At 45.0% G+C, this 65,093-nt stretch overlaps 2 protein-coding genes and 1 pseudogene across 2 annotated transcripts in view; 2 read left to right on the top strand and 1 right to left on the bottom strand.

Annotated features, from left to right (window-relative positions):
- The window catches only part of LOC115115373 (raftlin-like), a 75,010-nt gene extending 72,815 nt beyond the window's left edge, over positions 1–2,195 (top strand). Inside the window, exon 10 of the mRNA XM_065020281.1 lies at positions 1–2,195. This exon is cut by the window's left edge and continues 1,506 nt beyond it. The gene's annotated coding sequence lies outside the window, so the exon portion shown is untranslated.
- Positions 2,196–11,891: 9,696 nt separating this feature from the next.
- LOC115115372 (oxidoreductase NAD-binding domain-containing protein 1-like) lies at positions 11,892–39,490 on the bottom strand (annotated as a pseudogene).
- Positions 39,491–40,343: 853 nt separating this feature from the next.
- LOC115115371 (gastrula zinc finger protein XlCGF57.1-like) lies at positions 40,344–49,993 on the top strand. The gene is made up of 3 exons (XM_029643863.2): positions 40,344–40,851; positions 42,644–42,731; positions 44,837–49,993. The coding sequence occupies exons 1-3, from the start codon at positions 40,591–40,593 to the stop codon at positions 46,264–46,266; spliced, it is 1,779 nt and encodes a 592-aa protein (XP_029499723.1). The 5' UTR covers positions 40,344–40,590; the 3' UTR covers positions 46,267–49,993.
- Positions 49,994–65,093: the final 15,100 nt, after the last annotated feature.

Genomic DNA, 65,093 nt, shown 5'->3' with positions numbered 1-65,093 from the left:
CAAAATTAGGGGGAAAAATCCAGAAAATCACATTGTAGGATTTTTAATGAATTTATTTGCAAATTATGGTGGAAAATAAGTATTTGGTCACCTACAAACAAGCAAGATTTCTGGCTCTCTGTAACTTCTTATTTAAGAGGTTCCTCTGTCCTCCACTCGTTACCTGTATTAATGGCACCTGTTTGAACTTGTCATCAGTATAAAAGACACCTGTCCACAACCTCAAACAGTCACACTCCAAACTCCACTATGGCCAAGACCAAAGAGATGTCAAAGGACACCAGAAACAAAATTGTAGACCTGCACCAGGCTGGGAAGACTGAATCTGCAATAGATAATCTCCCTCAATCTGGGGCTCCATGCAAGATCTCACCCTGTGGGGTCAAAATGATCACAAGAACGGTGAGTAAAAATCCCAGAACCACACTGTAATATTTGTGTTGTGGAGAAATGACCAGGCAGGAGACGGGAGTACAGTTAGTTGTCGTTTAGTCAAAAACCCCTTGTGCTCTACAGTTCGCGGCATTCCAGTGCGCATGTGCATTTCCTATTAGGTGTAGTAACGTAACACTGCCGTAATGCATTACTGCTTAGTAACAGCACAGTAACTAATATAAACAGATGTAGATCCCAGATACTACACACACGGGGGGACCTAGTGAATGACCTGCAGAGAGCTGGGACCAAAGTAACAAAGCCTACCATCAGTAACACACTACGCCGCCAGGGACTCAAATCCTGCAGTGCCAGACGTGTCCCCCTGCTTAAGCCAGTACATGTCCAAGCCCGTCTGAAGTTTGCTAGAGAGCATTTGGATGATCCAGAAGAAGATTGGGAGAATGTCATATGGTCAGATGAAACCAAAATATAACATTTTGGTAAAAACTCAACTCGTCGTGTTTGGAGAACAACGAATGCTGAGTTGCATCCAAAGAACACCATACCTACTGTGAAGCATGGGGGTGGAAATATCATGCTTTGGGGCTGTTTTTCTGCAAAGGGACCAGGACGACTGATCCGTGGAAAGGAAAGAATGAATGGGGCCATGTATCATGAGATTTTGAGTGAAAACCTCCTTCCATCAGCAAGGGCATTGAAGATGAAATGTGGCTGGGTCTTTCAGCATGACAATGATCCTAAACACACCGCCCGGGCAACGAAGGAGTGGCTTCGTAAGAAGCATTTCAAGGTCCTGGAGTGGCCTAGTCAGTCTTCAGATCTCAACCCCATAGAAAATCTTTGGAGGGAGCTGAAAGTCTGTGTTGCCCAGCAACAGCCCCAAAACATCACTGCTCTAGAGGAGATCTGCATGGAGGAATGGGCCAAAATACCAACAACAGTGTGTGAAAACCTTGTGAAGACTTACAGAAAACGTTTGACCTCTGTCATTGCCAACAAAGGCTATATAACAAAGTAAACTTTTGTTATTGACCAAATACTTATTTTCCACCATAATTTGCAAATAAATTCATTAAAAATCCTACAATGTGATTTTCTGGATTTTCTTTTCTCATTTTGTCTGTCATAGTTGAAGTGTACCTATGATGAAAATTACAGGCCTCTCTCATCTTTTTAAGTGGCACAATTGGTGGCTGACTAAATACTTTTTTGCCCCACTGTATGGACGTGCATTTGTACAGTTCTTATGCATCTGCTTTTGTCCAGTGTCATTGGTTCATGTAATGGCCAATGAGAATGTGCACATAATGTAGGTCAGGATTTTGAGGTAAGAGCCTTAATTGCCATGGTAACATCAATGTTTTTCTCCTAACTATGGATCGCTGTTTATAGATCTATATGTATCAAAGAATACTGTACATTTGAGTAGATACTCTACTTCTCTATTTAACCCATTATAGCCAAGGTCTATGGCCCTGAGTGAATACTTAATCTGCATATCATGATTGGATAGGTGTCATGGTTCCACTGCATAGCGTTCACCTATCATGTTGTGTCAGGTCAGTGATTATACTTTACGGAGTACGTTTTAGGAATATTTGTACGCCGTAGTCCCCTTCCTGCTCTGTAAGTGTGTTGTGTGAGTGGTGTGGTAAGCAAGTCTTTGGTAGTTTCCCAATTGGAAACATATTCCCATAGGGCTGGTCAAAAGCAGTACACTATGTAGGGAATAGGGTGCTATTTGGGATTTAACCTCCTGACAGACAAACAGGAGGAATAAACAGTTCTCAAAACAATATGTGGACTCCATTTTCTTTTATTTCACCCTGCATTCCAATGATACTGCTGTCTGTGTAATCCCCTCAGTCTCCCCACCTCTGAGGAGCAAAAACTCAGAAAAATGTGTTAATCATCACGGCAAAATGAGAATCTCACAACAATCTCAGAGGGAGACGTCATGCTATGGACCAATCAGGCACCACCTAGAGGTTCCATTACAGTGCACCATGGGAGATCCCCTCTGCCCCTGTACGCAAACTCATTTGTGCATGTGAGACGTGTGTGATTTCAGGCCTGTATGAGTGTGTGATTGAAGTCGTGATGTGTGTGCAAGTAAACGGAAGAGAGAAGGGATAAGGGGACATTTGCCAGGATGTGTGGGAGATATGTTTTAAGGTCTACAGTTTTCCCTTTCTATAAATACTATATTGCTGGTGTGATGATCTCTCTAGCCCCTTTATACCTGGCGCTAACAATGTGTCCTGGTCTTGTCCACATTCTGACTGTCCCTGATAGTGATTGGATTCTTGATTTGCTCCCGAGTGGCGCAGCGGTCTAAGGCACTGCATCTCAGTGCAAGAGGTGTCACTGCAGTCCCTGGTTCGAATCCAGGCTATATCACATCCGGCCGTAATTGGGGTCCCATAGGGTGGCGCACAATTGGCCCGGCGTCGTCCGGGTTTGGCCGGAGAAGGCAGTCATTGTAAATCAGAATTTGTTCTTAACTGACTTGCCTAGTTAAATTAAATAAACAAAATCGGATCATTACAAAAAACATGTTAATGCAAGGTGTAACCAGTGCTATGAATAACTTTGAGAGAGGGCATCTGCAAGATTAAAACCTGGGACCTTCTGGTTTCTTTTATTTGACTCTCACCTGTAATCTCCACCCACGGAGCTTTCATTCAACCAATCAAATTGTCCCTGACTACCTGATCACAATCAGATCTGCTTCAGCCGACATCCGCTTAGCGGTTGTTTTGACATGTTAGAGCTGTCAAATCCACAAGTGGCTCTTGGCATGTCTAAAGCAGACATTGCCATTGACTGCACTGTAGTCACATTAAGAGAAATCCCATGCAGCCTTTCAAACACTGGAATGTGAGGTGTAATCTACACCTCGATTAGGCTGGTAAAAATCATCACTATTTTGTTTAAGTGCCATTATTTCTATAAAGCCTACATTTGCTCATTCTTAATTTTTAACGAGTGTGTGATGTGGCTTCATGACAATGATCAAGAGCTGTTGCTCACCGATTTTGACAGCTCCAACACTTGAGCTGACAATGTAAGCCTTGTCTTAAAATGTGGGCAGAATCAGAATGTGGACAATATCAGGATGCATTTTAGCACCAGGTATAAACAGGGCTTCTGGTGGGTGGGTTGTCAAACTCTTTCCTTTATAAATGACCTCTGCAGCAAGAAATAAGACTCAGTTATCAAATACTTATCCTGTACCGAATTGTACATACATTCTTTACTCAACTAAAATACCCCTGAATTAAGAGTATTTAAATTATTTTGATATAGAAAAAGTAAGTTAGAATTATAGGTGTATAAGAAGGCAGGATCAGGGGTGCAAACTGGTGAGGTCCAAAAAGGTGACACTTTTTGTTGCATTGAAACATGCAAAAAAATCCCTGCTATGGGGAAATGCAGGTTTTAACAACAAAGAATATTATCTACATGATCAATCTCTGTGTGTAAAATAAAAGTTAAATAAAAAATAATTACAATTTCGCAAATAAACACTTGAGTGAGATGTGCAGAAGATGAATGTGCAAGTAGAGATACTGTGGTGCAAAGGAGCAAAATATTAATAATATATAAATAAAATAAATAATGTGGGGATGAGGTAGTTGGATGGGCTATTTACAGATGGGCTATGTACAGGTGCAATTGGCTTTGGTGGTGACCAGTGAAATATACCTGCTGGAGCACATGCTACGGGTGGGTGCTGCTATGGTGATCAGTGAGCTGAGATAAGGCGGGGCTTTACCTAGCAAGGACTTATAGATGACCTGGAGCCAGTGGGTTTGGCGACGAATATGAAGCGAGGGCCAGCCAACGAGAGCATACAGGTCGCAGTGGTGGGTAGTATATGGGGCTTTGGTGACGAAACGGATCGCACTGTGATAGACTGCATCCAATTTGCTGAGTAGAGTATTGGAGGCTATTTTGTAAATGACATCGCCGAAGTCAAGGATCGGTAGAATAGTCAGTTTTATGAGGGTATGTTTGGCAGCAAGAGTGAAGGATGCTTTGTTGCGAAATAGGAAGCCTATTCTAGATTTAATTTCGGATTGGAGATGCTTAATATGAGTCTGGAAGGAGAGTTTACAGTCTAACCAGACACCTAGGTATTTGTAGTTGTCCACATATTCTAAGTCAGAAACATCCAGAGTAGTGATGCTAGGCAGGTCGGCAGATGCGGGCAGCGATCGGTTGAAGAGCCTGCATTTAGTTTTACTTGCATTTAAGAGCAGTTGGAGGCCACGGAAGGAGAGTTGTATGGCATTGAAGCTCGTTTGGAGGTTAGTTAACACAGTGTCTAAAGAAGGGCCAGAAGTATACAGAATGGTGTCGTCTGCGTAGAGGTGGATCAGAGAATCACCAGCCGCAAGAGCGACATCATTGATGTACACAGAGAAAAGAGTCGGCCCGAGATATGAACCCTGTGGCACCCCCATAGAGACTGGCAGAGGTCTGGACAACAGGCCCTCCCATTTGACACATTGAACCCTGAGAAGTAGTTGGTGAACCAGGCGAGGCAGTAATTTGAGAAACCAAGGCTGTTGAGTCTGCCGATAATAATGTGGTGATTGACAGAGTCGAAAGCCTTGGCCAGGTCGATGGATATAGCTGCACAGTATTGTCTTTTGTCGATGGCGATTATGATATCGTTTAGGACCTTGAGCGTGGCTGAGGTGCACCCATGACCAGCTCGGAAACCAGATTGCATAGCGAAGAAGGTACGGCGGGATTCGAAATGGTCAGTGATCTGTTTGTTAACTTGGCTTTCGAAGACCTTAGAAAGGCAGGGTAGGATAGATATAGGTCTGTAACAGTTTTGGGTCTAGAGTGTCTCCCCCTCCGAAGAGGGGGATGGCTGCGGCAGCTTTCAAATCTTAGGGGATCTCAGACGATACGAAAGAGGTTGAACATGCTAGTAATAGGGGTTGCAACAATTGCGGCGGATAATTTTAGAAAGAGAGGGTCCAGATTGTCTAGCCCAGCTGATTTGTAGGGATCCAGATTTTGCAGCTCTTTCAGAACATCAACTATCTGGATTTGGGTGAAGGAGAAATGGGGGAGGCTTGGGCAAGTTGCTGTGGGTGGTGCAGAGCTGTTGACCGGGGTAGGGGTAGCCAGGTGGAAAGCAAGGTCAGCCGTAGAAAAATGCTTATTGAAATTCTCGATAATCGTAGATTGATCGGTGGAGACCGTGTTCCCGAAACTCAGTGCAGTGGGCAGCTGGGAGGAGGTGCTCTTATTCTCCATGGACTTTACAGTGTCCCCGAACTTTTTGGAGTTGCAAATTTCTGTTTTAAAAAGCTAGCCTTTGCTTTCCTAACTGCCTGTGTATATTGGTTCCTAACTTCCCTGAAAAGTTGCATATCGCGGGGGCTATTCGATGCTAATGCAGTACACCGCAGGATGTTTTTGTGCTGGACAAGGGCAATCAGGTCTAGAGTGAACCAAGGGCTATATCTGTTCCTGGTTCTACATTTTTTGAATGGGGCATGCTTATTTAAGATTATTTAAGATGGTGAGGAAAGCACTTTTAAAGAATAACCAGGCATCCTCTACTGACGGAATGAGGTCAATATATTTCCAGGATACCTGGGCCAGATCGATTAGAATGGCCTGCTCACTGGAGTGTTTTAGGGAGCATTTGACAGTGATGAGGGGTGGTCGTTTGACTGCGGACCCATTATGGACGCAGGCAATGAGGCAGTGTTTGCTGAGATCCTGGTTGAAGACAGCAGAGGTGTATTTAGAGGACAGGTTGGTCAGGATGCTATCTATGAGGGTGCCCGAGTTCATGGATTTGGGGTTGTACCTGGTAGGTTCCATGATAATTTGGGTGAGATTGAGGGCATCTAGCTTAGTTTGTAGGGCGGCCGGGATGTTAAGCATATCCTAGTTTAGGTCACCTAACAGTACAAACTGGAGATAAATGGGGGGCAATTAATTCACATATGTTGTCCAGGGCGCAGCTGGGGGCTGAGGGGGTCTGTAACAAGCGGCAACAGTGAGAGACTTATTTCTGGAAAGGTGGACTTTTAAAAGTAGAAGCTTGAACTGTTTGGGCACAGACCTGGATAGCTTGACAGAACTCTGAAGTAGATTGCAACTCCACCCCCTTTGGCAGTTCTGTCTTGACGGAAAATGTATACACATACATAGAGGCATTTTTCAGCTATGATTTTACCACTCAGAATCCAGAATGGATATGACAATGGGGCCAGCACAGGATGTAATACACCTTTACAACAATCTACGTTTTGATCTTCTTGACTGCTTATCTGGTAAACTGCTACTATGTGTCAAGAAAATAGCCCCAATTAGGGGTTAGTGTACTCCAGTAGAAAAGGGCTGGTTTAGATGAAAAACTATTGCCCTGTGTCCCCGTTCATAGGGTCATGAGACTAATCAGTGGTAGAATTGAGTTGGCACTTTATTGGCACAAACACCCATAGACCCACAAGGTTGAGGTTCCTCATGGACAGTAATTGGTAATACACTGCTCAATAAAATAAAGGGAACACTTAAACAACACAATGTAACTCCAAGTCAATCACACTTCTATGAAATCAAACTGTCCACTTAGGAAGCAACACTGATTGACAATAAATGGCACATGCTGTTGTGCAAATGGAATAGACAACAGGTGGAAAATATAGGCAATTAGCAAGACACCCCCAATAAAGGAGTGGTTCTGCAGGTGGGGACCACAGACCACTTCTCAGTTCCTATGCTTCCTGGCTGATGTTTTGGTCAGTTTTGAATGCTGGCGGTGCTTTCACTCTAGTGGTAGCATGAGACGGAGTCTACAACCCACACAAGTGGCTCAGGTAGTGCAGCTCATCCAGGATGGAACATCAATGCGAGCTGTGGCAAGAAGGTTCGCTGTGTCTGTCAGCGTAGTGTCCAGAGCATGGAGGCGCTACCAGGAGACAGGCCAGTACATCAGGAGACGTGGAGGAGGCCGTAGGAGGGCAACAACCCAGCAGCAGGACCGCTACCTCCACCTTTGTGCAAGGAGGAGCACTGCCAGACCCCTGCAAAATGACCTCCAGCAGGCCACAAATGTGCATGTGTCTGCTCAAACGGTCAGAAACAGATTCCATGAGGGTGGTATGAGGGCCCGATGTCCACAGGTGGGGGTTGTGCTTACAGCCCTGGCAAATGTTTGGCATTTGCCAGAGAACACCAAGATCGGCAAATCCGCCACTGGCGCCCTGTGCTCTTCACAGATGAAAGCAGGTTCACACTGAGCATGTGACAGACGTGACAGAGTCTGGAGACGCCGTGGAGAACGTTCTGCTGCCTGCAACATCCTCCAGCATGACCGGTTTGGCGGTGGGTCAGTCATGGTGTGGGGTGGCATTTATTTGGGGGGGGCGCACAGCCCTCCATGTGCTCGCCAGAGGTAGCCTGGCTGCCATTAGGTACCGAGATGAGATCCTCAGACCCCCTGTGAGACCATATGCTGGTGCGGTTGGCCCTGGGTTCCTCCTAATGCCAGACAATGCTAGACCTCATGTGGCTGGAGTGTGTCAGCAGTTCCTGCAAGAGGAAGGCATTGATGCTATGGACTGGCCCACCCGTTCCCCAGACCTGAATCCAATTGAGCACATCTGGGACATCATGTCTCGCTCCACAGACTGTCCAGGAGTTGGCGGATGCTTTAGTCCAGGTCTGGGAGGAGATCCCTCATGAGACCATCCGCCACCTCATCAGGAGCATGCCCAGGCGTTGTAGGGAGGTCATACAGGCATGTGGAGGCCACACACACTACCTGAGCCTCATTTTGACTTGTTTTAAGGACATTACATCAAAGTTGGATCAGCCTGTAGTGTGGTTTTCCACTTTAATTTTGAGTGTGACTCCAAATCCAGACCTCCATGGGTTGATAAATTTGATTTCCATTGATAATTTGTGTGATTTTGTTGTCAGCACATTCAACTATGTAAAGAATAAAGTATTTAATAAGAATATTTCATTCATTCAGATCTAGGATGTGTTATTTTAGTGTTCCCTTTATTTTTTGAGTAGAGTATGTATATATTTAAATACAAAGGATGATGTCTCTCTTCATACCTCTGGCACTTTAGTCAGACTGCCACAGAGCCAATCAGGAGAGAATACATACAGGTCAACGGTGCCAATTGAAAGTCAAGGGGTGTGTCTGTGCCTTTTGGATTACTCTCTTTACAGAGAACCCCTGTGGTTCAAGTCTGCTCTGAGCATGTCTGAAAGTGACAGCCAGCAGCCAAGAGAGTTTTTCACAGTATGTCATAAAAAAGTATTATACTTATGAATGTATGTAAAATGCTAATATGTATTAGATCCAGTACAATGGAATAACTAAGACCTGAATTTGAATGCAGTGTTCCGATTCCTCCTTCTCTTTCTGTCCAACAGGGTCAACCAAAAACACTTGACCTGATGGTTCATGCAGATACTGGGGAAGCAATATAGAAATGTATTGATCCCTTAAATTATTTTACTATTAAATGACCCATTTCACAACCCTCATACCTCTTCACAAAAATGTACCTAAGTCAATTTTGGAAAAAGGATTTTACCCACAAAAGATGTAGGAATTTATTTTCCCGGTTAGAAATAGTAGACCATGCATCATAACTATTTTCATCTGAAAAACAAACCCTCAAATGCAATATTGCATTTTGTAAGTTGTCTGCAGGTGGCTTGTTGTGAATGCACTCAAATATCAAGTCATTATCAGGTTACGTAAACTGCGTTCTAATACTCAACATAGAAGGATTTGTATTAATGTACAGTATATGAAAGTGATGCTATGAAAAGGATTCCTTCACGTTAATCAAGCTCACTGTGACTTACAAATCACTGCCTATTACTGTGATTAAAAAGAGCATATGAAACATTGTTTTTCATGAGGCCTACCTGTGCGCCTTCCTTTAGGCACCTCTGTTCGAACACCTCTCCTGTCCTTGATCCATACCACATACAGCCATTTGCGGATCCTTTCAGTGTCCATGTGAAAGATAGTTATTGCGAGGATGGAACATTTGTTGACTTAACAACAAAATGTAACACCCATGTAAAATGAAGGCCTCCAAAGCTTACAGATTTAAGTCTAATAGCATGAGTTGAAAGTAAACAAACAGAGTGTGCAATATGAAAGTATAGTCAGTGGACATTCTGAACCTTGTTTGAAGTCACATGACCAAGGAGCTATATAAATTCTAAATGTTTTAAATAAATGTAAAACCATGTGAGATAAAAATGGACAAACTAAAGGGTGTGCAATGTGTGTCTATGCCATCGGGTTGAAAGTGTTAGGAGTAATGGTTAAAGTAGGGTGACCAGACATCCCCATTTTTGGTGGCCTGTCCCCAGAAATGTCCCTGTTTTTAACTGTGTGTTAACTTCTTCGATATAGGGGGCACTCTTTTAATTTATGAATAAAAAAACGTTCCCGTTTTAAACAAGATATTTTGTCACGAAAAGATGCTCGACTATGCATATAATTGACAGCTTTGGAAAGAAAACACTCTGACGTTTCCAAACCTGCAAAGATATTATCTGTGAGTGCCACAGAACTGATGCTACAGGCGAAACCAAGATGAAATTTCAAACAGGAAATGCCCCAGATTTTGAAGGCGCGGTGTTCCAATGTCTCCTTATATGGCTGTGAATGCGCAAGGAATGAGCCTACACTTTCTGTCGTTTCCCCAAGGTGTCTGCAGCATTGTGACGTATTTGTAGGCATATCATTGGAAGATTGACCATAAGAGACTACATTTACCAGGTGCTCGCTTGGTGTCCTCCGTTGCAATTATTGCGTAATGTCCAGCTGCGTGCATTTTTCCATTTGCTTCAGAGGAGAAAACCAACTGCCACGAATGACTTGTCATCGAATAGATATGTGAAAAACACCTTGAGGATTGATTCTAGTACAATGTTTCTGTCGATATTATGGAGTTAATTTGGAAAAAAGTTCGGTGTTGTAATGACTGAATTTTTGGTTGTTTTTCTTAGCCAAACGTGATGAACAAAATGGAGCAATTTCTCCTACACAAATAATATTTTTGGAAAAACTGAACATTTGCTATCTAACTGAGAGTCTCCTCATTGAAAACATCCGAAGTTCTTCAAAGGTAAATTATTTTATTTGAATGCTTTTCTTGTTTTTGTGGAAATGTTGCCTGCTGAATGCTAGGCTTAATGCTATGCTAGCTATCAATACTCTTACACAAATGCTTGTGTAGCTATGGTTGAAAAGCATATTTAGAAAATCTGAGATGACAGTGTTGTTAACAAAAGGCTAAGCTTGTGAGCCAATATATTTATTTCATTTCATTTGCGATTTTTATGAATAGTTAACGTTGCGTTATGCTAATGAGCTTGAGGCTATGATTACGCAAGCAAGAAGTTAAAAACAGACCGCAAAGTGAAATATTTTACTTGGCAAGAAAGACCAGGTAGCAGAGCCTACCGGTTGAAGTCTCAATCGCGTTGTGCTTGTTTTGGCCAACAGAGGGGGCTGCTCGCTATAGCAGCTTCATTCACTTGTCTTCTTCTTCTACTAACTACTTGCTCGCGATAGTTTTAGAAAAAACTGCAGTGGAAAACTCGGACAGAAGCTAGCAAGTGTCAGGTGAATCCACAACATCACCACAAACGTCCTTTCAAGCCAGGTAAGTTACAATCGTTTGAGATACTAGCTAGTGATGTTATGTCACAATTTATTATATAGATAGATAATCTGCTCTATAAGGTTTTAAATAGGTTATGCTAGCTAACGTTAGCTAGCTACTGTTATAGTTAGGTTAAAAAACGTTCACATGTAAACATGCAGTGGACGGGCTATTTTGAAAATATGATTGTATTAAATGAATGCACAATTAATTCAGAGAATATTTTTGTAGATTACAATTGCAATGGTTTGGCATTATAAGTAGTCTGAAAATATAGTTAAATGTTCATGGATAACATTAGCAGTGGAGCGGAAGGTGAGGAGGAAGACTGGATAGGAAGAAGAGGAAGAAGACTGGATAGGAAGGAGAGGAGGAAGACTGGATAGGAAGGAGAGGAGGAAGTCTGGATAGGAAGAAGAGTGAAGGAGACAGAGGAGGAAGACTGGATAGGAAGAAGAGTGAAGGAGACAGAGGAGGAAAGGTAAAGATATGATTACAGGGCCTGCCAATTTATTATTCCAAACAATGTTTTTGAGATAAAATACAGAAATGAGGCAAGCAATGGTAATCTGTTAACCAAATTATTTTATCTAATAGTATGCTATTTATTAATACAGATTGGAGAGGAAGGAGAAGGAAACATTAAGGGAGTAAAAAGAGTGAGGTGGAAAGGTGAAGAGAAGGAAAGGAAGATGAGTGAAGAAAAGAGGAGAAAGATTGGAGGAGAAGAAAAAGTTGAGAGTAAGAAGAGTGACAAGGAGAGTGAAGAACAGACAGAGGAGATACAATGACTCTTCCCAAGAAACAGAAATGCACTTTATGAAAAACATGAGAATTTCCATTTATACGCTCAGGTCAAGACGATAGAATGGTTCACTGCACCCTTTGTAATTTCTCCCTTTCAATTGGCAGCCGGAGAAGAACGGCAGTGGTAGAACATCAGCAGACGAAAAAGCATAAAGCCTCTCTGATTGGCCGTGTTGGTATGCCCTCTGTCACCACATTCTTCAAGAAGGTAGAGCCTTCCCAAGAAGAATATGGTTTAGCTGTGCAGGAGGGTGTCTTTGCATAGCACACTATGCGACACAATCATAGTTACAGATCTATGGACTGCACAGCACAACTGACACGGAAGCTTTATGAGCCTAAGTTTACATGTGCTAGGACAAAATGTGACGCCATAGTGAGTAACGTGTTAGCAGCATGGGCAACTACTTTGGTAACACAGGACCTAGACCAGGTTGAATTTCTGTCCCTGTTCATTGATGTGTCCATTCATGGACATGTAAAGCTGCTGCCAATAGTAGTCATATGTAAGATATATGATGGCAGCACATCTGTGGAAACAAAACTGCTTGATTTTGTTGAATTGGAGAAACAGCAGAGAAAATTGCAGCTGAGGTCCTGGTGGTCATCAAAAAATGTAACCTGGAAAATATCCTCTGCTGACAACAAATACCAACTTTGGGGGACTGAATAGGCTGGGGAGGGTCAATGTCCATACTAAAGTTAAAAATGCTCTGCAGTGGGAGGTGATTGGCTTAGGTTGTCCTGCCCACATTATTCATAACACGGCCAGAACAGCTTTGGATATGATGTTGAGTACCTGCTCACAAACATATTTGGAATATGTTCATATTTTCACCGTCGGAGTAGAAAGACTAAAGGGCTTTTGTGAGTTTGTTGGCCAGGAGTACCATAACATTTTAGGAAACAGCCATGTTCGCTGGATGTCCATGCTCCCTGCTCTAGAAAGAGTGCTGAAAACGGATGTGCCATTGAAATCCTTTATTTCTGAAGACAAATGCCCTGTGAACAATGTTCGAAGATCCACTGACTGAACTTTGGCTGGCCTTTGGCCATGGAAACTTGGCCGTATTCAGTGACACGATCAAGATGCTTGGAGGCCAGGACTGCTGTGCTGTGGAGTCCGCTGCAATTCTGAGAAATGTTGAGGCAAAATTGACTCATGTGACAACTTCATTCCAGTTTTGGTCAGAGGACTTCTGAGAGAGCTGGAGCCATGTCTAAAGAGAGCTTTCTCAAAACATCCCAATCATTCTTCACTATGGCTGTGAACTACTTGCAAGCATGGGGAAAGCACACAGATAATCTAAAAGATTTACATGGTCTCCTTTTAAAAAGGCAACCTCTGCGTGAAGGCAGCAGGCACACTGCAGGAAAAATGCCCCAATGTGACCATCAATGAGGATACATTGTGTGACAAGGTTACTGGCCTGCAAGAGTTCCTAAAGGGGGGATCGCTTGAAGAATGGAAAACATCTGAGACACAGCTCAGTCAGAGATGGAGCTCGGTGGTTAACGACTTCAAAGTGAATGACATCCCACACACTAACCGGGCTAGATTAGCATCTGTTGTCATGTGCTTACCTGGAAGTAATGCACCAGTCGAGAGTGTTCTCCCAAATTAATGCTCTATGGACAGCAGCAAGAAATAGATTCACTGTCCCTACCATCAAGGCCATGCTTATTGTGAAGACAAACTTCAACCTCCCTTGCCAGGAGTTCATGGAGAAGCTGGCCAAAGACAGAGCAATCCTGAAGAAAATACATTCTTCTGAGAAATATACAGATTAGGTCCCTATAAGTACAGTGGGGAGAATAAGTATTTGATACACTGCCGTTTTTGCAGGTTTTCCTACTTACAAAGCATGTAGAGGTCTGTAATTTTTATCATAGGTACACTTCAACTGTGAGAGATGGAATCTAAAACAAAAATCTGTTCTTATTCTACACAGACTACCAGGACCACTGAATGGCTGTTCAGATCGGACAGTTCTGTCTTGTCTGTAGTGTTTCTGTAACAGTTGTTTTCTCTGTCTATCAGTCTGCCTGTTAGACTCAATACATGAAACCGGAATTGTCCCCCTTTTTTATTTCATAGATAATAACATTGGATATTTTAATTATATATTGACCGCAGAACTGGAAATGTCCCCGGTTTTCATTTCAGAAATCTGGTCACCTTAGGTTAAAGAGCTATTGAATTTTGAAAAATGTGATTTGTCATTATGTTGACGGTCCCTAACTGCTGTTGGTGGACGTAAGGAAAACTACATGCGAATATCCAACCTGAAACTGTCTTTACCTCGGTGCGAATTGGTTAGGTTACTAATGTTTACTCATCTGATGTTGTAGCTGTCTGACTTTATTAGCAAAGCTCATTTTCACACCATAAACTCATTTATTTTACCAGATAAATTGGCTAATGTTGCTCAACATTTCTCTGCCGAGTCCATCACTATTTCTCCCTCACCTCAAACTTTCCAAATGCCAGTAGGTTTCGGTTACAGCTCATGAAGTACGCTTCGTCACCTTCTCACCCTGGTCAGGCTTATCACCTAACGTTATCGTTCAGGGGGCGCGCTGCTGTAAATGACAAGCTGCCTTTCCAGTGCGCGCGCTGGTGCTGTAACTAGTGATTGGCTGTCTCTTCTTTCTTCCATTCTGTTATGTAAACGATTGGCGGAGCCTTGCATAGTCAACATTGCTACAAACGCGGTTTACTCGTTCGCTTACAGACAGCTGTGATCCAACCCACCCCCCCAAACTTTTTTCATCGGATCTACACGAATCACGTAGGTCACCTATTTTGGATTCAAAACGGCGAATTACGCTAAAAGGTGACTAGTTTGCATCCCTGCAGGATTCAGTTTAATTACAGTCAATGAGTTGAGGACAGTTTGAGTGTTTCTCCATCCTTGTAGTGGATCACCAGGAAAGCTATATATACACTCATTATACTGCACTTCACACAGGTCAGAGATCACCATCAGCCAGGCTCAGATCAATGGCCCCATACACACTCAGGTTGTACAACTGATGTTCATTGCATTTGGTGAACACCAGAGTCAGGTGATAGTTGAGTTGAATATTCCGATAAAGAGAGATTCGTTAATTTGTTCAAATTGTAGCCGAGTCAAGCAAGTTGGTACCTGGTAGAAATACACATTTAGGTGAGGTAAAATAAATCAAATGATGCAGCCAGGTCACACCTGCGGAAAAATATGGTCCAAAGGCCCCAAACATGTTGCCATGGTAACGTGGGCAGGTGCGTGGTCTTGGTGGTGTGTGCTGGGTTGGTCTTAGAATTCATAGGGACTGGGGGGGAGAGCAGGGTGGGTCCTCCCACCATTGATATACAATATCAAGTGACGCAGCAGTGGATAGTTGAAGAGGTCTGTCTCCAGTACGCACTACCACTACTTCTCAAACAGTATCCTGTCCTGGGATAGGCCTAAACTGAGCAAGGTCTGGACCAGGGCCACACAGGTAACACAGCATAGTGTTAGGGTCGACGTGGCGACGCAACTCCCCCTCTGATAGCCTCCCACCTGTGGAAGATCAAATCAACAAAAGACATGGAAAATGTACTTTCATGTAGTGCTGTCATTTTATGGGCTAGCATCCATTTAAATGAATTGGGAATGTATTTTTTAACAGCCAAACGAAATAAACTATCTTTAGTTTCATTTCCAACCCATTGCAGATGGTCTCAGTAAACATTTGTGGTTGTGTTAAGGTCATTCTGTAGTACTTACGGTACATGGACGGTTGGAGTTCCTGGTCGATGTCTGCCGTCTGTGCAGTGATGTGGAAGTCACAGGAGAATTTCTCTGGGAATTCTTTACACACATCTATGATGGTTTTCTGAGAGCAGAGAAGAAGAGCAGGGACAAGGAGGAACAATTATTGGTCTCATTCCCACACACAAACCCTGATATAATACAACTAGATATATACAAACACTGAACTAGAATATAAACGCAACATGTAAAGTGTTGGTCCCATGAGCTGAAATAAAAGATCCCAGAAATGTTCCATACGCACAAAAAAAGCTTATTTCTCTCAAATGTTGTGAACAAATTTGTCAGTGAGCATTTCTGCTTTGCCAAGATAATCTGGATGGATTATGACACCTGACAGGTGTGGCATATCAAGAAGCTGATTAACCAGAATGATTATTACACAGGTTCACCTTGTGCTGGGGACAATAAAAGGCCTCTCTAAAATGTGCAGTTTTGTCACAAGGCTACTGGTGTCTCAAGATGAAGGAACGTGCTATTGGTATGCTGACTGCAGAAATGTCCACCACAGCTGTTCCAAGGACATTTTATTTAAATGTCTCTACCATAAGCTGTCTCAAGTCATTTTAGAGAATTAGGCAGTTTGTCTAACCGGTCTCACAACCACAGACCACGTGTAACCACACCAGCCCAGGACCTCCACATCCGGCTTCTTCACCACAGACCACGTGTAACCACGCTAGCCCAGCACCGCCACATCCAGATTCTTCACCACAGACCACGTGTAACCACGCCAGCCCAGCACCGCCACATCCAGATTCTTCACCACAGACCACGTGTAACCACACCAGCCCAGGACCTCCACATCCGGCTTCTTCACCTGCTGGATCATCTGACCCCAGCCACCCAGACAGCTGATGAAACTGTTGGTTTGTACAACCAAAGAATTTCTGCACAAACTGTCAGAAACAGTCTCAGAGAAGCTCATCTGCGTGCTCATCGTCCTCACCAGGGTCTTGGCCTGACTGCAGTTCGGTGTCGTAAACAACTTCAGTGGACAAATGCTCACCTTCAAATGGCCACTGGCTCGCTGGAGAAGTGTGCTCTTCAATAATGAATCCAGGTTTCAATTGTACCATGGTGGCGGTGGGGTTGTGGTATGGGCAGGCATAAGCTACGGATAACGAACACAATTGAATTTTATTGAAGGAAATTTGAATGCACAGAGATATCATGAGGCCCATTGTTGTGCCATTCATCCGCCGTCATCACCTCATGTTTCAGCATGATAATCCACGGCCCCATGTCACAAAGATCTGTACACAATTCCTGGAAGCTGAAAATGTCCTAGTTTTCTATGGCCTACATATTCACCTGATATGTCACCCATTGAGCAAATTTGGGACTTGCAACTTCGCACAGCCATTGAAGAGGAGTGGGACAACATTCCACAGGTCACAATCAACAGCCTGATCAACTCTATGTGAAGGAGATGTGTTGCACTGCATGAGACAAATGGTGGTCACACCAGATACTGACTGGTTTTCTGATCCACACCCATACTTTTTTTAAAGGTATCTGTGACCAACAGATGCATATCTGTATTCCCATTCATGTGAAATCCATAGATTAGGGCCTAATGAATTTATTTAAATTGACTGATTTCCTTATATGAACTGTAGCTCAGTAACACTAACACACACACTAGTGATGCGCGGGTCAACTGTTTTTTCACCCGCCCACAATTGCTAATACCCATCTGCAACCACCCGAATATATATGTGATAAAGTGGAATTCTGAGGCCCACACCCAACACTAACCAGCTAATATAGAAAATGCACTGTTGTCTACAGTCAGACAGCAGAACGATTTTTTGAGAGGCTGTTTGTTAGTCAACTTGTCTATAATTAGATACATGCAGCTTCTCTTCTGTCATTACTTGTTGCCCCAGAATACTAAATACAGTTGTTTAAGTCAGAAGTTTACATACACTTAGGTTGGAGTCATTAAAACTTGTTTTTCAACCACTCCACAAATTTCTTGTTAACAAACTATAGTTTTGGCAAGTCGACTAGGACATCTACTTTGTGATTATTTCACTGTATCACAATTCCAGTGGGTCAGAAGTTTGCATACACTAAGTTGACTGTGCCTTTAAACACCTTGGAAAAATTTCAGGAAATTATGTCATGGCTTTAGAAGCTTCTGATAGGCTAATTGACATAATTTGAGTCAATTGGAGGTGTACCTGTGGATGTATTTCAAGGCTACCTTCAAACTTCATGCCTCTTTGCTTGACATCATGGGAAAATCAAAAGAAACCAGCCAAGACCTCAGAAAAATAATTGTAGACCTCCACAAGTCTGGTTCATCCTTGGGAGAAATTTCCAAAATGCCTGAAGGTACCACACGTTCATCTGTACAAACAATAGTACGCAAGTATAAACACAATGGGACCACGCAGCCGTCATACCAATCAGGAAGGAGACGTGTTCTGTCTCCTAGAGATGAACGTACTTTGGTGCGAAAAGAGCAAATCAATCCCAGAACAACAGTAAAGGACCTTGTGAAGGCGCTGGAGGAAAGAGGTACAAAAGTATCTATATCCACAGTAAAATAAGTCCTATATTGACATAACCGGAAAGGCTGCTCAGCAAGGAAGAAGCCACTGCTCCAAATTCGCCATAAAAAAGCCAGACTACGGTTTGCAACTGCACATGGCGACAAAGATTGTACATTTGAGAAATGTCCTCTGGTCTGATGAAACAAAAATAGAACTGTTTGACCATAATCACCATCGTTATGTTTGGAGGAAAAAGGGGGAGGCTTGCAAGCCGAAGAACACCATCCCAACAGTGAAGAACGGGGGTGGCAGCATCATGTTGTGGGGGTGCTTTGCTGCAGAAGGGACTGATGCACTTCACAAATTAATAAAACATTTGCATATATTGAAACAACATCTCAAGACATGTCAGGAAGTTAAAGCTTGGTCGAAAATGGCAATGACCCCAAGCATACTTCCAAAGTTGTGGCAAAATGGCTTAAGGACAACAAAGTCAAGGTATTGGAGTGGCTATCACAAAGCCCTGACCTCAAGCCTATAGAACATTTGTGGGCAGAACTGAAAAAGCGTGTGCGAGCAAGGAAGCCTACAAACCTGACTCAGTTACACCAGCTCTGTCAGGAGGAATGGGCCAAAATTCGCCCAACTTATTGTGGGAAGCTTGTGGAAGGCTACCTGAAACGTTTGACCCAAGTTAAACAATTTAAAGGCAACGCTACCAAATACTAATTGAGTGTATGTAAACTTCTGACCCACTGGGAATGTAATGGAAGAAATAAAAGCTGAAATAAATCACTATTATTGACATTTCACATTCTTAAAATAATAACTGACCTAAGACAGGGACTTTTTACTAGGATTAAATGTCAGGAATTGTGAAAAACTGAGTTTAAATGTATTTGGCTACGTTGTATGTAAACTTCCAACTTCAACTGTAAACCCTTGCTCACCAGAATGTCATAAATCGATAGAATGAATGCATCAAGGGTGGTCATCTTGATTATAGTCAAGTTCTGCAAAGATGGACCTAGTTAAGCTGCAGCTAACCCAGAACAGAGCAAGACATTTTACTCTTCATTGTAATCAGTGGGGTGATATCAATACTATGCATGGCAGACTCTCTTGGCTAAGAGTTGAGGAAAGACTGACTGCATCACTTCAAGTTATAAGAAATTCCAAATAGTTTGCACAGTCAACTTACATACACCACTGAGAAACATGAAACAACAGGTCTTTTCACAGTCCTCAAGTCCAGAACAAATTCAAGGAAACATACAGTATTATACAGAGCCATGACTGCATGGAACTCCCTTCCATAGTGAAGAGCAAACCTGGTTTCAAAAAACAAATAAAGCAACACCTCACGGCACAACGCCGCTCCCCTATGTGACCTACTTGCGGTGTGTGTGTAACTGATACACACACTACATGTTCATGTTTTTGAATGCATGTAAAGTCTTGTCTGTAGACTTTTTTGTTTTGTGTCAGACACAAGTAAGACCAAATGTCGCCATAATGGGGATCCTAATAAAATCAAATCAAAATTCTCTCTGCTTCTCTCACACAGCAAAGATGTTTAGGGACTGGGGAGAAAATGCAATAACGCAAAGAAAGCAACATTTTCAAACTGACATCAGTTTGACCGGTTTTAAGGAAATTAAAAGCTGTTAAAACGAGCCAAAAAATGTTTTGTTTGGCTTAGATGCATATTTTATGTGGTTGAATGACTAAAATCAGCTTTTATGGTGCTTATAAAGATAGGGCCCGTCTGTAAATGTGGCAGTGCTAACCGTGTATTCATTCTCTATGATGAAATAAATCAATCATATTTCTCCACTCTGTTCCTGAGTCAAAATTTACATTTGGCGTGTAATTTTACTGCAACAAATGCTTCATTCTGCAGGCATTAATGTTATATTAGGCAATGTGAGAGGTTATAGACCTACAGTCCAGATTTCAGTTAGGTTACTATTCCATTTAACCCATCTGAACAGCACAGTTCCCTTGACGTGCCATTTTGACAGACACTACTGCACTGTTGGAGCTAGGAACACGTTTCTCTACACCCGCAATAACATCTGCTAAATATGTGTATGTGACCAATAAAAATGGATTTGAAGTCCCTTAGGCTACACACTAACAGCAGATAATAAAAGAAACCTCAATGTAGACCCACCTACTCCCCCCCCAAACCCACCCGCCCTGCGGATATAACCACAGGGATTGCGAGTTATGAGTCAACCCACGTACCCCCCTCACTTTGAAGAGCAGCTCTTGTGCGTTCTTGGCGCTGTAGCAGAGGTGGGTGGAGCCAATGTTGTAGCCCCTCCCTACTTTTGCGGGGTTCTGTCGTAGCAGGTCAGCGGCGTGAAGCAGGATGGAGTATAAAGGGTTAATGCCCACGCCCCCAACAACAGGTCAACACAGGGGTCAGAGGGCAGGGGGTCAAAGAAGAAGTTACCGCCCACACGCATCGCTACATGGGAGTCCATGGTGCACTAAGGAGAGAGAGAGAGAAGGAATAAATAGTGTTTATTTTGTAATGATAAATAACTCAGGTATGAGATGTGTCCACATTCTAGAAGTCTGCTTTCTGTTCCCTATTGTGGAGAAAGTCTGTTTTAGAGATTAAAAAAACAACATCCAGTGCAGCATCGGAGTCTCAGGAGACACAGACGCTGTTACACACACTGCTGTTACACACACACACACACACACACAGCTGTTACACACACAGCTGTCACACACAGCTGTTACACACACACAGCTGTTACACACACACACACAGCTGTTACACACACACACACAGCTGTTACACACACACACACACACACACAACTGTTACACACACACACACACAGCTGTTACACACACACACACACACACACACTGTTACACACACACACAGCTGTTACACACACACAGCTGTTACACACACACAGCTGTTACACACACACACAGCTGTTACACACACACACACAGCTGTTACACACACACACAGCTGTTACACACACACACACAGCTGTTACACACAGCTGTTACACACACAGCTGTTACACACACACAGCTGTTACACACACACAGCTGTTACAGACACACAGCTGTTACACACACACACACAGCTGTTACACACACACACACAGCTGTTACACACACACACACAGCTGTTACACACACACACAGCTGTTACACACACACACACAGCTGTTACACACACACACAGCTGTTACACACACACACACAGCTGTTACACACACACAGCTGTTACACACACACACACAAAGCTGTTACACACACACACACACACACACACAGCTGTTACACACACACACACACACACAGCTGTTACACACACACACAGCTGTTACACACACACACACAGCTGTTACACACACACAGCTGTTACACACACACACAGCTGTTACACACACACACAGCTGTTACACACACACAGCTGTTACACACACACACACACACACAGCTGTTACACACACACACACACAACAGCTGTTACACACACACACACACACAGCTGTTACACACACACACACAGCTGTTACACACACACACAGCTGTTACACACACACACAGCTGTTACACACACACACAGCTGTTACACACACACAGCTGTTACACGCACACAGCTGTTACACACAGCTGTTACACACACAGATCTGTTACACACACACACAGCTGTTACACACAGCTGTTACACACACACACAGCTGTTACACACACACACACACACAGCTGTTACACACACACAGCTGTTACACACACACACAGCTGTTACACACACACAGCTGTTACACACACACAGCTGTTACACACACACACACAGCTGTTACACACACACACAGCTGTTACACACACAGCTGTTACACACACACAGCTGTTACACACACACACACAGCTGTTACACACACACAGCTGTTACACACACACACACACACAGCTGTTACACACACACACACAGCTGTTACACACACACACAGCTGTTACACACACAGCTGTTACACACACACACAGCTGTTACACACACACACACACAGCTGTTACACACACACACAGCTGTTACACACACACACACACACACACAGCTGTTACACACACACAGCTGTTACACACAGCTGTTACACACACACACAGCTGTTACACACAGCTGTTACACACACACACAGCTGTTACACACAGACTGTTACACACACACACAGCTGTTACACACAGCTGTTACACACACACACAGCTGTTACACACAGCTGTTACACACACACAGCTGTTACACACACACACAGCTGTTACACACACACACAGCTGTTACACACACACACACACAGCTGTTACACACACACAGCTGTTACACACACACACACACAGCTGTTACACACACACAGCTGTTACACACACACACACACAGCTGTTACACACACACACACACACAGCTGTTACACACACACACAGCTGTTACACACACACAGCTGTTACACACAGCTGTTACACACACACACACAGCTGTTACACACACACACACAGCTGTTACACACACACACACAGCTGTTACACACACACAGCTGTTACACACACACACAGCTGTTACACACACACACAGCTGTTACACACACACACAGCTGTTACACACACACAGCTGTTACACACACACACAGCTGTTACACACACACACAGCTGTTACACACACACACACAGCTGTTACACACACACACAGCTGTTACACACACACACACAGCTGTTACACACACACACACAGCTGTTACACACACACACACAAAGCTGTTACACACACACACACAAAGCTGTTACACACACAAAGCTGTTACACACACACACACAGCTGTTACACACACAGCTGTTACACACACACAGCTGTTACACACACACACAGCTGTTACACACACACACAGCTGTTACACACACACGTTACACACACACACAGCTGTTACACACACACACAGCTGTTACACACACACACAGCTGTTACACACACACACAGAGCTGTTACACACACAGACACACACACACAGCTGTTACACACACACACAGCTGTTACACACACACACACACACACACACAGAGCTGTTACACACACAGACACACACACACAGCTGTTACACACACACACACACAGCTGTTACACACACACGCACAGCTGTTACACACAGCTGTTACACACACACACAGCTGTTACACACACACAGCTGTTACACACACACAGCTGTTACACACACACAGCTGTTACACACACACGTTACACACACCCAGCTGTTACACATACACACACCCAGCTGTTACACACACACACACACAGCTGTTACACACACACACAGCTGTTACACACACACCAGCTGTTACACATACACACACAGCTGTTACACACACACACAGCTGTTACACACACACACACACTGTTACACACTGTTACACACACAGCTGTTACACACACACACACAGCTGTTACACACACACAGCTGTTACACACACACACACACACACAGCTGTTACACACACACAGCTGTTACACACACACACAGCTGTTACACACACACACAGCTGTTACACACACACACACAGCTGTTACACACACACACAGCTGTTACACACACACACAGCTGTTACACACACACACACACACACACACACAAAGCTGTTACACACACACAAAGCTGTTACACACACACAGCTGTTACACACACACACACACACAGAGCTGTTACACACACACACACACACACAGCTGTTACACACACACACAGCTGTTACACACACACACACAGCTGTTACACACACACAGCTGTTACACACACAGCTGTTACACACACACACACACACAGCTGTTACACACACACACAGCTGTTACACACACACAGCTGTTACACACACACACAGCTGTTACACACACACACAGCTTACACACACACACACAGCTGTTACACACACACACAGCTGTTACACACACAGCTGTTACACACACACACACAGCTGTTACACACACACACAGCTGTTACACACACACACACACAGCTGTTACACACACACACACACAGCTGTTACACACACACACAGCTGTTACACACACACACACAGCTGTTACACACACACACAGCTGTTACACACACACACACAGCTGTTACACACACACACACACACAGCTGTTACACACACACACACTGTTACACACACACACACACAGCTGTTACACACACACAGCTGTTACACACACACACAGCTGTTACACACACACAGCTGTTACACACACACACACAGCTGTTACACACACACACACACAGCTGTTACACACACACACACACACACAGCTGTTACACACACACACAGCTGTTACACACACACACACAGCTGTTACACACACACACACAGCTGTTACACACACACACACACACAGCTGTTACACACACACACACAGCTGTTACACACACACACACACACACACAGCTGTTACACACAGCTGTTACACACACACACAGCTGTTACACACACACACAGCTGTTACACACACACACAGCTGTTACACACACACACACACACAGCTGTTACACACACACACACAGCTGTTACACACACACACAGCTGTTACACACACACACAGCTGTTACACACACACACACAGCTGTTACACACACACAGCTGTTACACACAGCTGTTACACACACACACACAGCTGTTACACACAGCTGTTACACACACACACACAGCTGTTACACACACACACACAGCTGTTACACACACACACAGCTGTTACACACACACACACAGCTGTTACACACACACAGCTGTTAGACACACACACACAGCTGTTACACACACACAGCTGTTACACACACACAGCTGTTACACACACACAGCTGTTACACACACACAGCTGTTACACACACACAGCTGTTACACACACAGCTGTTACACACACACACAGCTGTTACACACACAGCTGTTACACACAGCTGTTACACACACAGCTGTTACACAGCTGTTACACACACACACAGCTGTTACACACACACACACAGCTGTTACACACAGCTGTTACACAACAGCTGTTACACACACAGCTGTTACACACACAGCTGTTACACACAGCTGTTACACACACACAGCTGTTACACACAGCTGTTACACACACACACACACACAGCTGTTACACACACACACAGCTGTTACACACACACACAGCTGTTACACACACAGCTGTTACACACACACACACAGCTGTTACACACACAGCTGTTACACACACACACAGCTGTTACACACACACAGCTGTTACACACAGCTGTTACACACACAGCTGTTACACACACACACAGCTGTTACACACACACACACACACACACAGCTGTTACACACACACTGTTACACACACAGCTGTTACACACACACACAGCTGTTACACACACACACAGCTGTTACACACACACACACAGCTGTTACACACACACAGCTGTTACACACACACACTGTTACACACACTGTTACACACACACAGCTGTTACACACACTGTTACACACACACACACAGCTGTTACACACACACACACACACAGCTGTTACACACACACACAGCTGTTACACACACACACAGCTGTTACACACACACACACAGCTGTTACACACACACACAGCTGTTACACACACACACAGCTGTTACACACACACACACACACAGCTGTTACACACACACACACAGCTGTTACACACACACAGCTGTTACACACACACAGCTGTTACACACACACACAGCTGTTACACACACAGCTGTTACACAGCTGTTACACACACACAGCTGTTACACACACACACTGTTACACAGCTGTTACACACACACACACACACAGCTGTTACACACAGCACACACAGCTGTTACACACACACAGCTGTTACACACACACACAGCTGTTACACACACACACACACAGCTGTTACACACACAGCTGTTAGCTGTTACACACACACAGCTGTTACACACACACACAGCTGTTACACACACACAGCTGTTACACACACACACAGCTGTTACACACACACACACAGCTGTTAAACACACACACAGCTGTTACACACACACACGTTACACACACACACGTTACACACACACAGCTGTTACACACACACACACAGCTGTTACACACACACACAGCTGTTACACACACACACAGCTGTTACACACACACACAGCTGTTACACACACACACACAGCTGTTACACACACACACACACACACAGCTGTTACACACACACACACACTGTTACACACACACACAGCTGTTACACACACACACACACAGCTGTTACACACACACACAGCTGTTACACACACACACAGCTGTTACACACACACACACACAGCTGTTACACACACACACACAGCTGTTACACACAGCTGTTACACACACAGCTGTTACACACACACAGCTGTTACACACACACACACACACACAGCTGTTACACACACACACACACAGCTGTTACACACACACACACAGCTGTTACACACACACACACACAGCTGTTACACACACACACAGCACACACACACAGCTGTTACACACACACACAGCTGTTACACACACACACAGCTGTTACACACACACACACACAGCTGTTACACACACACACACAGCTGTTACACACACACAGCTGTTACACACACAGCTGTTACACACACACACACACAGCTGTTACACACACACACACACACACAGCTGTTACACACACACACACAGCTGTTACACACACACACAGCTGTTACACACACACACACAGCTGTTACACACACACACACACACACAGCTGTTACACACACACACACACAGCTGTTACACACACACACACAGCTGTTACACACACACACACAGCTGTTACACACACACACACAGCTGTTACACACACACACAGCTGTTACACACACACACAGCTGTTACACACACACACAGCTGTTACACACACACACACACACACTGTTACACACACACACAGCTGTTACACACACACAGCTGTTACACACACACACAGCTGTTACACACACACACACACAGCTGTTACACACACACACACACACAGCTGTTACACACACAGCTGTTACACACACACACACAGCTGTTACACACACACACACACACACACACACAGCTGTTACACACACACACACAGCTGTTACACACACACACACAGCTGTTACACACACACACACACACAGCTGTTACACACACAGCTGTTACACACACACAGCTGTTACACACACACACACAGCTGTTACACACACACAGCTGTTACACACACACACACACAGCTGTTACACACACACACAGCTGTTACACACACACACACAGCTGTTACACACACACACACACACAGCTGTTACACACACACACACACAGCTGTTACACACACTGCTTACACACACACAGCTGTTACACACACACACACACAGCTGTTACACACACAGCTGTTACACACACACACAGCTGTTACACACACACACAGCTGTTACACACACACAGCTGTTACACACACACACAGCTGTTACACACACACAGCTGTTACACACACACACACAGCTGTTACACACACACACACACAGCTGTTACACACACACACAGCTGTTACACACACAGCTGTTACACACACAGCTGTTACACACACACACAGCTGTTACACACACACACACACAGCTGTTACACACAACAGCTGTTACACACACACACACAGCTGTTACACACACACACACAGCTGTTACACACACACACACAGCTGTTACACACACAGCTGTTACACACACACACACAGCTGTTACACACACACAGCTGTTACACACACACACACAGCTGTTACACACACACACAGCTGTTACACACACACACACACAGCTGTTACACACACACACACACACAGCTGTTACACACACACACAGCTGTTACACACACACACACAGCTGTTACACACACACACACACACACACAGCTGTTACACACACACACACACAGCTGTTACACACACACACACAGCTGTTACACACAGCTGTTACACACACACAGCTGTTACACACACACAGCTGTTACACACACACACAGCTGTTACACACACACACACACAGCTGTTACACACACACACACAGCTGTTACACACACACACAGCTGTTACACACACACACACAGCTGTTACACACACACACACACACAGCTGTTACACACACACACAGCTGTTACACACACACACACACACACACAGCTGTTACACACACACACAGCTGTTACACACACACACACAGCTGTTACACACACACACAGCTGTTACACACAGCTGTTACACACACACACACAGCTGTTACACACACACACAGCTGTTACACACACACAGCTGTTACACACACACACACAGCTGTTACACACACAGCTGTTACACACACACACACAGCTGTTACACACACACACACACACAGCTGTTACACACACACACACAGCTGTTACACACACACAGCTGTTACACACACACACACAGCTGTTACACACACACAGCTGTTACACACACACACACAGCTGTTACACACACACACACACACAGCTGTTACACACACACACACACACACACACAGCTGTTACACACACACACACACACAGCTGTTACACACACACACACACACAGCTGTTACACACACACACACACACACACAGCTGTTACACACACACAGCTGTTACACACACACACACACACACACAGCTGTTACACACACAGCTGTTACACAGCTGTTACACACACACAGCTGTTACACACACACAGCTGTTACACACACACACACACAGCTGTTACACACACACACAGCTGTTACACACACACAGCTGTTACACACACACAGCTGTTACACACACACACACAGCTGTTACACACACACAGCTGTTACACACACACACACAGCTGTTACACACACACACAGCTGTTACACACACAGCTGTTACACACACACAGCTGTTACACACACACAGCTGTTACACACAGCTGTTACACACACACATCTGTTACACACACACACACAGCTGTTACACACACACACAGCTGTTACACACACACACACACAGCACACACACAGCTGTTACACACACACACACAGCTGTTACACACACACACACAGCTGTTACACACACACACAGCTGTTACACACACACACAGCTGTTACACACACACACACAGCTGTTACACACACACAGCTGTTACACACACACACACAGCTGTTACACACACACACACTGTTACACACACACAGCTGTTACACACACAGCTGTTACACACACACAGCTGTTACACACACACACACAGCTGTTACACACACACAGCTGTTACACACACACAGCTGTTACACACACACACACACAGCTGTTACACACACACACACACACAGCTGTTACACACACACACACAGCTGTTACACACACACACACAGCTGTTACACACACACACACAGCTGTTACACACACACACAGCTGTTACACACACACTGTTACTGTTACACACACACACACAGCTGTTACACACACACAGCTGTTACACACACACACACACACAGCTGTTACACACACACACACAGCTGTTACACACACACACACACAGCTGTTACACACACACACACAGCTGTTACACACACACAGCTGTTACACACACACACACAGCTGTTACACACACACACACACAGCTGTTACACACACACACACAGCTGTTACACACAGCTGTTACACACACACACAGCTGTTACACACACACACACACACTGTTACACACACACACACACAGCTGTTACACACACACACAGCTGTTACACACACACACAGCTGTTACACACACACACAGCTGTTACACACACACACAGCTGTTACACACACACAGCTGTTACACACACACACAGCTGTTACACACACACACACACAGCTGTTACACACACACACACAGCTGTTACACACACACACACAGCTGTTACACACACACACAGCTGTTACACACACACACAGCTGTTACACACACACACACACACACAGCTGTTACACACACACACAGCTGTTACACTGTTACACACACACACAGCTGTTACACACACACAGCTGTTACACACACACAGCTGTTACACACACACACACACACAGCTGTTACACACACAGACACACACACCCACACAGCTGTTACACACACACACACACACACACAGCTGTTACACACACACACACACACAGCTGTTACACACACACACACAGCTGTTACACACACAGCTGTTACACACACACACACACACACAGCTGTTACACACACACACAGCTGTTACACACACACACAGCTGTTACACACACACACACAGCTGTTACACACACACACAGCTGTTACACACACACACAGCTGTTACACACACACACACACAGCTGTTACACACACACAGCTGTTACACACACACACAGCTGTTACACACACACACAGCTGTTACACACACACACACAGCTGTTACACACACACACACACAGCTGTTACACACACAGCTGTTACACACACACAGCTGTTACACACACACACAGCTGTTACACACACACACAGCTGTTACACACACACAGCTGTTACACACACACACAGCTGTTACACACACACAGCTGTTACACACACACAGCTGTTACACACACACACAGCTGTTACACACACACACAGCTGTTACACACACAGCTGTTACACACACACACAGCTGTTACACACACACACACACACAGCTGTTACACACACACACACACACACACAGCTGTTACACACACACACAGCTGTTACACACAGCTGTTACACACACACACACAGCTGTTACACACACACACAGCTGTTACACACAGCTGTTACACACACACACAGCTGTTACACACACACAGCTGTTACACACACACAGCTGTTACACACACACGTTACACACACACAGCTGTTACACACACACACACACACAGCTGTTACACACACACACACAGCTGTTACACACACACACAGCTGTTACACACACACACAGCTGTTACACACACACAGCTGTTACACACACACACACACAGCTGTTACACACACACACACAGCTGTTACACACACACACACAGCTGTTACACACACAGCTGTACACACACACACACAGCTGTTACACACACACACAGCTGTTACACACTGTTACACACACACAGCTGTTACACACACACAGCTGTTACACACACACACACACAGCTGTTACACACACACACAGCTGTTACACACACACACACTGTTACACACACTGTTACACACACACAGCTGTTACACACACACACAGCTGTTACACACACACACAGCTGTTACACACACACAGCTGTTACACACACACACACACAGCTGTTACACACACACACAGCTGTTACACACACACACAGCTGTTACACACACACACACACAGCTGTTACACACACACAGCTGTTACACACACACACACAGCTGTTACACACACACAGCTGTTACACACACACACACACACACACAGCTGTTACACACACACACAGCTGTTACACACACACACACACAGCTGTTACACACACACACAGCTGTTACACACACACACACAGCTGTTACACACACACACAGCTGTTACACACACACACACAGCTGTTACACACACACACACACACACACAGCTGTTACACACACTGTTACACACACACAGCTGTTACACACACACACACACACACACACACACACAGCTGTTACACACACACAGCTGTTACACACACACAGCTGTTACACACACACACACACACTGTTAGCTGTTACACACACACACACACACACAGCTGTTACACACACACACACAGCTGTTACACACACACACAGCTGTTACACACAGCTGTTACACACACACAGCTGTTACACACACACACACACACAGCTGTTACACACACACACACAGCTGTTACACACACACACACACACAGCTGTTACACACACACACACACAGCTGTTACACACACACACACACAGCTGTTACACACACACACACACAGCTGTTACACACACACACACACAGCTGTTACACACACACACACACAGCTGTTACACACACACACACACACAGCTTACACACACACACACACACACAGCTGTTACACACACACACACAGCTGTTACACACACACACAGCTGTTACACACACACACACAGCTGTTACACACACACACAGCTGTTACACACACACACACACACAGCTGTTACACACACACACACAGCTGTTGTTACACACACACACACACAGCTGTTACACACACACACACAGCTGTTACACACACACACACACACAGCTGTTACACACACACACACACTGTTACACACACACACACAGCTGTTACACACACACACTTACACACATACACACACACACACACAGCTGTTACACACAGACACACACACACACAGCTGTTACACACATAGACACACACAGCTGTTACACACAGACACACACACACACAGCTGTTACACACACACACAGCTGTTACACACACACACACAGCTGTTACACACACACACACACAGCTTACACACACACAGCAGTTACACACACACACACAGCTGTTACACACACACACACACACAGCTGTTACACACACACACACAGCTGTTACACACACACACACACACAGCTGTTACACACACACAGCTGTTACACACACACACAGCTGTTACACACACACACAGCTGTTACACACACACACAGCTGTTACACACACAGCTGTTACACAGCTGTTACACACACACTGTTACACACACACACACTGTTACACACACACACACAGCTGTTACACACACAGCTGTTACACACACACACACACACACACAGCTGTTACACACACACACACAGCTGTTACACACACACACACAGCTGTTACACACACACACAGCTGTTACACACACACACACAGCTGTTACACACACACACACAGCTGTTACACACACACACACACACAGCTGTTACACACACACACACACACACACACTGTTACACACACACACACACACACACACACAGCTGTTACACACACACACACAGCTGTTACACACACACACACACTGTTACACACACACACAGCTGTTACACACACACAGCTGTTACACACACACAGCTGTTACACACACACACACACACACACACAGCTGTTACACACACACACACAGCTGTTACACACACACACAGCACACACAGCTGTTACACACACACACAGCTGTTACACACACACACTGTTACACACACACAGCTGTTACACACACACACACAGCTGTTACACACACACACACAGCTGTTACACACACACACACAGCTGTTACACACACACACAGCTGTTACACACACACACACACAGCTGTTACACACACACACAGCTGTTACACACACACACACACACAGCTGTTACACACACACACACAGCTGTTACACACACACACACACAGCTGTTACACACACACACACAGCTGTTACACACACACACACAGCTGTTACACACACACACACAGCTGTTACACACACACACAGCTGTTACACACACACAGCTGTTACACACACACACACAGCTGTTACACACACACACACAGCTGTTACACACACACACACAGCTGTTACACACACACACACAGCTGTTACACACACACACACACAGCTGTTACACACACACACAAGCTGTTACACACACACAGCTGTTACACACACACACACACACAGCTGTTACACACACACACACAGCTGTTACACACACACACACACAGCTGTTACACACACACACACAGCTGTTACACACACACACAGCTGTTACACACACACAGCTGTTACACACACACACACAGCTGTTACACACACACAGCTGTTACACACACACACACAGCTGTTACACACACACACACACAGCTGTTACACACACACACACACACAGCTGTTACACACACACACAGCTGTTACACACACACACACAGCTGTTACACACACACACACAGCTGTTACACACACACACACACACACACAGCTGTTACACACACACACACACAGCTGTTACACACACACACACACAGCTGTTACACACACACACACACAGCTGTTACACACACACACACAGCTGTTACACACACACACAGCTGTTACACACACACACACAGCTGTTACACACACACACACAGTTACACACACACACACACACAGCTGTTACACACACACAGCTGTTACACACACACACAGCTGTTACACACACACAGCTGTTACACACACACACAGCTGTTACACACACACACACACACACACAGCTGTTACACACACACAGCTGTTACACACACACACAGCTGTTACACACACACACACAGCTGTTACACACACACACACACACACACACACAGCTGTTACACACACACACAGCTGCTGTTACACACACACAGCTGTTACACACACACACACACACAGCTGTTACACACACACACACACAGCTGTTGTTACACACACACACACACACACACACAGCTGCTGTTACACACACACACACAGCTGTTACACACACACACACAGCTGTTACACACACACACACACAGCTGTTACACACACACACACACACAGCTGTTACACACACACACAGCTGTTACACACACACACACACAGCTGTTACACACACACAGCTGTTACACACACACAGCTGTTACACACACACACACAGCTGTTACACACACACACAGCTGTTACACACACACACACACACACACACAGCTGTTACACACACACACACAGCTGTTACACACACACACAGCTGTTACACACACACACACAGCTGTTACACACACACACAGCTGTTACACACACACACAGCTGTTACACACACACACAGCTGTTACACACACACACACAGCTGTTACACACACACAGCTGTTACACACACACACAGCTGTTACACACACACACACACACAGCTGTTACACACACACACAGCTGTTACACACACACAGCTGTTACACACACACACACACAGCTGTTACACACACACACACACACTGTTACACACACACACAGCTGTTACACACACACACAGCTGTTACACACACACAGCTGTTACACACACACAGCTGTTACACACACACACAGCTGTTACACACACACAGCTGTTACACACACACAGCTGTTACACACACACACACACACACACAGCTGTTACACACACACACACAGCTGTTACACACACACACACAGCTGTTACACACACACACACAGCTGTTACACACACACACAGCTGTTACACACACACACACACACAGCTGTTACACACACACACACAGCTGTTACACACACACACACAGCTGTTACACACACACACACAGCTGTTACACACACACACACACAGCTGTTACACACACACACACAGCTGTTTCACACACACACACACACACAGCTGTTACACACACACACAGCTGGCTGTTACACACACACACACAGCTTACACACACACAGCTGTTACACACACACACACAGCTGTTACACACACACACACACAGCTGTTACACACACACCTTTCACACACACACGTTACACACACACAGCTGTTACACACACACACACAGCTGTTACACACACACACACACACAGCTGTTACACACACACACACAGCTGTTACACACACACAGCTGTTACACACACACACACACAGCTGTTACACACACACACACAGCTGTTACACACACACACACACACAGCTGTTACACACACACACACAGCTGTTACACACACACACACAGCTGTTACACACACACACAGCTGTTACACACCCACAGCTGTTATGCCCACACACACAGCTGTTACACACACACACACACACACCTGTTACACACACACACACAGCTGTTACACACACACACACACGATGGGAGAGAGATCTTATAGCTGGTGGGGGGGGGGGGTATTTTGAAGACAACAGCAGCAAATTCTCTCTCCTTTTCCCATTATACACACACACACACGTATACACACACTCCTCTGCTTTATCTGTTGTCACAGTCCCCACACTCTAACCCAGTACATACGGAAGAGTTAACAACAGGCGCATTAAACAATCCCAGGGCTGAGTACAGTCTCCAACCACTTTACTGTGGAATATCAGACAGCTTTATGTGGCGACAACCACAGTCACATACAGCTTACTGCTCAGAGAAGACACAGCTACTAGATGAGATTAGACTTACAATTACAACCTAGAAAAACACACACACACACACACACACCAGAGACAGGCAGAAAGACTGACAGACACTGCTATTGATTTTGAGGCAGAAACAAACTACATGTGAAAATGTTCATTTCAATGTACACACACACTCACCTTGGTGTGTATCCAATGTGCGGGGGGATGTTCTGTGTATTTGACAGCCAGCTCGATAACGCCCTCTCTCTGCAGCAGAGCTGGACTGGAACACACAGAGAATCCTCCTACCTTCTCCATACCAGGGATAAAGAAGTCCACCCTGGACACACAGAGAGACAGACCGAGAGACAAAAAGAGAATCCTTATTTTTAAATAATGCAAAACATGTCCAACTGAGAACGTAATCTAACGGATTCAAAAGCAACCTCAAAATGTACAGAATGTGTCCATGTCCCTCACATATCTTTACATAACATACCACAGGAAGTGGTAACTTTCCACAAGTTTGGAGAAAAAGAAGAAAAAAAGTAGGCAATAACAACTAGCAAGCATCTCTCCCTCTCTAACACGTGTGTGTCTCTGTTTACATGTTTCTCCCACTCCTCCTACCCATCTGTCATATGGACTGGAGGAGGTGTAAGGTATAGTATTTACATCCGTTTTACATCCATTACTGAACACCGGCGGGACAACGCACCAACCTCTTCTGTTTATACACAACACAAACCGCCCACCAACAGTATGGGCCACAGAGTTGAAGGAGATATTTATCAATTGAATGTACTTTTACATCATAAATTAAACATGTTTATGGATGTGTGCTTTGCTTTTAGCTACAATACTAATGCTGTTTTCCTATGTAGCTCAGTGGGTAGAGCGTGCCACGTGTAACACCAGGGTAGTGAGTTCGATTCCCGGGACTACTCATTGGTAATGAATGCACGCATGACTAAGTCGCTTTGGAAAAACAGAGTGCTAAATGGCACATGTTATGAAGCCTGTTAGTGGGTCTTAAACAATCTTGTAAGTTGGAAATCCCCCCTAACTGCTTCCTGCTGTCATCATATGCATTTGTTTATCAACTTATTTTTTTACCTGTATTTTAACCTGGTGGGTTGATTGAGAACATTGTCTTTTACAGTTTTTCTCAATTGCTAAAACAGTAAAACCCATTGGCTGAACAAAGTTCTCAGTTGCCAGGACTCATTTAGCTAATTATGCAGTCTGTTGTCAATACCTTAAACCATTTCACATGATGAAACACAATTTGCAGATCTCACTTAGACTTTTCAGCAAAACTAAACACATTCTCATTCTCAAAACACATTCTGCACTATAATGCACATGTCATCCATACTGGTACTACAGTGGCAACAATCAAATACAAATAGAGAACATATGTCATTGATTGAACACAACCACTCAAAAATTATTTAACCTGTTTCAAATGATGTGACACAACCAATATTTATTTTATTTATTTAACCAGGTAGGCAAGTTGAGAACAAGTTCAACAATATAAGCCAGTTCAGAGAGCAAACAGGTTGTTGAAGGTGGGAAGGAGAAAGTCTGAGAATGGATACTGTAGTACAGTGCATTGTAGGCTGTATACTGTACAACGGACAAATTGTATGGCCCTGAACATTGTGCTTTCCATTTATTAACAGTACTGACTGCTCAATTGATTTTGACTGGTTGCAGGTTCATATCAACAAAGAACAAGAATTACAGTATCACAGAGACAAAGGACAAGTTTGTGAGATGCAGGGTACAGTACTGTAAAAATAGGGGTACAAGGAGGAGGAAGAACAAAAAACTAAATTGCAAAGAGCAAAGCAGAGTAGTAATTTCTGATCAATTTTGAGCTACTATGATAGAACATGTTTTCGTTCATCAAAGGACAATGACGGAAAAATATGAATATTTTTATTTATTAAAAATGTTCTTCTCTTTGAGAATTGTTTCTCTTTTTCTGTGTATTGTTTACTGACTGCTTGAGAGTGTATATCATTTTGATCACTTTGTTTATGATTTGAGAGCAGTGTTTGATTTTGAACACAGGTAAAACTGTTTTGAGGCGAATGTTTTATTTTGCGAGAGGAGTCAGAGGTTATGTAAATAGTGCTTGAATACGAGGTTTTGTGTTTAATGTTTTCAGGAAATGGAGCAAGGTTTCAGAAATTGAGAAAAACTAACACAATGACCTGGGGAACAGTGGCAGGGCAGCGCAACACTGTAAATAGCATTACACACATTCAAATCAACACTTCCCTCTAGTGCCTGGTAAAGGTATTACAGCCATTATAAAAAGAGGTTTGCGCAAGACCTTGATGGATTGCAGCAGGTCATTTCTCTCACTGTGCGTGATGATTGACAGCAGCCTGTGCCCGATAATGAATCTGATAACCTCTATACCTTTTGTCCAACAAACTGTTGATGTGATATTCTGGTTAATTTAATTGTGACAACACACTGCCTCTCCCCCTATACCGTATCTACCCATACCTATAGCCTACGCACTTGTGCAGATCTGAAAGGTGTAAACATCCTCTCCCCAAAGACATTGGTGTAAATGCTGTATTCAGTCTCCTTTCAATGAGCTATGTATGTCGCCAAACAAATGACAGTACTGTACTACTCACCACTGGCCAGCTCTGAAAGTGAAGTCTGGATGGACAGCTAGCCGGAGGCGTTTCACTGTCTCAGACTCGTCCATGATGCCACATACCTGCACCGGATATACACGCTGGACACACACACCAACACACAGTTTACAAATGAAATAACCTGTCAATCAATCATGAAGATTAACACAATTAAACAGTGGCGATAGTTGAGAATCTGTACATTAGAAACCTTTAGCCTAGACATACACAGATTAACAAAATGTCTTCGATATTGTCAGTCTCATCATAACACAGTTCTAAAACTGTTTTCAGTTTTGGATTGCATAAACCACAGGTTTGTTGCTACAGTACAAACACAGCTGGATGGTCACTCACATCTTGTCTGTAGTTGCTGGCTGTCCTCTCTAGATGGTCCGTTTGTCTTCTGGATGACATTTTCCTGAAAAGACAACATAAATGCCTACTTTATTTAAACATGTCTATCAGAAAAAAATGTAGCCAAGCGAATCAGCACAAAGGTCAGTTACGTGTATAACCTCTATGGCCCTTAGAAAGACTGCAGTCTCACCTGTGTGCTGACGTCAAAACAAACAATAAATAGACTTGTACCCATTGTCAGATGGGTCCAGCAAACATGAAGTAAATCATGATCATCTAAAAACAGGCGAGTAGCTCCGGGTGTATGGCAGCTTTGGTGTTGTTAAAGACGTGACAGGTGTAGTAGCCGCACAATCAGCCCCAAGCCCGCTCCTCCTCCGCCGGACGCCCCCGACAATGTGAAGCTTCGAGCCGCCATGGAAAGTATACAGAGGACGCTCATGGGCAATATAATGTCACTTTACCTTAGAGAGACAACCTATTGAGGTAGAAAGTGGAGAAAGTTGGTGTTGGTGGCTAGCTAGCTGACGCTATAGTGATCTAAACCAGATTTAACAGATGACAGCAAGCATGTGAGTCATTTTGTCGATACTAGCTAGTTAGCTAACGTTTACGTTTGGTGTAGCTAGGATGCTAACCAACTGTGCAACCACCGTTTTTAAAACAGAGAAATCCATAGCATGCTAACTCAGTCAGCCCAGTCACACAACAAGCCTATGCCCCTTCACTTAACATTTACAGCTATCGTAGCACTGACTGCATTCCCTACGGAATATAGCTAGTCTCTTTGAAAAGCAAGTCTTGCCAATGTATGACAATATGTTTAATATGATTTTCTTGCGGGTTAGATAACCTTCCTGAAATGTGTGGAAGATTTGTTGACTCCGGAAGTGATTGACGGCATGCTCTTTCGTGTGTTCATATTTGCGCAGATACTGCGCATGCCACATGGATGTTCTATCAATAATCAGTTAAGCTTCAGCATTTGAGTCATGCAGATGTATAGTTTCTGCGGATTTATTTTTTGGATAGTGCAGCCTAATGTTTTATTTTTTAGTGTGTTGGATAGGATATCATTGTGCTGAGCTGGTCTTGAGTTCAGTCTAACGTTACCTAGCTAGTCTTTCTCGCAGAATTCAAAGGAAGGGGAACGTGTCGACGGAGATACTCAAGTCCACACGATGAATAACAAACCTGGGAAAAAGCAAAGCAACACAACCAAGAGGACTATACAGTCTAACACTAATGGGGTTACTTTCAACTCCATCCGAATAAAAAAAGAACCAGGAGACTTTGAACGGAAGGAAATTGGTGACCATTCCAAACGTCCTTTGCTGGAGAAGCAAAAGCACGTCAAGCAGCATCAAACTACGTCCAACCAAGCGACCCGGTGTAGCAAGATATCGAGGAGTCCTGTGGTGATACTAACAAAATTGTCCAACGTAAGATGAGTTAGTAGTCTTTCCCCAACATGCGACTTTTAAGGATGGATCGAAATGTACAGAATGGTTACCTGGAGGAAAATCTAGTCCAGGGGAGGGTCATGTAATTTATTAAATTTCAAATTCCCAGTGTTTTAGAATTAGTTGCTTATTAGGCTATTTATCGACGTGCCTGATGCTGCCCCTCATCTCTGATTCTCAGCTGGGCGCTCAATATCAAGTGAGCCTATTGGCTATTTAGTGTGATGCACAGAGCAAAGTTATATTTCTAAGATAGCTGCTGGAATGGTGTAAATACAACTAGGCATTATACACTGCAATGGATATTCCAACCCTGAGCCCTGGCCTGCTCTGCTCTTGCTGATCTGCCTAACCAATGGCTGTGCTGTGTAGGCCTACGGTGGCAGTTCACCAAGAGAGTCAAATGCTTCTTCCGCAAACACTATTTGATTAGGCCTAGTCCAAAAGATGAACTATCTTGCTCGCTGACTAGTCTATATCCTGTATCCTGTTCAGTTTGAGAAGGAGAGTGCGAAGATGAGGAGGACCGGAGGTCAACTTTGATAGCTTGCGGCTACTATATTGTTTTTAATTAAATCAATTATGTTTCTTGCCCATGGTGTATTTATCAGAGTTATTGACCTCCCAATAAACCAGATTTGAGTAACTTACATTGTGCTGAAACTAAAGCTGCAGCCGCAGCACAATCAATCGAAGATGGACAGCTCATAAACAAATGATGTAAGGTGTTGGTTTCACGAGCTGAAATAAAAGATCCCAGAAATGTTCCATATGCTCAAAAAGCTTATTGTGCACACATTTGTTTACATCCCTGTTTGTGAGCATTTCTCCTTTGCCAAGATAATCCATCCACCTGACTGGTGTGGCATGAAACTGATTAAACAGAATGATCATTATGCTGGGGACAATAAAAAGCCACTCTAAAATGTGCAGTTTTTGTCACACAACACAATGCCACAATTGGCATGCTGACTACAGGACTGTCCACCAGAGCTGTTGCCAGATAATTTAATGTTAATTTCTCTACCATAAGCCACCTCCAATGTCATTTTAGAGAATTTGGCATGTGGTAACCACACCAACCCAGGACCTACACACCCGGGTCCTTCACCTGTTGGATCGTCTGAGACCAGCTACCTTGACAGCTGATGAAACTGTGTGTTTGCACAACCAAAGAATTTCAGCACAACCGGTCAGAAACCGTCTCGGAGAAGCTCATCTGCTGCTCGTCGTCCTCCCCAGGGTCTTGACCTGACTGCAGTTTGAAGTCATAACCGGCTTCAGTGGGCAAATGCTAACCTTGGTTTGCTGATGTCAACGTTGTGAACAGAGTGCCCAGTGGTGGTGGGGTTATGGTATGGGCAGGCATAAGCTACGGACAACAAACATAATTGTATTTTATCGATGGTAATTTGAATACACAGAGATACCGTGACGAGATCCTGAGGCCCATTGTCGTGCCATGCATACTCACCAGACATGTCACCCATTGAGCAAGTTTAGGATGCTCTGGATTGACGTGTACGACAGCATGTTCCAGATCCCGCCAATATCCAGCAACTTCACACAGCCATTGAAGAGGAGTGGGATAACATTACACAGGCCACATGCATAGACCAGGGCCTAATTTATTTTAATTGACCAATTTCCTTCTATGAACTGTAACTCTGTAAAATCCTTGAAATTGTTGCATGTTGCGTTTTATATTTTTGTTCAGTGAAGGTTGTTGGTTTATGCTTACTGTGGTTTCTTCATCTTTCTAATCTATAAGGTGGTGCTTAAGACTCTTCTGAGAGAAACTAAAGTGCGTTTGGTGAAGGAGGAGACAGATGCCAGGAGGGATGAAGACAACAGTGAAGGTAGGACATGTACATACTCCAGTCTACACCCAATACTGCAGTGAAAATGGGTGATACATTACTGAAGATTTTAATTTGATATCAGCAGGGATTATTTATTTATTCTGGAATTAGGAAAATTACATTTCTCTTTTTTATGTGTTCCCTCTCCCACCCCATAGGGAGTGAACATTATTTACAATAAGGGTTAGATGAAGAAAATCAGATCTCCAATGAAAATGGATGGCCTCCCTTCAGCAAAATATATTTAACCTAAACCCTCCCTGAAGACTGTAAAAAAGCAAGTGACCCTCCCCTATACCCAAATAGGAATTAAAACACAAAGCGGGTACCAGAAAACATGCCTAGCATTTATCCTCACTTCTTGGACAGACTAGAGCCTTACATATGTAGTTTTATAAACTGTTATTCGACCTGTGTGCATTATTCGCACACAGGGCTGAGGGCCTGAAGGTTGTGAGTTCGTCATGGACAAGAGTTGGGGTGGAAAGATCTCCTTTATTGTAAAATCATTGCATGAATCTGTCACTGTGTTTTCAGGTCAGAGAAAAAATAGCCTTTTTATAAACATTTCATGCAATTGTACATATTAGCAGAATCTTTTTTAATAACACACAAATTACAGGATAATACAAATGGACGGAGAGCGAGGCCTATGTGTTAATCTTATCATATTTCTCGAATGCCAAATCAGTGTGTCTTGTTTGCAACGAAACTGTCCCTGTTTGCAAATAATTAAATCTGAGACATCATTAGGAATTTGAGCATGGTACTTTCAAAAGTTAGGACTACCTTTCCACCCCAGACAGAGTAGGCCTACCTTTCCACCCCAGACAGAGAAGGCCTACCTTTCCGCCCCAGACAGAGAAGGCCTACCTTTCCACCCCAGACAGACTAGGCCTACCTTTCCACCCCAGACAGAGAAGGCCTACCTTTCCACCCCAGACAGAGAAGGCCTACCTTTCCACCCCAGACAGAGAAGGCCTACCTTTCCACCCCAGACAGAGAAGGCCTACCTTTCCACCCCAGACAGAGAAGGCCTACCTTTCCACCCCAGACAGAGAAGGCCTACCTTTCCACCCCAGACAGAGAAGGCCTACCTTTCCACCCCAGACAGAGAAAGCCTACCTTTCCACCCCAGACAGAGAAGGCCTACCTTTCCACCCCAGACAGAGAAGGCCTACCTTTCCACCCCAGACAGAGAAGGCCTACCTTTCCACCCCAGACAGAGAAGGCCTACCTTTCCACCCCAGACAGAGAAGGCCTACCTTTCCACCCCAGACAGAGAAGGCCTACCTTTCCACCCCAGCAAAGTACATTTGTCTCATCTGCTATAGGAGGTTGTAGTTTAGCCTCTGAATGTCAAAGAAATGAAGCAATACATATCCCCAAATGCATTGGAGTCACATCTGTCCTGTGTATTTTACAGCTTGTTTCACAAAGCATCTCGGACCAAATCTCTGTTATACATCACTTTATTTAATCAGATCTGTTTTATTTTCTTAAATCTTAAGCTAACAATCTTCTCATAAAAGTTGTTCATAGTGCGTCGGACACATGCGTTTTGCCATTTCCTTTCATACCTTCTCAATTAAAGTCTTGGTTTTAAATTAACAGCCCTTCACTGACAGAGGTATGCTATTTAAAGAGTGGATATTGGGTGTAGGAATTGACCAATAAAATCTATGAATATAGCAGCCTATATAGCCTAATTTAGTCTGTCAAACAGGTAGGCCTACCTCATTTCTTAAATAGGCTCCAACACAAAGCCCTATTGTTGTTAGTAAAGTCTAATTAAAATGAAGACCTTGAAATGATGCCTACTCAAATTTTCCTACTTTCTGCACCATGAGCCATTTTTGATTGTGCACACTTCTTCAAGTTTCAGCACCACAATGTAAGTTACTCGAATATGGCTTATTGTGAGGTCAACAACTCTGATAAATACATAACGGGCAAGAAACCTATTGTTTTTAATACAAATCTATTATAGTAGTAGCAAGCTATCAAAGTTGATCTTTGGTCCTCCTCATCTTCACAAGCTGAACAGAACACAGGCTATTCTGAGTTCAAGGCCTAATCACCTCTTTATCCCTTTCCCTCAGTCTCTTCTCCGCAGTTCTTTCCTTGTCCACACTGCACCATCTCCTTCACTGACTGTTACTTCCTGGAGAACCACATCAAGACCAAACACCAGAAGCAGTACCTGGCCATGTTGAAAAGCCACGTCTCAAAGAGTAAAACCGTGTACGCCCCCACACACAGCTGTCCCCAGTGCAGCTGCATGTTCCATACCCCACGACAGCTACACATCCACACCCGCCAGGCCCACCCCTCCGCCCTTCCCCAGAAACCTGCCCGTCCCCCCAGGGTTCCGGGGAAACTCCACCCCTGCCCGCAGTGTGCCCGTAGATTCCCGTACCTGGGAACCCTGCTGAAGCACTGCAAGAATTTGCACAAAATGGCTGTTTTTCGCACCGATGGTCATATCAGTTGTGCTGACTGTGGGAAGAGCTTTGAAAATTGCTGGGGACTAGGGCCACACCGGTGTCAAGAACCAGAGGGCACTAAACCTAAGGACACTAAGACTGTGGTCTGTCTGGAAGTCGGCTTCCATTGCTCAGAGTGTGGGAAGATCCTCAGTACTCCTACGAGCCTGGACACTCACATGCGCATCCACACTGGAGAGAAGCCGTACGAATGTAAGGAGTGCGGCAAGCGCTTCTCAGAGAACAGCGGTTACCGTTATCACTCGTTAATACACTCGGGGCTCAAGCCGTTCAAATGTCAGGACTGCGGGAAGACTTTCAAACGGAAGTCGCTCCTCTGGACTCACATGTCGGTTCACACTGGTGAGCGGAAGTTCTCCTGCACCCAATGCGATAAGCGGTATGCAAGCAGGGCCCATCTGAAGCTTCACCTGCGAACACACTCGGGGGAGAGACCTTTCAAATGCACCGTTTGTGGTAAAGACTTTGCTGACAAAGCTTATCTGAAAACACACCTGAAGATCCACAGCAACGAGAAGAACTACCACTGTGGGGTTTGTGGGCGGGCGTTCTTGAGGCTGGGGTTATTGAAGTTACACATGCGCTCACATACTGGGGAGAGGCCCTACCACTGCACAGTGTGCGACAAGAAGTTTTTCCGACTCTCACACCTGAAGAACCATCACCTGACTCACACGGGTGAGAAACCATACACCTGTACCGAGTGCAGTAAAAGCTTCACTCAGTCTGGGGATCTGTCCAAGCACAAGCTCCTACACACTGGGGAGAAGCCATTTGAATGCCCTGAATGCCCCAGCCGGTTTAACCGTTCTGGTTCTCTGTCCAGTCACATGAGGACCCACACTCACCGTGATATAAAGCCATACTCCTGCCAAGAATGTGGGAAGAGCTTTTATGAACAGAGTCACGTCAAAGTCCACATGAAGACCCACACAGGGGAGAGACCGTATCCCTGCCCCCACTGCCTTTTCAGCTTCACTCGGAAAGCACATCTCTCCAAACACCTGCCTAGATGTCGTAAATGATCATGGTTGCCATTTTTTATGACACCTTTTTTATTATGAAATTCATTGTATTCATAGGAATCACTTTTAGATGAATCCACCACAGTAAAACAATATTGTTATATAGTCATGGAATACATTGAAACATTATTAAACTGAGCAAAAATATAAATGCAACATGTACAGTGTTGGTCCCATGTTTCATGGGCTGAAATAAAAGATCCCAGAAATGTTCCATATGCACAAAAAGCTTATTGCTCACAAATTTGTTTACATCCCTGTTTAGTGAGCATTTTTTCCTTTGCCAGGATAATCCATCCACCTGACAGGTGTGGCATATCAAGAAGCTGATTAAACAGGATGGTCATTACACAGGTGCGCCTTGTGCTGGGGACTAAAGGCCCTAAAAAATGAGCCATTTTGTCACAAAACACAATGCTAGAGATGTTTCTAGTTTTAAGGGAGCGTGCAATTGACTTGCTGACTGCAGGAATGTCGACCAGAGCTGTTGCCAGACAAATGCTATGTTAGTTTCTTCACCATAAGCCGCCTCAAGTCGTTTTAGAGAATTTGACAGTACATCCTACCAGCCTCTCAACCGTAGACCATGTGTATGGCATTGTGTGGGCAAGCGGTTTGCTGATGTCAATGTTATGAACAAAATGCCCAGTGGTGGTGGGGTTACGGTATGGGTAGGCATAAGCTATGGACAACCAAGACAATTGCATTTTATCGATGGCAATTTGAATGCACAGAGATATTGAGATCCTGAGGCCCATTCTCGTGCCCTTCATCCGCCGCCATCACCTTGTGTTTCAGAATGATAATGTACGGCTCCATGTCGCAAGGACGTGTACACAATTCCTGGAAGCTGAAAATGTCATAGTTCTTCCATGGCTTGCATACTCACCAGACATGTCACCCATTGAGCAAGTTTGGGATGCTCTGAATCAACGTGTATGACAGCATGTTTCAGTTCCCACCAATATCCAGCAACTTCGCAAAGCCAGTGAAGAGGAGTGGGACAACATTACACAGGCCACAATCAACAGTCTGATCAACTCTATGTGAAGGAGATGTGTCGCGCTGCATGATGCAAATGGTGGTCACACCAGATACGGACGGGTTTTATGATCCACACCCCTACTTTTATGTTTAATTAAGGTATCTAGGACCAACAGATGTATATCTGTATTCGCAGTCATGTGAAGTACATAGATTAGAGCCTAATTGATTTATTTTAATTGACTGATTTCCTTTATATGAACTGTAGCTCAGTAAATCTTTTAAATTGTTGCATGTTGCGTTTATATTTTTGTTCAGTATAGTAGATCATAGTTACATTGTTTTGTTAATGAACACCCTTTTTAGTACTTTTTTTCTTTTCATTTAAAATAATGTTACTGTATGCTGAATCTCCTGGTAACAACTGATGGTGACAAAGCCTACTAAAGAGAAATAACTTTTATCAGTCAGCAAATTGATCAGTCTGCCATCTGAATGGTCTGAATTGTATGGCTCAAATCTTGATTGTATACTCTAATACAAAATGATTCAGTCAGTTATCCTCAGAAAATGGCTACAACTGTTTCCATCTGAACTAGGGGAGGCATAGCAAATACATAGTGCATTCGGAAAGTATTCAGACCCCTTAACTTTTTCCTCATTTTGTTACGTTACAGCCTTATTCTAAAATTGATTAAATAATTTCCCCCCTGAATCTACACACAATACCACAATGACAAAGCAAAAACATTTTATATTTTTTTTTGCAAAAAAAGATATCAGATTTACATACTGTAAGTATTCAGACCCTTTACTCATCACTTTGTTGAAGCATCTTTGACAGTGATCACAGCCTCAAGTCTTTTTGGGTATGACGCTACAAGCTTGGCACACCTGTATTTGGGGAGTTTCTTCTGTTCTTCTCTGCAGATCTTCTCAAGCTCTGTCAGGTTGGATGGGGAGTGTCGCTGCACAGCTATTTTCAGGTCTCTCCAGAGATGTTCAATCTGGTTCACATCCAAGCTTTGGCTGGGCCACTCAATGACATTCAGAGACTTGTCCCGAAGCCACTCCTGCGTTGTCTTGGCTGTGTGCTTAGGGTCATTGTTCTGTTGGAAGGTGAACCTTTGCCCCAGTCTGAGGTCCTGAGCGCTCTGGAGCAGGTTTTCATCAAGGATCTCTTTGTACATTGCTCTGTTCATCTTTCCTGACTAGCCTCCCAGTATCTGCCGCTGAAAAACATCCCCACAGCATGATGCTGCCACCACTATGCTTCACAGTAGGGATGGTGCCAGGTTTCCTCCAGACGTGACGCTTGGCATTCAGGCCTGAGAGTTCAATCTTGGTTTCATCAGACCAAATAATCTTGTTTCTCATGGTCAGAGTCCTTAAGGTGCCTTTTGGCAAACTCCAGGTGGGCTGTCATGTGCCTTTTACTGAGGAGTGGGATCTGTCTGGCCACTTTACCATAAAGCCCTGATTGGTAGAGTGCTGCAGAGATGGTTGTCCTTCTGGAAGGCTCTTCCATCTCAACAGAGGAACTCTGGAGCTTTGTCAGAGGGACCATTGGGTTCTTGGCCACCTCCCTGACCAAGGCCCTTCTCCCACTATTGCTCAGTTTGGCTGGGTGGCCAGCTCTAGGAAGAGTCTTGTTGGTTCCAAACTTCTTCCATTTAAGAATGATGGAGTCCACTGTGTTCTTGGGGACCTTCAATGTTACAGACATTTTTTTGGGACCCTTCCCCAGATCTGTTCCTCGACACAATCCTGTCTCGGAGCTCTACGGACAATTCCTTCGACCTCATGGCTTGGTTTTTGCTCTGACATGCACTGTCAATTGTGGGACCTTATATAGACAGGCGTGTGCCTTTACAAATCATGTCAAATCAATTGAATTTACCACAGGTGGACTCCAATCAAGTTGTAGAAACATCTCAAGGATGATCAATGGAAACAGAATGCACCTGAGCTCAATTTCAAGTCTCATAGCAAAGGGTCTGAATACTTACGTAAATAAGGTATTTCTGTTTTTAATTTGTAGTACATTTGCAAAAATGTATAAAAACCTGTTTTGCTTTGTCATTATGGGGTATTGTGTGTAGATTGATGAGGGGAAAAATGTAATTACAGCCTTATTGTAAAATACATACAATGTAACCAAATATGAAAAAAGGGGGAGGGGTCTGAATACTTCCGAATGCATTGTAGAGCCTGTATGTCCCCTTTCCTTTTGCCCTGTGAACCAGATGTGTGAAAAAAGGGGAGGGGTCTGAATACTTCGGAATGCATTGTAGAGCCTGTATGTCCCCTTTCCTTTTTCCCTGTGAACCAGATGTGTGAAAAAAGGGGAGGGGTCTGAATACTTCCGAATGCATTGTAGAGCCTGTATGTCCCCTTTCCTTTTGCCCTGTGAACCAGATGTGTGAAAAAAGGGAGAGGGGTCTGAATACTTCTGAATGCATTGTAGAGCCTGTATGTCCCCTTTCCTTTTGCCCTGCGAACCAGATGTGTGAAAAAAGGTCAGGCCCTCAGCACGACTCCTCTTTTAAGACGGCAGAACACCATCTCACATAGGCATCATTACTATGACCTTTAGAACACAGAATGGGAGAGGCCAGGAGTACTGGGAGAAATGGGATTCATCATTGGAAATTGACTGATTGAAAGATGATGTAATTGTAACTTGTGCATTGTACCTGCCTGTTTTGTGTTTGTTTTCAATAAAAACAAATAAAAGGATGAATCATTATGCCTACATTATAGGCTATTTGCCAACAAACTCTGGCAATTTCATAAAATAGAATATTCCTTTATGTGCAGCATTGTACAAAATCATAATTGATTTCCTCTGTAATGTATGGGTAAATGATTTCCACACCACTTGCATTATATCCTTAACAGAAACACATCTAAATACAGGTATCGACAGAGGCAAGATTCTGATGCCACATGGGTAGCGTTGGCCCATCTCTGGTGACCTTCCATGTCCTTCTCCTTCGCAGCTTCTAGACATCTCTGGGTCTGCAGGTGAACAATATGGCCACTCAGCTGAAGAAAAATCTAAAGAATTAATTGCGTTTGTATCATCATGTCAAGTAACCACACAAACACCTACAGTGCCTTCAGAAAGTATTCAGACCACAGGAGGTTGGTGGCACCTTATTGGGGAGGACGGGCTCGTGGTAATGGCTGGAGTGGAATGGTATCAAACGCATCAAACACATGGCTTCCATGTTTTTAGATACCATTCCATTAGCTCTGTTCCAGCCATTATGAGCTGTCCTCCCCTCAGCAGCCTCCACACCCCTTGACCTTTTCCAAATTGTATTGAGTTACAGCCTAAATTTTAAATGGATTACATGGAGATTGTGTGTCACTGGCTTACACACAATACCCCGTAATGTCAAAGTGGAATTATTTTACAAAAAAATGAAAAGCTGGAATGTCTTGAGTCCATAAGTATTCAACCCCTTTGTTGGAGGCGGCAGGTAGCCTAGTGGTTAGAGGGGGGGGCAGGTAGCCTAGTGGTTAGAGAGGGGGGGCAGGTAGCCTAGTGGTTAGAGGGGGGGGGCAGGTAGCCTAATGGTTAGAGCGTTGGACTAGTAACCGAAAGGTTGCTGGATTGAATCCCCGTGCTGAAAAGGTACAAATCTGTCGTTCTGCCCCTGAACAAGGCAGTTAACCCACTGTTCCTAGGCCGTCATTGTAAATAAGAATTTGTTCTTAACTGACTTGCCTAGTTAAATAAGAAATGACATCATACGTTTCATGGACTCACTGTGTGGGCAATAATAATGTTCACCATGATTGTTTTATGACTCCCTCATCTCTGTACCCCACACATACAGTTATCTGTAAGAGCCCTCAGAGGAGCATTTCAAGCACAGAGTCAACTACAAAGACCAGGGAGGTTTTCCAATGCTTCGCAAAGCAGGGCAACTATTAGATAAAAGTAGATTTAAAAAATAATAATAATAAACGACGACATTGAATATCTCTTTGAGCATAGTGTATCAGCTGCCGGAGATCAAGGAAACCGTCAGATTTCACCATGAAGCCAAAGCACTTTAAAATGGTTACAGGGTTTAATGGCTGTCATAGGAGAAAACTGAGGATGAATCAACAACATTGTAGTTACTCCACAATAATAACCTAATTGACAGGGTTTAATGACTGTGACAGGAGAACACTGAGGATGAATCAACAACATTGTAGTTACTCCACAATACTAACCTAGTTGACAGAGTGAGAAGGAAGCCTGTACATAGTAAAAATACTCCAAAACATGCATCCTGTTTGCAACAAGGCACTGAAGTAATATTCCAAAACATGCATCCTGTTTGCAATAAGGCACTGAAGTAATATTCCAAAACATGCATCCTGTTTGCAATAAGGCACTGAAGTAATATTCCAAAACATGCATCCTGTTTGCAATAAGGCACTGAAGTAATATTCCAAAACATGCATCCTGTTTGCAATAAGGCACTGAAGTAATAATCCAAAACATGCATCCTGTTAGCAATAAGGCACTAAAGTAATACTCCAAAACATGCATCCTGTTTGCAATAAGGCACTGAAGTAAAACTGCAGAAAATGTTGGGCAAAGAAATTAACTTTATGTCCTGAATACAAAGCTTTATGTTTGAGGCAAATACAACCGATCACTGAGTACCACGACATATATTTTCAAACATGGTGCTGGCTGCATTAGGTTATGGATATGCTGGTCATCGGCAAGGACGAGGGTGATTTTTAGGATAAAAAGAAATGGAATAGATCTAAGCACAGACTAAATCCTAGAGGAAAACCTTGTTCAGTCTGCTTTCCATTAGTCACTGGCGATAAATTCCCCTTTCAGCAGGACAATAACCTAAAACACAAGGCCAGATATACACTGGAGTTGCTTACCAAGACGACATTCAATGTTCCTGAGTGAACTAGTTACAGTTGTGACTTAAATCAGCTTGAAAATCTATGGAGACCTGAAAATGTCTGTCTAGCAATAATCAACAACCAATTTGACAGAGCAAATAAAAAGAATAATGGTAAAATATTGAACAATCCAGGTGTGGAAAGACTCACAGCTGTAATTGCTGCCAAAGGTGATTTTAACATGTATTGGCTCAGCGGTGTGAATAATTATTCTAATAACATGTTTTCACTTTGTAATTATGGAGTATTGTGTGTAGATGGGTAAGAAAAACATGTTTTCACTTTGTAATTATGGAGTATTGTGTGTAGATGGGTAAGAAAAACATGTTTTCACTTTGTAATTATGGAGTATTTTTCCGTAGATGGGTAAGAAAAAAATAAGTATGAATAACGTCTGAAGGCACTGTAAATAAGTACAATTTCATATAAATTATTTATTTTGTTGAAGTTTGCAGTTGTGGGCGTTGATGTCACTTCATGACCTTTGCCCTTTCACTGACCTTGATGACCCTCTACCGTGGTTTGCTGTGGGGCGGCTGATGGGCGGGACATGGTGTTAGTACCACCTTCTCCCCCTGGGCGTCAAAACACAGCTGCCTTTTCTGGCACCCAAAGCACCTCGACCATGGAGTTCAGCTCACAGTGGTGGAGAGAGAACAGACGGAAGTAAAACTCTATAGTCTTTATCACTACATCAGCATCATCATCATGACGTTTTGATTTAGGAATTTACCATCTGCTCTCACAGTCTCAAATATCATAATCATCATAATCACCACCATTATCATCATCACCATTATCAGCATCATTAGATAATTGTCATCATCACCACTCAACACCATCATAATCACCACCATAACCTCACACTCAACGTCAACAAAACTAAGGAGATGATTGTGGACTTCAGGAAACAGCAGAGGGAACACCCCCCTATCCACATCGATGGAACAGTAGTGGAGAGGGTAGCAAGTTTTAAGTTCCTCGGCATACACATCACAGACAAACTGAATTGGTCCACTCACACTGACAGCGTCGTGAAGAAGGCGCAGCAGCGCCTCTTCAACCTCAGGAGGCTGAAAAAATTTGGCTTGTCACCAAAAGCACTCACAAACTTCTACAGATGCACAATCGAGAGCATCCTGGCGGGCTGTATCACCGCCTGGTACGGCAACTGCTCCGCCCTCAACCGTAAGGCTCTCCAGAGGGTAGTGAGGTCTGCACAACGCATCACCGGGGGCAAACTACCTGCCCTCCAGGACACCTACACCACCCGATGTTACAGGAAGGCCATAAAGATCATCAAGGACATCAACCACCCGAACCACTGCCTGTTCACCCCGCTATCATCCAGAAGGCGAGGTCAGTACAGGTGCATCAAAGCTGGGACCGAGAGTCTGAAAAACAGCTTCTATCTCAAGGCCATCAGACTGTTAAACAGCCACCACTAACATTGAGTGGCTGCTGCCAACACACTGTCATTGACACTGACCCAACTCCAGCCACTTTAATAATGGGAATTGATGGGAAATGATGTAAATATATCACTAGCCACTTTAAACAATGCTACCTTATATAATGTTACTTACCCTACATTATTCATCTCATATGCATACGTATTTACTGTACTCTAGATCATCGACTGCATCCTTATGTCACTAGCCACTTTAACTATGCCACTTTGTTTACTTTGTCTACATACTCATCTCATATGTATATACTGTACTCGATACCATCTACTGTATGCTGCTCTGTACCATCACTCATTCATATATCCTTATGTACATATTCCTTATCCCCTTACACTGTGTATAAGACAGTAGTTTTGGAATTGTTAGTTAGATTACTTGTTGGTTATCACTGCATTGTCGGAACTAGAAGCACAAGCATTTCGCTACACTCGCATTAACATCTGCTAACCATGTGTATGTGACAAATAAAATTAGATTTGATTTGATCATTATCATCATCATAATTATCATCATCACCACCATTACTAGGATCATTATCATCAACATCATCATAATTATCATCATCGCCACCATTATCAGGATCATTATCATCAACATCATCGTCTTCATGATTATCATTACCACTCATCATCGTGGTTACCTGGTACCCGTTGCTGTTGCAGAGTGCTATGGCCTCCGTCCTCCAGGGTCATCTGTACAATAGCCAGTGCCAACATTGTACAGCTTAAAAAATACAGGCATACTATGTTACAGGATACATGTTCAACATACAAGAAAAAACACACAGTATATTAATCAAATAAAAACACAGATAAGTGGGGGGGTGAGAGACTCCTACCTCCCCTGAGAGTGAAGGTCTGCCCTGTGGTATATAGAGTTCTGGGTAGACATCAGTCAGGAACCAGTGGAAGTTTCCTCCCCTCAGCAACCTCCACTGATATAAACGCATGCACACACACACCACTTACCTGTCTGATGAAGTGATCTCTCTGTTAGTAGATCTTCCAGCCAGGTGTCAGCGATGCGGATGTTGTTCCTCTGGAGGATGTCCTGGTCAGGGAGGGGGTAGGACAGGTGATGGCTCCTCAAGTGAGCCACTCTGGAGCAGGGGACCACCTCCATGAAATCCCCCACACAACTACACCTGGACAGAGACACACAGACAGATAGACAGACAGTTGACAAACATACAGTAGAGACAGACAGAGACAGTTGGCAGACACAGAGAGTTGGCAGAGACAGACAGACACAGTTGATAGATTTAGAGAGTTGACAGACATAGAGTCTCCATTGAGTCCAATCAGACTCCATTACTTTTGCTACCATGTCAAAATGTCTCTGCATGCCTGTCAGACATCTCAGCTTGGATGTCGGCCCTCCACATCAAGCGCAACCTCGCCTAATGAAGCTGCTCTTCTTCCCGGGGAATGCCTGCTCGCTCCATGACCTCTCCATCACAAGTGCTCCCATGTCACTCCACTCCTCCGCACACTCCACTGGCCTCCTGTCAAACCTGGCATCATCTTCCCGACCCTGGTGCTTGCCCACGGAGCAGCAAGGGGACCTGCCCCTCCCTACCTTCAGGCTCTGCTCCAACCCTACATCCCAACCCGAGCACTCTGTTCTGCCTCCTCTGGTCTCTTGGCCCTCCCACCCATAGGGGAGGGTAGCTCCTATTCTGCCTCCTCTGGTCTCTTGGCCCTCCCACCCATAGGGGAGGGCAGCTCCTGTTCTGCCTCCTCTGGTCTCTTGGCCCTCCCACCCATAGGGGAGGGCAGCTCCTATTCTGCCTCCTCTGGTCTCTTGGCCCTCCCACCCATAGGGGAGGGCAGCTCCTGTTCTGCCTCCTCTGGTCTCTTGGCCCTCCCACCCATAGGGGAGGGCAGCTCCTGTTCTGCCTCCTCTGGTCTCTTGGCCCTCCCACCCATAGGGGAGGGTAGCTCCTATTCTGCCTCCTCTGGTCTCTTGGCCCTCCCACCCATAGGGGAGGGCAGCTCCTGTTCTGCCTCCTCTGGTCTCTTGGCCCTCCCACCCATAGGGGAGGGTAGCTCCTATTCTGCCTCCTCTGGTCTCTTGGCCCTCTGGCAGTGTGAGTCCATGAAGACCAGTGCCTCCCCCACAGCTCTGGCAGTGTGAGTCCATGAAGACCAGTGCCTCCCCCACAGCTCTGGGCAGTGTGAGTCCATGAAGACCAGTGCCTCCCCCACAGCTCTGGGCAGTGTGAGTCCATGAAGACCAGTGCCTCCCCCACAGCTCTGGCAGTGTGAGTCCATGAAGACCAGTGCCTCCCCCACAGCTCTGGCAGTGTGAGTCCATGAAGACCAGTGCCTCCCCCACAGCTCTGGCAGTGTGAGTCCATGAAGAGCAGTGCCTCCCCCACAGCTCTGGCAGTGTGAGTCCATGAAGACCAGTGCCTCCCCCACAGCTCTGGCAGTGTGAGTCCATGAAGACCAGTGCCTCCCCAACAGCTCTGAGAGTGTGACGACCTGCCACGCCCAGACGCCGCGTCCTGCGGACCAGACGCACTCCTTCCAGCCACGACACATACTCACTCTGCACATTTGTCAGGTGACCTTCAGATAGGAGAGGCAGAGTCAGGGTCAGGTGACCTAGAGGTAAGGGATGTAGGGTCAGGTGACCTAGAGATAAGGGATGTAGGATCAGGTTCAGGTGACCTAGAGATAAGGGATGTAGGGTCCGGTTCAGGTGACCTAGAGATAAGGGATGTAGGGTCAGGTTCAGGTGACCTAGAGGTTAGGGATGTAGGGTCAGGTGACCTAGAGATAAGGGATGTAGGGTCAGGTTCAGGTGACCTAGAGTTAAGGGATGTAGGGTCAGGTTCAGGTGACCTAGAGATAAGGGATGTAGGGTCAGGTGACCTAGAGATAAGGGATGTAGGGTCAGGTTCAGGTGACCTAGAGTTAAGGGATGTAGGGTCAGGTGACCTAGAGTTAAGGGATGTAGGGTCAGGTTCAGGTGACCTAGAGTTAAGGGATGTAGGGTCAGGTTCAGGTGACCTAGAGATAAGGGATGTAGGGTCAGGTTCAGGTGACCTAGAGATAAGGGATGTAGGGTCAGGTTCAGGTGACCTAGAGGTAAGGGATGTAGGGTCAGGTGACCTAGAGATAAGGGATGTAGGGTCGGGTGACCTAGAGATAAGGGATGTAGGGTCAGGTTCAGGTGACCTAGAGATAAGGGATGTAGGGTCAGGTGACCTAGAGATAAGGGATGTAGGTTCAGGTGACCTTAGAGATAAGGGATGTAGGGTCAGGTTCAGGTGACCTAGAGGTAAGGGATGTAGGGTCAGGTTCAGGTGACCTAGAGATAAGGGATGTAGGGTCAGCTTCAGGTGACCTAGAGATAAGGGATGTAGGTTCAGGTGACCTAGAGATAAGGGATGTAGGGTCAGGTTCAGGTGACCTAGAGGTAAGGAATGTAGGGTCAGGTTCAGGTGACCTAGAGATAAGGGATGTAGGGTCAGGTTCACGTGACCTGGAGATAAGGGACGTAGGGTCAGGTGACTTAGAGATAAGGGATGTAGGGTCAGGTGACCTAGAGGTAAGGAATGTAGGGTCAAGTTCAGGTGACCTAGAGGTAAGGAATGTAGGGTCAGATTCAGGTGCCTAGAGATAAGAGATGTAGGGTCAGGTTCAGACAAATGCCCAATTCCAAATGAACCCTTGGGATGGATGGGCACAGTTGTAACATGGGCATAGCACCACTAAGATTGACTACTTGGGGGCTAGGGGTCTATTCAGCTAACGAAAATAGTTTAAAAGGGTGAGAAGAGAGTGAACAAGTTTAGTTTGATATGCAGTTATGTTGTAGTGGTAATTTAGCCTATTGAGATACACTTCCTGTCTTGTGTTTGAGTACTGTGTCTTCTTCATGCACCATGCTGACTAAAAGTCGTCCACGAGAAGGACCTTGAGCAGGTGCTGCTTTGGCGCAGTGTTGGGCATGCTGTGCACAGTGCGCAGAAGCGCGGACCAAGCCTCATCATGGAAACAGATCCACTACGCTCTCGGGCGGCAGGGACTCACTGTAACGTTCCACGAGGCACCAGTCAAAGCATTCCCATTGATTGGCGGGAGAATAGAGAGGGGATGGGCAATTACGCATGAACCCATAGGCTTCCCATTAAGCAATATACCATATTTCGTGGTAGGGGTATCTTGAAAATAGAAGACATATTTATCCTTGATCGAGTCATCTAGTTATTTTTGCAACTTGGGCTCCCGGTCTGAGGCACTGCATCTCAGTGCTAGAGGCGTCACACAGACACCCTTGTTCGAATCCAGACTGCATCACAACCGGCTGTGATTGGGAGTCCCATAGGGCAGCGCACAATTGGCCCAGCGTCGTCCGGGTTTGGCCGGTGTAGGCCGTCATTGTAAATAAGAATTTGTTCTTAACGGACTTGCCTAGTTAAATAAAGGTTAAACGAAAAAAAAGCCATTTTACCGTGGTCCACTCCTTCGGCACATGCAGGACACTTACGCAGGATGACGTGCCTCGGACAGTCTTCTGTGCAGTGACATAATTTCGCTCTCCACCACCTCGTTAAAGCCGTACTTCTGCAAAGCAGACTTCTTCATGTCCTTCTCCAGCCCCTCCAGCTTCAGCCGCACCGGTCTCCCCATATCTTCGGGCGTCGGTAGCACCGGGACTGTCGATTCCTTCTTAGCGCTCAATATAACCCCCCGGTAACCACCCTTCCTCTGTGGAAGAGCTGGGTTCCTCACCTGGGTTGAGGGCATGTAGAGAAGCTGGCCTTCCTGCAGCAAGTTAAGCGACTGGAGACCGGTTTGGCCCGGTCCCAGGAGTTCACGATCACCGGAGAGACGCTGGACGGGACGGCGGGTCAAGCTGGGCGGGTCTGGGTTTGATCCCGACAGACCAGCAATCAGACAGAGCATCATCTGTCGGCGGGCTCAAGGTCTGCTCCAACGCCTCATAGGGAGAGAGAGGAGGCGGAAGGGTTCACATAGATAAATCAGCGCTGAATCCTATTCCCTACATCATTTACAGATGCTGTGCCTTTTGGCTACAATTTAATCATGAAGCTTCAGGCTTGCAACATATAGTCCGGAATTAAATGTCCCAAAGGTGTTACGCACAGATGTTGTTGATCTATATTTTTTTCATCCATGCATGGTAATTCCACCACGAGCCTACATTTTTCCCAAAACTTCAGTTCTACGCACTTCGCCTCAGTTTGGACAAGTGCATCCGAAGTGCCGCTCGTTTGCAGTTCTATGCCCCTTGTTCGTGATTCTCATTGCTGTGGGAATGAGAGAGGTGCGTAAAATATTCTCTTCCACTGCGCTCCGGTGGTCCTAACGCCAGATTGAACCCTTGCAAGAATAACGGATTTGAAGCGCACACCTGTTTAAACACTGTAGCTCCCTGTCACCATAATGACTTAATGGGAATAACAGTTTAGGAAAGACCAGGGTCAAATTCGTTTTATACTGGATATTCGATAGATGTTCGGTTTTCTCTCATCAATAGCTTTTGAACCAAGCATGCCATGACAATGAAGATGGTATATTCTGAATCATGGTGGATGGAGAACAAGCCACATCAACTTTTTTTAATAATAAGATTTCGGCTTTCAGTCTTTAATAGCTCTTACACAAGTGTTTCATGAATATGAACATTGTGTTTTCGGAATCAGGTGAGGATGGACAACAATCCACAGCTTTGACAAAAAGTATTATATATATATTTTTGCTTTCAATCTTCAATAGCTCTTACACAAAGTGTGCCAAGACTATAGAAGTTATATATTCTGAAATGGGAGGATAGACAAAAATCTAAGGCTTTAGTTTTTTACAAATTTCGATTTTTATCCATCCTCCCCCAATTCAGAACATATAATTACCATCGTCGTGGCACACTTTGTGTAAGAGCTTTTGAAGACTGAAAGCAAAAATCAAATAAATAAAAATAATACAAAATAAAAACTGGATTTTTGTCCATCCTCCCTGATCCAGAATATATCACTTTCATTATCATTGCACGCTTTGTGTAAGAGCTATTAAAGATATCCCCCCCAAAAAGCTGTGGATTTCTGTCCATCCTCCGCTGATTCAGAATATATGATTTATATGGTCATGGTACGCATTGTCTAAGAGCTATGGAAGACTGAAGGCAAAACAAGTCAAATAAATACGACATTTCAAAAAAATCTAAGCCCGATTCAGAATATATTGTTTTCATAGTCATGGCACACTTTGTGTAAGAGCTATTGAAGATTGAAAGCAATTAAATAATAAATCAATTCCACAAAATAAAAGCAGTGGATTTTATCTCCATCCTCCCCCGATTCAGAATATATCATTTTCATAGTCATGACACGTTTTTTATGTAAGAGCTGTTGAAGATTGAAAGCTAAACAAAAAAATACTTTTTTTTTTTAATGCAGTGGATTTTTATCCATCCTCCCCCCAGAATATATCGTTTTCATAGTAACGCCTGCTCCCGCTCTCCCTCTCTGGTGCCAGGCTGCCCTTCATTACACACTCCTGTCACAATCATTACGCGCAGCATTGGACTCACCTGGACTCCTTCCCTTTGTTGATTGCCCCGTCTATAACTGTCTGCTCCCCCGTTTGTTCCCTGTATCTGCATTAAGGTTGTTATGTGTTCTTGTCCAATCTCCGTCCTGTCCTGTTCCCTTCCATGTCTGTTGATAATTAAATGTTCACTCCCTTTACCTGCGTCTCGCCTCGACCAGCTTCGATCCCTACAGAATGCAGACACCACTAAAAGAAGCATCGGGGAGTTTTGGTTGGTGACGTCGGGTCCGGGGGCCGCCGCCGAGGGGACTGGGGGTGCCTCAGCTAGCTCCTCGGGCTACCATGCCTTAGCTGGCTAGAAAGGTTGTCTTGCCTCAGTGGGCTCTGCAGGCGCCCACACCACGTCATGCTTCAGCCGGCCCATCAGGCTCCCACGCCTCAGCCGGATCGTCAGACTCCCACGCCTCAGCCGGATCGTCAGACTCCCACGCCTCAGCCGGATCGTCAGACTCCCACGCCTCAGCCGGATCGTCAGACTCCAACGCCTCAGCCGGATCGTCAGACTCCAACGCCTCAGCCGGATCGTCAGACTCCCACGCCTCAGCCGGATCGTCAGACTCCCACGCCTCAGCCGGATCGTCAGGCTCGCCGGGTGGCGCCCCTAGGGGGGGGGTGTACTGTCACACCTGCTCCCGCTCTCCCTCTCTGGCGCTCGAGGACGCCAGGCTGCCCTTCATTACGCACACCTGTTACCATCATTACGAGCAGCAGCGCTCATTGGACTCACCTGGACTCCTTTACTTTGTTGATTGCCCTTCTATAATGATCTGCTCCCCTGTTTGTTCCCTGTGTCTGGATGAATGTCGTTATGTGTTCTTATCCAGACGCTGCCCTGTCCTGATCCTGATCCATGTCTGTTGATTATTACATGTTCACTCCTTCTCGTTTCTACCAGCGTCCATCCCTACACATAGTCATGGCACACTTCGTCTAAGAGCTATTGAAGATTGAAAGCAAAAAATGCAATAATAAACTAAAAAACTAAAGCTGTGGATTTTTGTCCATCCTCCCCTGACTCAGAATAGTCCAGGCATGCTCGGTTCAAGAGCTTTTGATGAGAGAAAACCCCATTTACACCATATATCCAATATAAAACTACTTTGACCTCATTTTAGGGAACCAATATCTATAGCCTTAGGCAGGCTACTATAAAAACAGAAAATAAAATAGAGGCAAATAACTAAAATACATTAGGCCATCCAAATCCATTTGTCATGAGTAACTATTTAGCCATCATTAGGGCCTATATCTGTTGTCAAACTGAAAGAAGGGGCAATATAAACAGAGAACAGACCCGCTCATCAACATCATTTATTTGTGTGGCTCAGTTGGTAGTGCATGGCACTTGCAACACCAGGGTTATGGGTTTGATTCCCATGGGGGACCAGTATGACCAGTATGAAAATGTATGCACTCACTACTATAAATTCAGAGCATCTGCTAAATTACTACAATATATATTTTTTTTAAATGGTAAGCGTACTTCCCTCCTCGCAGTGACCTCAAGACAGCATCTCTCCCTGGTGCGTCACACATCAACGTTTTTCCCCGAGCCAGCTGGCCAACTGCTTCATGGTCCCATGACTGTCTGTTTGCGCTGTGAGGCCAGCGGCCGCAGACACGATCTCTCCAGTTTTCACATTGATTATTGGCAGCCTCCACGGCTGTTTTCTTCCCCATTGTTGGAAGCAGGGCTCCACAGGGGCCCAAAATCTCCTTTCCTCCTTCCCCCCTTTTGGTCAACTTTTAGATTTAACATATTTTCGATGAGACCCATGCAGCCAACTTTAACGCTAGTGTGAAGGTGGCCACAGTATGCTGAAAGGACAACATAAGAAATACATAGTCTACATAGTCCATATAGTCTTAAGTCTGTCTCTATCTTGTCGCTCTGTATGTTTCTCCTTATGTCTCAGTCTCATGATATATCACAGGGGTGGGCAACTCCAGTCCTCCAGGGTCTGGTTGGTGTCACACTTTGTCTCCATCCCTAGCAAACACAGCTGATTAATAAAATTGAATCCTAAACTAAAGATCATGATTAGGTGATTATTGGAGTCAGGTGTGTTAACTGGGGCAAAGCTGGGGCTGGGGCAAAGCTGTGACACCAATAAGGCCCTCGAGGACTGGAATTGCCCACCCCTGATATATGGTCTTCTCTCTGTGTTGGCATGCTGTCTGTCAGTGTTGACAGAGTTCTGTCTTTATAGTTGGTTGTCTCTATAATTACACAGAGTGAGTGGGTGGTATAGCTCTGCCCCCCCTCCCCCCACTAAACGGTCCCCTCCAGGATGAAATCCGTGTGTCCCCCTCTAAAGGGTCCCCTGGATAGGATGACAGGGCGGAGACATCAGTCTCCCTGAGGCCCCTGGGTAATGGAGTCCACTGAGGTCTGGTGATTCCATGCTCTCGTGTGTGAAGTCTCCCCTAGGATCAGCTTCCCCTCCCTAATACATTTTTATATTTTTTATTTTACCCCGTTTTCTCCCCAATTTCGTGTTATCCAACGGGCTCGGGAGAGACGAAGGTTGAAGTCATGCGTCCTCCGATACACCACCCAACAAAGCCGCACTGCTTCTTAACACAGCACGCATCCAACCCGGAAGCCAGCCGCACCAATGTGTCGGAGGAAACACCGTGCACCTGGCAACCTTGGTTAGCGCGCACTGCGCCCGGCCCGCCATAGGAGTCGCTGGTGCGCGATGAGACAAGGATATCCCTACCGGCTAACCCCTCCCTAACCCGGACGACGCTAGGCCAATTGTGCATCGCCCCATGGACTTCGACAGAGCCTAGGCGCGAACCCAGAGTCTCTGGTAGCACAGCTGGCGCTGCAGTACAGCGCGCTTAACCACTGCGCCACCCGGGAGGCCGGATAATGGGGGAGGGCACACCTGGAGAGAGAAGGAGGGGGAGGGCACACCTAGAGAGAGAAGGAGGGGGAGGGCACACCTGGAGAGAGAAGGAGGGGAGGGCACACCTGGAGAGAGAAGGAGGGGGAGGGCACACCTGGAGAGAGAAGGAGGGGGAGGACACAGCTGGAGAGAGAAGGAGGGGGAGGACACACCTAGAGAGAGAAGGAGGGGGAGGACACACCTAGAGAGAGAAGGAGGGGGAGGACACACCTGGAGAGAGAAGGGGGAGGGCACACCTGGAGAGAGAAGGAGAGGGAGGGCACACCTAGAGAGAGAAGGAGGGGGAGGGCACACCTGGAGAGAGAAGGGGGGGAGGGCACACCTGGAGAGAGAAGGAGGGGAGGGCACACCTGGAGAGAGAAGGAGTGGGAGGACACACCTGGAGAGAGAAGGAGGGGGAGGACACACCTGGAGAGAGAAGGAGGGGGAGGACACACCTGGAGAGAGAAGGAGGGGGAGGACACACCTGGAGAGAGAAGGAGGGGGAGGGCACACCTGGAGAGAGAAGGAGGGGGAGGGCACACCTGGAGAGAGAAGGAGGGGGAGGACACACCTGGAGAGAGAAGGAGGGGGAGGACACACCTGGAGAGAGAAGGAGGGGGAGGGCACACCTGGAGAGAGAAGGAGGGGGAGGGCACACCTGGAGAGAGAAGGAGGGGAGGGCACACCTGGAGAGAGAAGGAGGGGGAGGACACACCTGGAGAGAGAAGGAGGGGGAGGACACACCTGGAGAGAGAAGGAGGGGGAGGACACACCTGGAGAGAGGAGGGGGAGAGGTAAAGTGAAGAAGAGAGGATGAGATGGAATGAAAGGGAATGGAGAGAAGGGAAGAGAGAGCCGAGTCAGGGAGAAAGAAAGACTGACTAAGTGACAGAGGGGATGAGAGGTAAAAATACGATCTAGAAAATGAAAGAAAGGAATGTTAGAAAGAAGAAAGAGAGCATAAGTTACAGGGCAGATTTCTCATCCCACACATCCTCCCCAGGAATGTTCCTTCGTTCCTTCCTCATCTAGAAGCCAGTGGTGTAAGTAAGGAGGGGGGCAAGGGCTTGCTTGTAACCCCCCCCTCCCCCTTGTCAGAGAGGTATGTTTGTTCTGAATAGCCTATTTCTATCTGACAGTTCCAAAGCGTTGGGTTGTATTCGGTCGTCACTAGTTAACACAACCCTAACCTTAAATTATGACTAAAAAGCACATTTTTGTAGCCAAATTTGACTTTGTGTCTGTGGAGTCTGGTTTTGTGGCTGGGTTATGTATTGGAAGCCCTTGTAGTCTGTCAACACTTCCTGGTTTTGTGTGAACTCAGATGACAGTTATCAGGTCTAGCCAGCAGAGGGTGGCATGAGTGTTCAGCCAGAGAGTAAATATTCTCGGTGTCATGTGCTTCAAGATCAGTAGCTCTGGATCATTATTTTTCCAGATTCCAGCAGAACCTTCAGCCATTGGGACCAGAGTGACAGCCAGTAAATCAAAGAGAACATTCAGGTTAAGCAGGTAGAGACCTCCCTCCCAACCCCACAGGACCTTTCTCTTTGTAAATACATTTCATTACATCACTTATTTGATGCTTCACTAAGATCCTTTCATTTTCAGCCAGAGGTAAGATATGCTATATCCCCAGACCTCAGACATCATCAGAAATATTGTAAATTGTGAACCAACCCCTGGTCACACAAAACCAATATACATTGGAGGTTGGTTCACTACAACCAATAGATGAGTTGAAAATGTCATTCGATTTCCGTAACTGGAACTAAGGGGCCTAGCCGAACCATGAAAAACAGCCCCGCACCATTATTCCTCCTCCACCAAACTTTACAATTAGCACTATGCATTGGGGCAGGTAGTGTTCAACTGGCATCCGCCAAACCCAGATTCATCTGTCTGATTGCCAGATGGTGAAGCGTTAATCATCACTGCAGAGAACGCATTTCCACTGCCCC

This window comes from Oncorhynchus nerka, linkage group LG7, assembly GCF_034236695.1.
Source record: "Oncorhynchus nerka isolate Pitt River linkage group LG7, Oner_Uvic_2.0, whole genome shotgun sequence".
Classification (NCBI taxonomy): Eukaryota; Metazoa; Chordata; class Actinopteri; order Salmoniformes; family Salmonidae; genus Oncorhynchus; species Oncorhynchus nerka.
The sequence above is the reverse complement of the archived record's forward strand: the minus strand, read 5'-3'. Positions and strand labels throughout refer to the sequence as shown.

Bases quoted from the DNA above. Each gene is read 5' to 3' on its own strand.
- LOC115115371 (XM_029643863.2), top strand. From the start codon at position 40,591: ATGAATAACAAACCTGGGAAAAAGCAAAGCAACACAACCAAGAGGACT. The intron at 40,852-42,643 runs GTAAGATGAGTT...CTAATCTATAAG, and splicing joins TACTAACAAAATTGTCCAAC to GTGGTGCTTAAGACTCTTCT. The intron at 42,732-44,836 runs GTAGGACATGTA...CCTTTCCCTCAG, and splicing joins GGATGAAGACAACAGTGAAG to TCTCTTCTCCGCAGTTCTTT.